This window comes from Lates calcarifer, linkage group LG10 (assembly GCF_001640805.2).
Source record: "Lates calcarifer isolate ASB-BC8 linkage group LG10, TLL_Latcal_v3, whole genome shotgun sequence".
NCBI classification, from domain to species: Eukaryota; Metazoa; Chordata; class Actinopteri; family Centropomidae; genus Lates; species Lates calcarifer.
In genome coordinates, this window is record NC_066842.1 from 3,322,426 (window position 1) to 3,394,514 (window position 72,089).

At 40.0% G+C, this 72,089-nt stretch overlaps 1 protein-coding gene across 1 annotated transcript; it reads left to right on the forward strand.

The window, feature by feature from the left end:
- The first annotated feature begins 19,425 nt into the window (after positions 1–19,425).
- On the forward strand, positions 19,426–53,262 carry si:dkey-106n21.1 (solute carrier family 23 member 2). Its single transcript, XM_018692628.2, has 12 exons — positions 19,426–20,148; positions 27,104–27,256; positions 32,527–32,684; positions 34,084–34,267; positions 35,549–35,730; positions 37,387–37,504; positions 40,010–40,166; positions 42,496–42,749; positions 44,885–45,049; positions 46,784–46,892; positions 51,723–51,818; positions 51,907–53,262. Exons 1-12 carry the CDS (start codon positions 20,077–20,079, stop codon positions 52,089–52,091), a joined length of 1,833 nt encoding a protein of 610 aa, XP_018548144.1. The 5' UTR covers positions 19,426–20,076; the 3' UTR covers positions 52,092–53,262.
- Positions 53,263–72,089: the final 18,827 nt, after the last annotated feature.

A 72,089-nucleotide genomic window follows, 5' to 3' on the forward strand; every position in this document is an offset into this window, starting at 1 on the left:
CTCAAGGTGCCCATACATAATTTAACCTCCTGGCTCACAGTGAGGTCAGGTCTGCAGCATTCTCCTCTAACAACCATTTGTAGAAAAAATAAATAAATAAAAAAATAGCTCATGGGTTTTTAATGAGCTGGTGCTTTGGTTAGAGCCAAGGTGCTGAGGTAACACACTGGGCTGGCTTTTCGCTTCTGTGCTACAAACAGTGCGAGTGTGTGTACAGCAGCAGTAATAAAGAGTCCTGCACGGCCCCTCCGAATCAACACACACGCACAAACATACATTCCTACCATACAGTCATTTTGACAAAAACAAAAAAATATATTCAAGATCTACTTCATGAAACTGCTTTTAATTTAAAAATTGTTAAGAACCAATGTTTACCTGACAAAAATAAAAATACACAGTACAACTAACCAGCACTTGAGCATAGCATTATTTTATAAAACACAAATTTACCATATTAAAAAGTTGATCACAACTTCCTCCCATAATTCCCGCGCGGGTGTTTACCGCTCGGGGTGAAAGGTGAAAGTCGAGGCATGCGCAGCTCCCGCGGTGAGAGAGAAGACGTCCGCGGCTCCGCTTAACGGAAATTTTCGCTTTAAAAAGTTTCCCAGACGGAAGTTTAGATACAACCAAAGTATATGTGCGCCGTGTAGGGATGAACTGTTTTTTTTTTCCGCCGAAGCACAACGAATCTGAAATACCATCTTCAAATGCTAATGTTAGAAACGATAACCTCGAATGTTAGCTAATGTTAGCAAAGATGCTAATGTTAGCAAAGATGCTAGCTCCGAGCACCGAGACTGGATGTAGCCGCGCTCGTCAAACTACACCGGGGGAGTTCAGCCAGGACTCGTCCGACAACAAAACGACAGCAACGAAGCTAATTAATGCTATCGCAAAATGGATCGCCACAGACTGCAGAGCCGTTAACATCATCAGGTGAGCCCTCACACAACACACCTTCAAGAGAAACTGTGTATTTGTATTTGTAAATACTAGTATTTAAGATTATTACTGTGATTAACTCAGTTAATTTTTATAGTCAGTTGACAGCTGGTTATTTATATTGAGCAGACAGTCCTTGTAGTACACACTGTCTGTGTGTAGGAAGAGGGTGGGCTGAAAAATCTCCAGCTGCTTGATGCACCAAAGTCAACAGTAGACAAGGAAGTGAACGTGTTCATCCTCTGTGCAGTCATGTTAATCTCAGGTCAGACTTGGTAATGTGCTTACTGTTTTTTTTGTGTGTGCGTGTCTTAGTAAACTCTGGGTGTTTCCTGCTGTCATCATGTGGTCTTTGAGGAGCAACTTAAGGGACAATTAGTGGTCTCAGACTTCCTGCTCCCTTTTTTCTCCGTCTGATTATTTGAGCACACACTCACTGAGCACCTGTAATTATCCAAATGTCTCCTCTTTCACATAATCTCTCTTTGCTTTACTCATAAAAGATGAACAGGAGACTTGTGGGACACCTATGTGTGGATTCCATGAATCTATATGTTAAAATATGTCTAATCCTTTAATTTCAGAGGATTAGTGAAGGATTGCTGTTATTATTCTGGCTTTAGGATGGTCACTGAAACCACCTGGCTCCATGTTACCTTAAAGAACCTCACATTAGGTTAAATGGGGACAATGACGGCTCCCTCGGGGCAGGATGACACTCACCTGCAGCTGTCAGACCTGCAACTGTTACCTTACGTGACTTCTCAGTCCAAGGTGTGTTATTCTGGTCTGCACTGCACAAATTATCCTTGTAAGTGAAATGACCTTTTCTCCACAAGTGACAATAAGTATCACAGTGACATGGTTTTACAAATACACCGTAGATTCATATGAAAAATATGATCAAATTCAGCCTATAAGATTGAGTTTACTCGACCTTTTACAGCATCTGTTACTAAAGACTGGTCATACGTGGGAAACTGGATTAAGAGAGAAATTATAACTGTATAATGATATGAGATAGGAAGAAAGGACAGACGGGGATAGAACCAAGTTGGATCAGAGCACATGCAAGATGTGACTCAGTAGTATGAGGGTGATATGAGTAACTCCTGAGAAATGAGAATGGTTCTCAGCACATAACAGAAGCTGGAATGACTGTGCTGTCCGAGAGTCATGTGACTGGGTCAGTGTAGGTAAGGAATGACATACTGTATTGTGTTGTTATTCTGCAAAAGAAAATGTTAGAGTTCAACGTAATTTTGAGCTGAATCGTGACAGTGTATTATAGAGTTTAGAAGGTGTTTTCTGATGGGAAACTGCAGGCCTTTGAGCTCCTCATTACAGAGACACCAGATGTCTTTGGCCTTTGGTGTGGCATGGGAGCGATGTAGAAGAAGTGGGTGGAGGTTTTTTAGGAAAACGCCTCCTCTGTACCACATCAAAGCCTGTTGCAGAGATGGTGAAGCCTGTGAGAACACACCGTTAAAAGGCAAACTCCTGCATGTGTCATGATCAGATTGATGTAGGCTCAGGGTGCTTTGGTTGTGATTGTGCAGGCAAACTGTGTGGTTCAGGTTCACGTGGGAAAATCTGACAAGTTGTGTGAAGGCTGAGTAGGATAAAAACAAAAAATCCCTTTTATAAGTGCTGTATATTTATTAAATTAGGTTGAATCGTATTTAATTCCCATGTATTTATATACAGTTTCATTTAATTTTGAGGCACTTCCTGACTCTGCCCCAGTCCTGTTCATTTTGACCCCAGCCTTTTCTCCATCTACCCACCTGATGTCCTCAGTCTTTTGCTCGCTACATTGCTCACAAAGGTAATTTAGATTTGTCTTCTAGGAACCTTAAATATCCATCAAATATATTTTTTTGTTTGATAGAGTTATCAAAGCATGCCAGAACTACATTTGTTTTATTTTTCATCCTGAAATAGATTTAACATGTACTTCAGAGAAAATGCTTCCTTGTGTGTACTTTTAAAATGTTGAGCTGTAAGCATCACGTCACATTTAGTCCCAGAATGCTTATGAAGAATTCATACTTTCTGTCCGCTATCCACCCCAAGCTGTGAGTTCAGGATGCATGACTGTGTAATGGCTCTAAATATGCAGTCCTGACTTCATAAAAGTATGTGTAAGATTTAAGAATAAGCAATGTGTGGAATTATAGATGAGATGAGTCTCTTCAGGGTACACATTCTGCTGTTTGTTTATTGCTGTTAGCATGTAGTCGAGTGCTAGTTTAGCATTAGCGTCTGGTGGGATATACTTGGCTGTAATGGTGACAGCAGAAATTTCCCATAACAGATAAAAGAGTCTGCACTTAAAAGCCAGAAACTCCAGATGAAATCAGATTTGGGATCTGGTAAATGGAGACTTTTATGTGCGGCTAAGTGCAAATGAAATGTGTATTAAATTGTATCTGTCATTTATCCACATTAGCGACACTTGAAATGACAAGTGTAAATGTGGCCCTAGTGTTTGGGAGAAAAAGTTTTACAGTGCATGTTATTTCCCAGAGATGCTCTTCTGAGTTTCACATCAAAATCTTGTCTTGGCTTCAGTTAGAGCTGTTAATTTGTCTGCACATATGAGATAGAAAAAGGGAAAGAAATATTTCCAAATTAACTAGGTGAGAGAAAAAACTAATAAACACAAGAGGCTCATGAAAAGTCTGGAGGCTAAAATGCGAGAGGCAGACATCAGTCCAACATGCTGAGTGTACAGTATGTGTGTGGGAGAGAACTGAATTCCTCACCCTCTCTCTCTCATTTTCTTTCTTCTTTCACAGCTTCAGGGAAGTGTGAGATGGTGCTGGAGGTGTGATGTGTTATTCTTAGCCTCCCTTGTCAGTGTTCCTGTCGCACTTTTTTCTTTCTGGCAGGCTTTCTGAAACGGAGATATCGCCTGCCCGCCTGTCACTTCACCCGTATATGTGATTTCTAGTGAGAGGTCATGAAATTGAGGAGGCGGGTAAAGGTGTAAGCGCTGCCACTTAAGTGTGTGTGTGTGTGTAGGACTATACCATAAATTTGAGATTGTTTAGGTCTGTCAAGGGATGTGCAAAATTAAAAGATGGGAATGTCTTGAAACTTTATTATGGAGTCTTGAAGAAGGACTCAAGACTACTCATTCACTTCTCAGTGATGTGGTTCTAGGGATGGTAATGTTCTCAGTTGGTTGATTAAAACAACTATTGATCGCCAGGAAATTGGCAAAAAAATCAAATTCCCAAGAGGATGAATCCTAATGATTTTAGTGATATGTGACTTGAATTTGGTGATTTGAAGGACAAAGAGAGCCCTCGATACCAGAATAAAACTGGCTTTAATTTGGTTTAAATGTGAAAGTTTAGTAATAACTGTTTGAACAGCATTTTAGTGATTATATTCCAGTGACAAGCTAGTTAAAGTTATGTAACCTGTGACGTATTCCACATTTACAAGTTTTTCACTTTCACTTTTCAGTCACTTTAAATTTACCTTCCAGATAAACCCTAACTGGACAGGCAAGAGTAGAAGACTGGGATATAGGATGGACTATAAATATTTAAAAAATTGCAAAGAACTCAAATTATTCTGTTACTAGTGAGATGGGACAGCACATGAAATCACTTTGACAGCAGATGGTGTTTAATGAAATGCCATCTTTCGGGTAAAACAGAGGAAAAAAACATTGCAGATCTTTCCTGTAGATTTACAGGAAAGCCTCTTGTTTATGCCAGTAGCACATGAAGGCTAAAGACAAACACTCTGTCCTTTCAGAACAGTATCAAGTCAAAGACATACCACATCAAACGCGGTCTGCAGCCAGCTCGGCTTCCTGATGCTGGTAAACAGGAGCGGTCTGGGCCAGGGGCTGCATCATGTGTGTATACCCACACCTGGCTGCCATGTTTACCTGGCAGTCCTGGCAGTAGAAAAACTTCTGCGTCGTTTTTTCCTCTTGATTCTCCGAGCTGCGCTTTGGCACATACGTCTCACATCATAAAGTCTTTATTATCATTATGGCTTTTAAAGAATAGTGAACCAAATAGTTTAAATTGTGGGTGGGTTTGTGATGAGATGCATGAGGACAGATATTCCCCAGAAAAGAGAAAGGCTTTTTAACTTTTGAAGATGAAATCTTTTGTAGAAATTCTAGTACAGAATGGATCATTTTCTAAAACACATCACAAGCTGTAATGCAAAGACCAAATGATCTGATTTAATGTCTTTAGGGTTGTAAACAAGTCTCTTAAGAGCCTGCAGAAATATTTCAAGTATTTAATGATTATCTAAAGAATGAAGTCGTCATCTGAAAGTGAATTCCAGAAAAGGCAATAACAATGCATACAAAGGTCCACACTGGCTGTATGACTTTTAAAAAATGAATGAGTAAATCATGAGTGAAGCTAGTGGCAGAGAACAATAAGGAGGGAGGAGAAAAGTAGAGAATGCATGGGTGGAAGAAGAAAAGCCCTGGATCAAAGGGAGAAAAGGAAGTGGAAGACAAGAGAAACGGGAGGAGACACCCTTCAGAAAGCATCATAATGCACAAGTGATGTAGGGGGAGGGAGAGAGATGGAGGGGGTTGGGGGTGGGGGGTCTGATTCATCCATTCCCATAGGCTATTTATTTTGGTTGGAAGGAACAACAAAATCCATGAGGGAAGTTTGGATGGCTCTGCAGGATGACGTAAAAGAGATGCCTGTGTTTGGGAGGGTGATGGAGGGGGAGTCACAATCACAAGTAGGCCACATCTCCTTGAAATAAGAGAAAGTAAGGGATACAACACTGCGTAGAAAAAAACCTCCAGGAATTACCCACAGCCCACACAACCTAACAAAACCTCAGCTGTGCTTATTCCACTGGAAGCTCTGTGTATGTACGCTATCTGCATGGTCACAAGTTATTGATTCAACTCGCAGAGATGGATAAAAAGCTGTCATTTCCTTGCACAGACGAAGCCATCTATTTACATGCTAGCTGTAGGTACACAGAACACACACAAACATACATTAACTGGCTTCATTCCCTATGGATAACAGTCATATATTCCTGTGTGATGCCCCAATTCTAAATGGGTCTTCACTCTCTACTTCCTGTTCATGTGGGACAGGGACTGAACTCGCTGAACTCAGGGAAACGGCCGGTTGCACACACATACTTCCTCTAAAGTGTTTCTATAAAAGACTTTTAATTAAAATCTTGTGTGAAAGGCATTATAAGAATTTATTTTAATTAAATGGCATGGAAGAATTCGCTCTCAACTTGGACGCAAAGTATCAACAGATGCTTTTGTCTCAAGTGGTCTCATTTGTCTTTAATGTGCATTGGAACATGGCTCTGACCTAGGCGTTAAATCTCTTGGCTTCAATGGGGCCCGGTGCAAAACTCTGTCACCTACACCGAATTGGATCCAGCGCTGTGTGCCAGTTTGGCTTTACACCTGCCAGTGTTTATCTATGAGGTAACAAATGGTGTTAGTGTGTCTTGAGGACTGGGTTTTGTGGAGGGCACTGTGGGAGGCTTACAAAATGTCGTTTTTGTGGGCGCTCACTGACAAGCAATAGGAAGGATTCTCAGACTGGGTTATGCAAGACGTTAGTCATCGTGGCATGATTCATCTCTCGGTTCACTCTCTCCATCTCTTGTTTCTCTCTTTTTATTCTCTCGTTCCCCTCCCCACTCTAAAACCATTTCTGTTTCATATTTCTTTTCAGCGGGGGCACGGGAGGTGACACAGAGTGAGACACTGGCCTCTTTCACTTTTTACCGTAGGTGGATAAAATCGTACCAGGTCGAGCAAGATGCAAGAGGAGTTAATAAGTCAGTAAAGTGTACTTTGAAGTTGTATCCAAGCTTATTAAAGTAGGAGGGAAGCCTAAGTCATATGACAGGCAGTATGACATGTAACCATATAACCACATGTAACCTGATAATGTTAAGAAAAGTTCTATTTTTTTCCTCTTACATAATATTCAGTCCTCCGTTGCTGTGCTCTTGTAACTGCCAGCTGCCTGAATCCAGACTCTGAATAACCACCCACATCTCTAATTTTGTTAGCAATTCAAAAAGGTGTCAGTCTCATGAATGGCTGAATGAACTGAGCCAATCAGAGCCTTTGTGGGTGAATAGGTGCGTCAAAAACAAACAAAAAAAACATTCAGTGTGCTGTGGACAGAAACACCTTGTTGAGGGGAGAGGTCAGAGGAGAGAGGCCAGACTGGTTGGAGGTGACAGAAAAGCTACTGAGGTTTTCTTTCCTCCACTGCACCAACTTGGTATCTTGGACCACTGCAATCTGGGCAAGAATGAGTGTGTTTTGTGTGGTCTTCTGCTCACCTGGAAACTTTATTTGTTGGAGTCTCACCCATATGAACCTAAAATCATACAATCCTTTTTTTGATTTTAAAAAATAGAACAATAAAATGTGCATTTAATCCTTTTTCAAGTGGTGAATACTATAGATTTTTTGAAACATCATAACATTTTCCTGCTTTTGTGTTTCTTAGTTCATTTCCTTCGTACTGGCCTTAACTTTTAAAAGCAGAAGACTGCAGGACGATTGCGTCCTTGCTGTTTGTTCCCTCACATTCATTGACTTCACACTTCCCACACTTGCAGTTGCACTGTATGCCACCTTATGTGAATGGACCTCTTGCTGTGTTTCATTTGCACCTTTATATGAGGTTTCCTTCGTGCTTTTTGTTCCACTAATTCAGATTAATATGAATCTCTACAGTACACTTTGTTTCAGTCAAAATGGATGCAGCTGAGGGTTTTTTTTTTTTATATGAAGCGCAATGCACCACCATTACAATGACAGTGTCTGTGCTGTACTCACCATTTCCCCTATGCAACTCCATAACCATTGTGACATCACCACAGCACCGCCATCATCAGGCGGCATAAATCATATCCTGATCATGGTGCTAAGGTGCCTGGTCCAGCAGTGAGGAGGATCAGTGCAGCCGGCTGTATCGCTTCACTCGCCTCTTTTTCTTTCTCTGTTTTTCCTCCATCTCCACCCTCCTTCACCTGACCTCACCTCCTGTCGCCCCTCCTTCTCCCTCCCGTCTTCAGCCCCTCTCCCTCGCTTATGTAACGGGGTGATCGCGGCTGTCCACTGGGCCAGCGGGCGATCTGAATGAAGAGGAAATTATGAATGAATACGCAGCCATTCTGAGTCTCCCTCTCTCTCTGTGATGCCTTCTCATCCTCTGTCTCCAGGTCTCTCTCTGGCTTTCTGCATCTCCCTGTAACATTTTTAGCTTTTCTGTCTTGTGCTCTCTCTCTCCTGGCATTTCCTTCTTTCCTTCCTCCTTCCCTTTTCCTTCATTTCTTTCTCTGTCCTCTTTCTCTCACCCATCAGCTCAGCATTACAGCAGCATGGGGGTTGTTGCTGTGCAGATTAAGCGCTGTAATCCTGTATCGCAGGGATGCAGTGCGCGTGCATGTGAGTGTCTGTGTGTGAGCACATGCACAATGGTCTGCAGAGGACCGGATGTTTCTGGTTGCCTTATATCGTGGCAACAGCAGTGGTTTATGACCGCCGCTCCGTCGCACACCGCCTTTCCATCATCATCAGCGCTGCCATCATTATCATCATTGCTCCATCTTTCGAGTTTTTCGGGGAGGGGGGTGGTGGGGCACAGCTGAGCCAACGATGAGGTCATGGGATGGTTTCAGAGCTCATTCAGGAAAACAGCAGCTGGATGAAAGAGGAGGGGGAGGGAGGAGAAGAGAGAGTTCGAGCCGGAGGGGAAAGCATGCCGTCAGCAGAGGACATATACCCATGTGCTCATTCAGAAAAACTGGCTTTAACAGAGAAGAAAAAAGACATAGAGGCGAGGGGAGGGGTATAAAGATGGGTTTATAGCAGCAGCTAGTTTCCCATCAGTGTAATAGCATAGTTTCATGAATGCAGTGGATGGCAATGGAGGGAGGGTAAAAGAGAAACACAGACAGAGAGAAAGAGAGATGACAGATTTTCAGCTGAAAACAGTAGAAACAGAGGGAGAGAAAAGGAGATGGTGCAAAAGACGGTGCCCTCAAACCCTCAGTGTTGAATGAATGAATTGCTGCAGAATTTTCTGAAACCTTGGACAATAACGTCCTGAGTCTTTATCAGCGTCGATGCATAGATGTGTAGAAGCCAATAAAAAGTTTACAGGGCACAACCAAAATATTGACTGGCTGTACAGTGAATTTGTAAACGTGGAGCCGTGGATCTGAAGAGGGAGACAAAAACTGAGCACATGTAGTTCACCGTGACTGAACTGCACGTGCTGTGATGAAAGTGCAGCAAAGCATGAGAAGTCACAGGAAACTGTACTGAAGATGATTTGGAGGACAACACTGTGATATTGCAGTCTGCCTCTGTCAGGCGGACAGGAAATGTACCCCAAATGTACATTTCCTGTCCGAGTCCTAGAATCTAGAACCAATTTTTAGGTGCAGTATTGCAAAGAGACTCATGTCTGGCAACGGTGTTCCTGTTTTGTCCAACAAGACTTGGATATAAAATTATTTTCAAGCCATGTCTCATAAGAGCTGGCTAAGGACATGGTGCTTTACATTGTTGTTTGTATGTTTTGGGACAAATATGATGATTTTTGATTTGACAGAATTAACTTGACTGATTCTGTTTGTTGAAATGAAACTGCTTCTAATGCTGATGGTTGAGGAATCAAAGTTTACTTCAACCTGCTTCGTTCACCAAGTACAGAGTAAGCTAATGTTTGTTTAACGCCTAAAACATCAATACAAACGGGGTCAGTCAAACTCACTGAGGCCTGAGGGCATTTGTGTTGACCAGTAGCTTGGTCACACACACACTCACACACACAGCTATCTGTTATCGTCATTGTACAACTGTAGGTCAGAGCAGGAGTCAGGAAGTGCGTGTGTGTGTGTCAGTATTGGGGTTAAATTGATCGTTGCCCATGGTCCATGTGTTTGTTTGCGTCAGCACTGTGTTTGTGTGTTAGAAAAAGACACAGGGAGGACATTTTGAATTTGTTCTTATGTAAAAAAAACAAACAAACCAACCTCCAAATTCTCAAAACAGTGAGAGATAACAGGAAGCAGAGTGACCTGATTTACTCGAGATGGATGTAAAATGTCAAGAGCACTGTCTGTTTTGTGTGTGTCTGTGTGTTTGTGAAAGTTCACCTTTGTCTGCTGGCTTCCTGGCTTTCCATTAGCACTGAGAATACCACTACACATAACAGTGTGATTGAGTGTTTGTGGGACGTGTGTGTGTGTGTGTGAGAGAGAGAAAGAGAATAATCTGTGGACTAATGGAAAGCCAAGCTACAACAGGGAACACACACATGCATGCACGCACATCCTCAATGCCAATAGTCACACACAAACACATGAGTGCAAACAAACACAAACCCACAGGGCCGCTGTCATCTGATGCACCTCCTGTGACGGTGAAAAATAAGAGCACTGTTCACTGACACAAACACACCGACACATACATGCTCAAACAAACATGCCCTCATTTTCACACACATGCATCATCACATGAACTCCACACACACATACACACAATAATATACACTCACTGAAACCTGTGCTGACACACAAACACACTTAACATTCACGTGGCTATCCAACCCCTGTTAGCTACGAGGCGCTAATTAGCCGCTCCCTCCTGCCCTGGGGCTTCTGCCCATTTGCTGTGAACTTGCATAAATGCTGAGCCATTAGAGGGTTAGTCTCCCCTGAAATGTTAATTAACGACTTCTCATCGCTGTGTCCCTCCATTTACTTGACTGAAAAGTGAAATGAAAGTTAATACACCGCCCATTTTCTGTGCAGATCTAGTAGCTGATGCCAAGTGAGATAAATTAAAATTCAAGTGCTAATTGTAAAGATACCACACTGTAACAGCAGACATGTAAGAAAACAGCTGTTTTTACAGTTTAGAAAACAAGGTGAAGTTGTTTTCACATGGTGGCATGTGTTCTTAAGTGCAAGTTCCACCTTGACAGTTGTGGCACTTTTTGTATGTTAGCTAAACTAAGCTAGTTTGGTTAGCCTGTGGGTATGTTGTTTATATAACAAGTGACATTTGTATCTCATGAGTGGTGGAATGGACAAAAGCTGTTGACTGGGATTGTTGGAAGATGATGTGTTTGTCTCCTGAAACACAAACAATGAAACAAGCTCTCTTATATTGTTCATTCACTTTGTGTTTCAGTCAGTCCATTGTGCCTGCCTGATATAAACAAGGAAGACCTGCAGTCGTTCATAGGCCCATTTAGTGTGGTTCTTTAACATTCACAAGAGTTGAATGTCATCGGTGAAGAGGTTAACAGGTGAAGAGGTTTTGAACACTGCTCCTGTCACACAAGTTATTTTCTGGCCTCTCTTTGTGTCTCTCAAACACACTAGTCACACATAAGGAGAAGGAGACTGCCCACTTTTATGAATGGCTCACTTCTCCCAGGATCTACATAGTGTAAATCCCAGAGTCTCAGTGTTGGATTACCTCAGATAATCAGATGCAGTGAGATGTAATGACCTCAGGGGGTTATGGCTGCAGATTAGGAACTGCCATGTTCGTCCAATGAATGTACCTTTGTAAACCTTGACCTGTGCATGTATGTGGTGTATGTGCTCAGGGATTACAAGGGACCTAGACAAACATGGAATTTGTTAACTCTGGGATATGTAACACATCTGTGTACTGTTGGAGAAGTAGCTAAATGATTTGAGTTATTCTGACTAACGAGATCTCTGCTCATGTTGGAGTTGAGACGAGCTATGCAGGGAATTGTTTCACCAAAGTACTAAAACGAACTCTTTCAAAACTTTGCTTGCAACTTGCCGCTTTTGCGACTACATAATATACATAATAATAATAATGTCTAAGTATATATTGTGTTCAAAACAGTCAGTATACATGCTGACACACTTCTGAATGTGCTGTTGATGGACACTATTGTTCCATAAAAGAAATGAGAACTAAAAAAGAGAATTAATTATTAAGAATCAAAAAACAAACAAGTTTAATTGTCAATCCAAATGCACAGTTTAACTGACGTCCAAAAGTAAAACAGAGTTCATCAGTTTCTTGTATACTAATGCCACATAATTACCAGTCTCTTGCATGTAAATAGCATTCACATCAACACCCAACTTGTAATTACGACTGCAGCTTTTCCTGAGTGTCTGATACCAAACAAACATGGATGCCTCATGTTAGCCAAAAACTATTCAAGGTGGTTAAACCCAAATTTAATTGAGAGTGTTAACTTCTCATTGCAAAGTATTTTTGAACCAACTTTGTGATTACACAGCTGTTTAGCTGATGACATGACAAAAATTCACAAACTTTGAATGTGATAGTCTTTCCCATATCTATCAAGAAGCTGTGGTTCAGCCATGAAAGTTAGTGTAGTATGTAGTATGGCACTGGAACAGAGCCTAGAGCAGAATACTTTCAAAACAGATGAATTCATCTTAAACAATTTTCACATACAAACAACAATTAAAAATAACAATAAGCAAAGACCAAATAAATTGAAACAAGAAAAAGGAAAAAGAAAAAATGGAGGTCTAGTTTTGTGTTTTGAGTGTTTTGAGTGAGAACATCTGAGTGTGTGCCATGGCTGTGGTTTGTAAATGTCAGCTGGTACATGTTTGTATCTTTAGCTGCTTTGGTGCTTTCATCCCCCAAATGTTCTTTGTGTGTTCACCAGTTCAGTCGTGTTCAGCAGAGGATTGTCATACCATGGCTTATGATGTACTGCCACCTTGTGGACAAAGTTTTCAGACTTGAGTATGGTTTGAGCGCTGTATGGAAATAGTTCAGTAAAATGCAGTCAGTCTATTTTAATTCACACAAAGTGATTTTAAAATTATCTGCTTTTAAATTAAAGGCTCTGACTGTTAAAAGTGTCAGAAATCCTTGGTGAGAGCAGAGATAACAGTTTATCATTTCCTTGTTTCAAAACATTTGTTTGGTCTGAACAAATGTCTTTGTTCAAACTCATATGCTGTTGACTACACATTGTTAGTGCTAATGTGATTTTCTGCTCTGTTCTGTTGGGAAGCCGGGATTCCCCCTCAGTAGAACTGGGAAAAAGAAAGGATTCAGAGGAAACTGGGAGGCTTTGGAAGAGGGGAAAGAAAATTGGTTTCCTCTTTGTTTCACATTATAGCAGCTTTATTTTGAATCACAAATCCAGTAGATATCTTTTCAAGTAGGTGAGTGTTTAACATTAGATAAAGGAACCACCTGTTGTGTATCACTGCAGTGATTCGCCCCTACAGGTGAGGCCTGTATAAGGACTGTTTCTTTCTGGGTCTGTATGAATCTCATGAAGACCTGATCAGACACATGATACTTAAGCTGTCAGGATGTTTCCATGAGATTTAAGCAAATACCGCAATTAATTTTGCGATCATTTCAACACAGGGGAAGCTTGTACAACATCACCTGTAGAGGACAGCCTTCCCCCAAATATCACAGTTGTCAATATTTTTGTAAACTGACAAGTCAAGCCACGGAATCAAGCTCGGTTTTTCTCCTGGTTCTCCTGGGGCTTAGGAAACATTCACTTAGGTAAAGCAACTTAGTTCTGTTCCGCCCCTTCTCTGATTGAGTGGGCTCAGGTGTTACTCGGTGGCCTGTCATTGGACTTTGCTTCCTAGTTTTAACCTGGAAAAACTGGCCTCTGTTAGAAAACATCAGTTTTTGAATAAATCTGACTTGATATTTTGAGTGCAGTGTTATTGTATCATATGATGCCCTGAAAGATGTTATAAAGAGGTTAGTCAAAGATTATTTTATCCCTAACTCTAATTTTAAATGACTTCAAATCCCCAGAGGGAATTATCTTGAAAAGCTTGAAAATGTTGATAGGTGGAAACACCTCACTTCCCCTTTTAAATACTCCTCTTTGTGACTGACCCATGTGGGACCCCTATACACAAAGCCTGATTACTCACATTATCCCTGTGTCAAACCATTCCCTTCAGACTGCATCAGCTAGGTCAGCCGGTGTGTCACATACACTATTGACTCTTTTCGTCATGGTATGACCCTGTTCCATACATTTCTGATATAGATCTTGATGAGTTGATCTGATCTTGACATGTCAAGAGCTCAGTTTTAATTGATAATGATCATGGTCAGGATCTGAACTGCTAAATCACAGGTGGTCAATATTAAGACATACATTTATATAGTTTTTAAATGAGCAATTGGACTGGTTCCAGATCTGTTCAGTCTAATCATCTACATCCATCTTACTGTTTTATTCTTGGGTCGCCCACATTTTAGATTTGGCTAAATTATTCTTGGGTCTGTTTCGGACCAGGTCTGGCTGTCTAAAGGCTAACAACCCTTTAGATGATGTGCTGTCTCCATTGTAAAACAACGACACATCATACTTTGCTCAAGATCTGGTCAATCATCACAGTCAAAACAAAAACAGTATAAACCTGCTTGGTGTGTGGAGAGAGATTGTCCTTATAAAATGGCCTATATCTGTTTTTAGCGTCAAAGTCAGATGCTTTGTACAGACATTATCCACCCTGACTTCCTGCAATATGCGTATAGGTTAATTTCAGCTGTCTCTCTGGAAAGGACAGTCACACTCGTGCTAATCATTTGCTTACCCATGGGTCAGCAGCAACTGTGTGAACTCCTTTTGTTCTGAATGTCACAGCATCACAAGGGTCCATGGTTCATCAATGCCTGGAAATGAAGCTCTGATCATTTTTTTTCAATTGAAAAATGGACTGTGACACTTGCACAATACATTATTTATTCAAAGCCGTATTTTGCGTCTCTTTGTTGTTCTGCCTTCAAATCAAGATAAACACTGAAACATTGCTACAGCATTAAATCACTCAAAAACTGAGTGAGTATGATAAGTGAGTTTATTTTGGGTAATAGGCATGGTGGCACCCTGATAAAGGCATAAATAAAGTTTTTCCGTATGTCCCTCTAGAGGAAATACTGCAAATAAACCAATTTTAAGATTCAAGATTCAAGATTCAAGATTACATGCAGTTGTGTGTAGTAATGAGATTCATTCAGTGGGTTCAGGAAGTTTGAGTGACGCATCAAGTGGGAAAGTTTTTGCTCAGAACAAGGATGGAGAATCATTTGTTTCCAGTGGTGGAAAACTTTGTTTGTTGATGTGCACAACATTTGTTCGTAATGTCAAGTTACTTTATTTGATCATCATACATTGTCTCTTTTTGTCATGGAATGACCCTGTTGCACACGTCTGATGCAGACCTTGCAGTGATATTTTTTTTGTGGTTGCTGGACCAGAACAAACCACACGAGGTGAATGACGAATGTCACTGGTTCAGAATATGCCGCTGTCACAGTGTCAGCTCCTCAGAAATTTGACTACATTTTTAACATTGGCACAACTATTTCTTGTGTCCGTACGACACAGGGATCGTGAAAGGTTTCAAATACTGCTGCAGTGTATATGCACGTCATCCACTGACGGTTCAAAGTCAGATGCTTTGTACACACATTATCCACTTTGGCTTCCCACAATTTGTATATAAGTTGACTTAATCTCTCTCTCTGAAGAAATCAGTAACACTCATGCTGATCACTTGCTTACCCACGGGTCAGCAGCAACTGTGTGAACTCCTTTTGTTCTGAACGTCACAGCATCACAAGGGTCCATGGTTCATCAAGGCCTGGAAATTAAGCTCTGATCAATTCTTTTCAATGGACATCTACTCACATGTTTCATTAGTCACTGTCTACCAGATCTGTCTGATTGTTAGAAATGGTTGACAGCATATTACACTGTTACACGGTAACACATTTGCACACAAATTCTGTTACCACCTCATCTAAATTCAGGTGTCGAGTTTGTAAAGTTTGAAGTTATGTGCGGTATAGCTTGACTTTTTCTTTTTTTTTTTTTTGGTTGCTGTCACTGTGTTCTGCAAATGGCACAAACTGGCACCGAGGTGAACTTTCTCAGGACAGAAGTGTTCCCTCCTCTTGGTTTTATCACGTGAAACACTCACTACCACACTGCTGTGAACTGTGAGAGGCTGAAGGTACAGAGAGTCTTTTCAGTTCATGTAGTGCCATGTCAAATCCTTTCAGACACCTGCTATACAGAATCTCAACAGCAACCCTGTGAAAAAGCGGCATCCTGCCATCACCGGAGAAAAATGACCGGGGTATACGGAAAAGTGTGGCTGCAATGTCTCTGTTCTGTCCATTTCCAACTTGGCACTTGAACAGACATGTAGTGTAAAACACTATTTACAGTTTCAAAGACCTTGGGAATTACAGACCATGACCAAGGGGCCCCTTTGTGGCGATGACGTGGGTACATGAAGAAAGTGATAAATAAGAAAAACGGTGACATTGAATGACTTTGATGTTTATTACATTGGCTCAGAGATTCATCCTCACGCCAGGCAGCACTTCTAAAGTGAACAATCACTAACTGTATCTTCTTTGAGTCAGCACTACATGGTCCAGTTGCACTCAATAACACAAGTCTCGGTGGTGCGCTACTTTTTTTTTTTCTAATTTTTTCCACTCAGTTTTGCTTCTTTTAAAACGGCTGCACTGATTCTTTGTCAAGCGAGTACAGACTTTGTTCTGTGTAAAGGTCTAGACCTGTGACTGTACTCTTTAGATTATTATGATTAATTACTTATTATAAAGACCCAACAGTTCCCATCATGAGCAAGCACTAGGCGACAGTGACAAGGTGACAGTAACACAAACTGAGTTAAAAGCCAAAGAGAAAAAATGTGTTTTAAGTTTCAATCTGTGCATCGAATTTGAGGTCACTGTCCAGTCTTATACCCAGGTTTGTTGCTGTCAGTGTCAGATGCTGGCTTAAGGGACCCTGATCAATGTGGGCTTTGGAGGCATCACTAGGCCCAAACAACATCACCTCAGTCTTTTTATCGTTTAAGTGCAGAAGATTGTACTGTAAAGAGGTATCAATAATACAAGAGGTAATAATAGTAGTGACAATTAAGGTAAGAAAGACTGAGAGACATCCTAAGATGGACAAACATCTTCATGTATCACAAGACTGATATACAGTTTCTAACTCTTGCAGTGTAGTGATTCATTCACTTCCTAGGTTTATATGTAGACATCCATGAACACTGACTAATAAAACATTAAAACCATTAAAAATATGAGGCCTTTTCCCTTCACAAGATATTTAATTATTTAAATTAATCCACATCCAGTAAGCTTTGGGTTTGTGTTTAGTTTCTAGCTAATACAAAATTGATTAAATCAGAACCGCACACTTTTAGATTCAAATTGATTTTATTAGATATTTAGCAAATAGACTAAACTGAACTATCTTTGACAGCCTCTTTCTGTAAACACTAAAAAGTAAAGTCAGACTGAATCAGTAGTCATGAAATTGATTTTCAGTCTGAGTGTCAGACTCTACTCACGGCTCTGAATATGTTACCTTGAGACCTTGCATGATAAAGTAAGTATGCTGATTTGTGATACTCACATTTTGGACTATGTTTTTAGAGCTCTCATCCATTTCTATCCAGCACAAGTGTTAACTCAAACATTTTAACATTAGCTTTAACTTGTGGTCCAGTCTTTTCTGCAGTTTAGTCCGTTCAAATTCCTCACTCGTGTAGCACGTGAGCTCGTACCACCCTACAACAAATTTACGTTTTCTAAATACCAAGCTTAGAAAAGCCTCTGCCCTCAGCTGCTCCCTGCCTGGCAGAACCTTTTCTGAATGACTGCCACTCTCATGACAAGTCTTCCAAACATGCCGTGACATAGTAGTGAATTGATTTCTCGTCTCATTAGCAAGAAAATGGCTTCCCATTTAGCATGCGGAACAGTGAAATTGAACATAGTATTCATGTTTGTTTTCATGTATCCAGAATGTGTCAAATTCCTGAGCATGCATGGTGATAGGAGCAGGGAACATACAGTAAATTCCTTTAATTCATATGAGGTCTCAGGTTGTTGCTGGCTGTAAAGACTGAATTAACAACCTTTTTACAAATATTTAAGTAATGAGACAAGACCCCAGACTGCGACCATTTAGTCACAATGTACCAACAGACTAAAAGTAATATGGTGATCAGGCACATCAGTGCGCCTTGCAAATCTGTTTCATATTTATCATAGTACACTACAAAATTGTAATCTAATCACATAAAGGGAGAGGATATATAATCATGTCCTTTCCAATATAAGTTTTTCATTATTGGTACAGCTTGAAACAATTGATTTTTCTTTGAACAAACAAAAAACTTAAGATATGTTCAAGGAGTAAATATCTTGTACTTTTCTTTTTCTAAAATACTTTTCATCTAACTCAAGTTTTTCTCATTAAAGTATTATTGAGTTAACATTAATGAGCCTGTATTCCAGTCAAGTGTACCCGCATTGGTACTTGAGAAAATTTAATCAAAGCCAGCCCTACCTTTTCACCAGCGCTCTGTGTGTAAAATAAAGGGGACAGACCAAAAAAAGGTGCCGAACAATTTACAAAATGAACCTCAAGTGAAGTGGATCCAGTGACCAGAAGCTCCATCTGGAATTAAAACAAAATTTTAACAGTTTTTCTGGAAAATCAGTGAAATAAAATATAATGTAATGGGTGTTTGGGAGACTCTGGGATGTTCGGCACAGTGAAAGTATATAAGGACATGGGGAAACAAATAGGTGGACCAAAGACAGGAAATTAGAACAGGAGGGGTTGTTTCGCGTGTCCAGGGTTCTGTGGATATTAGACAAATTAATTTTCTCCGGACAGTGTTAGATGACTGGAGCATTTCTATGGGTTTGGATAAACAAGAAAAAGGTCAACTGCATTAAAATGTATTTGGATCTATGATTTAAAAAATCACAAGTTCAGGCCTGTGCACATAGAAATATGAGGAGAGAATTTAACCGCGACTCCTTTTTTGAAAGGAGTCACTGGATGTTTCAAAAACATCCAGTCACTGGTCACTGGTCATCTCACCGAGTCTAAACGTTTGTTGTATGTGCCACTAACTTCAAGCAAAACCTAAAAAGTGCACTTTGTGGAAATCAGATAATAAATTCAGCAGTTCAGTTTCAAATTCCTCAACTTCTGCTGTGTGGTGTTCTGTTGCCAGCTGTATTAATGAATCAATTTGAATGTGAAACTGTATAGTATTTAGAGCCATCCATAACTACCATGATAACAAGAAAAACATTAATTCTCAAAAAATTAAGTTAAATGTGTGTCAGACATCGTCGATGGACAACTTGCCTGGAGAATGACTTTCTAAGCTGCCAGCAAACATCAACTACATTTAAAAATCTTAATCATTAATAAAGGGCTATTGCAATATTCCAACAAGTCTGCAGTTATTAAATAATAAGCTGTTTATAAAGGGACGTGGGTCCAGATGCTGTTGGTAAGCTGTTGAACAGTTCATGTGAGTTGTCTTCCTGATGAATTACAGAACCAAGTAAAAAGACAAAGTAAGAATGATGCTGAAGGAAATAGCGCTTTAGTTATGGTTAGGGAAAGGTTGCACTCATGGTTAAATAACAGTAAATACTGGTGTCAAGGAAAGGTACAATAGAAGATCGTTTGTAAAAGCAAGTAGCAAAAGTAATGCTAATTTTTTAATTGAGTTTGAAAACCTGCAAATTGTTGTTGTTGTTTGGAAGTGAATGAAGTGAACGCAGGCTTTACTCCCTGAGTAAGGAGTGATTAATGAAAACTACCCAATGAGGCTTCATCCCAAAGTGTATTAATTCCAACCTTTTGATGAGAGAGGACCATTTTAATATGTATGACAAATTAAAGATTCATGTGACAAACGTGCTCGTCTCTCCTCATAGGATCCAATCGTCACACAACAACAGGCACATGACTGTAAGTCAGGGTAACTTAAGCCTACATTTGCTGAGCAGCAGACCAGAAACACTTCAGAGCAGCAGAGGAGATTACAAAATAACTGAGCCACTCTCTTTTTGACGGTGATACTCAGATTCCCTGGTGACGCGAGGCGGGTGTTAATGTTGTCGTCTTAGGTCTGCGGTCAGTCAGGGTTTTACTCATATCGCGCGTGTGTTTGAGTCCACTTGGGTACTCAGAAGCAACTATACCCAAACTTGCCTTGTTTACCAGAATGCAACTCACTACAGAGGAGAAAATAGAGCTTGGACTCAAGGAACAGGGAACCATCAATCCTGCATTTGCGGTGAGTGAAGCATCATCTTGATTCTCTCTTTAATTCTTCAGTTTGATTTTGTGACAGCGACAAAATCACAGCTTCAAATTCTGGATGAGGTTGCACTGTCACATGTAAGTGTTTTTAAAAAAAAAGAATTTAAAAATGAATTTTGAATATTTGAAACAGACCAAAAGAAAGTGAAGTACAGTTCTGTTTTCTTCCATTACCGCAGTAAGAGTTAATATAAGCCACTGTGGAATGTGAAATGACCAAAGTGTGCATGTTTTCCACAAAAGACGGGATATTTCAGTGCAATTGATTGCATGGTTTCAAAGTACGTGGTAAAGATCGGTCTCGAGTGTAGTCAAGACGGATCAAAGAGCCCCGAGCTGAAACTAGAAATGCTCTTTTGATAAAATGTCAACCAAGAAAGAGAAAATGAGTAAAGGATACTGAAGCGGGCACGTGTAGTGTGTGTGTGTGTGTGTGTGTGTGTGTTTGTGTGTGGTCTGGCTGCATGGGGTGTGCAAGTGTGCACAGCTGAGTCTGAGGGCGATGTTTTCCCGTCTTTTCTCCCCATCCCAATTAATGCAAGAATTCAGAAAAATAGGAACACAAAAACAAACAGCGCAGCGTTGACTGCAGATGTGTGAATACGTCAGACTGTTATGACAAAAACACCCTGATTAAACAGCTGTATCCTCAGTTTATTAATTGTGACTTGTTATATATGTTAGAAAAATTCTAAAACAAGATGGTAATATAGTCAACTCACCCTGTAGAAGATACAAAAAGCTGCATTTCAAACAAAAGATGTGTCATCACTGATATGTATTCTCATTCTATGGCAGCTTTAACAGCTGGACGCCATGTTTAGTTCCTTTTTAAGATTTTCTGTAGCATTTAAAGCTAAAAGCATCAACCACATTCACTTTGTCAGGCTAACTGACTTATAATAAAATGGAGGCAGATAAGGACACATACCTTTAACAATGAGACCAAAGATTTTCAGCATGTTGATTCCTGGATTTTATTTTGTAACTGGTACACCTGATATATTTTGCGTCTTTTCCACTGTTGTCATTTTTGGAGCTCACCAGTGAAACACAATGTTTTTTGTGTTTTTCTTGCAGTGCAGACAAGAGAGCTTTTGTTTTTTTTTTTTTTTTTTTTCCCCCAGTGCAACTTTGAGTCCAGGGAAAGTCAGGTAGTTAGGGTTTCATGTATCAGCACCAAAAACAAAGGCTGGCTTCACGTGAAAATAAAGTGTAGATACCTCTGGCCACTGGAACGTGGTCATGCTACAGTAACTCTGACCCCTGAGCTCCTTTTTGTTGTTGTTTTTAATGTGAGAATAGGGTCAGAGGCTCATTCTAGTATTTTGCTTATTGTAAATGATTCTGGAGGTGTCAAGAAACCGCACACATGTCAAAGCCAAACTAAATTAACCGATAGAAAGTGCTGTTTTCATGGTTATGGAAGGATTAAAATTACTGGCAACTGTTAGCACAGTGTGTGGAACTTCTGTATAAATGCTTTTGGGATGTGCGTGTTCTACACTGGATGGATATAAAACTAAAAAGTGCTTAAGAAATGACAAAAAAAAGTGTAGAACATTCACTGTGTTTAGAAAATAGTCAATACTTTGTGTATCACAGGCTCATAAACAGGGTTACAGCTCAGTTTAAACAGGACTCAAATCTTTAGCTGGATTTGGAAAAGTTTTATTTTTTAAAATTCAAGATTCACAGTTTTCAATGAAAATTTGTAGGAATGTTTAAGTGGGAGAGCAAGAGCACGAGAATGACTTGTTATCTCAAGTAGAATATGTTTTCTGTTTTATATGCAGATACTGCTCACAGTGAGGACAGCACAGGAGACATAGCAACAACAACAGCAAACACCAAACATGTTAGTAAAGTGAAATGGTCAGAAAAGGTGAAGAAGCTGAGAAACGGTTCGATGCTGCACTGACACGAGTGATGAGTGTTTGGGTGTGAACAATTTGTGCGAGTTACGATCAAACCTCGCGCTCCCTGACTCAAGAAAAAAACATACTTTCAGTAGGCAGCGAAAAGCTTCTGGGAACAGGCTTCTCGCCACATTAACTAGTAATCAGCTAGTGTACCTGCAGCATTTAAATATTAACTTAAAAAAAGAGAATAGAAAAAACAATGTAATGGACTGGAGACCTGTGGAATAAACCAACCCTTTTAGCAAAACATAACAAGTAACTATGTACAGTTTCCCCCCCTTTCCCTTTAATCTCTACTCTAAACTTGCAGACACATCTTAGTCAACAACACCTCATAGTTCATTTTTCATCTTAAGGGTTTGAACAATGACATCAGTTTGAATCTGGACAGCAAAATAAGTTCACAACAGAAAAACTAAAACGCTGAATCCTGCTGCATCTTTGAATCGTTGAACCACTTCTCAAGTTTTTTTCAGTGTGTTTTAGCGTCACACTGACCAGAAGAGCCTCTTGAAGATCATCCATGCAGCCAGCAACTTATCACACCCAACTTATCCGTCCCTATCGTCACGGCTCTGACATGGGAGGCACATATCTCATACTGTAATGAATTTCTATATCACACACACACACACACACACAGTCCTACCCAATGGTATGCAGCCACATGGATAGTTTTACTTTATTTTAGTATTTTTGGGCATTCTTGCCTTTTTAATAGAGATGTGACAGCACATGAGGAGAGAGGGGGGTTTTTATGCAACAAATGTTCTCAACCATAATCAAACCAGGCATATTGTAACTACATGGTCAGTATCTCATCCTGCCAGGCTTTTGAGATATCCATCCCTGAGAGTTCTGCTTCAGATAAAATGGAGGTGAGAGAAACTTTGTGGCACTCATGAAAGCAATTAAAATCTACAAATCATAAAGAAATGCAGATTTTTACAAACAGTAACGGTTAATTTAAGTGAATCTAACCTTTATAACCGTAAAAGGGAAACAGTATGTAGTTAGTATTTCTACCACTGGTTATCTTGGATCCCTCCACTTACACTGACTCCTGTCTAGTGCTCACCGGAGTGCAGGTAACCACTAGATGGAAGCAAATGGTCATGTAATCCCTATAACAGATGTCTTGTGTCCACTACCTGCTGAGAACTTCGTAACATGAGAGTAAATCAAAGGCAGAGAGGAAATGTGGTGCAGATGGGTCTGCATTTGCACGGTCCGTCTCTGTCATGTGACTCATGTGTGAGACAGATGCCACGGTGGGATGCGCATAACAAGGTGTTTTCTTTTGTTTGAAGTGCTGACCGAATGCCAGGCTCACCCTCTGAGACGCAGCAAGTTTCAGAGCGAAGCCTGTAGCACTCAGCAGTCATGGGACTTCTGGTGTGAAAAATCCTCAAATCCACTGCAGTCTGGATGTTGTCATGTGTGTTGGCTCAAGTGTGAGGAGGGTGGTGCAAAAGTCCAGACGTTGTTAATTGTACCTGATATGATACAGTACATTGAGGTAAACACAGTAGATGGTTTAGATTTAATTAGTTAATATCATTTTAAACTGAAAGAAAAGAAAAAAACTTTATTTCTATATGTTTTAACAATAGAAATTCATTACAGTATTTTTATTAAAAGAATCTATTATTAAAGTGAAAATTTAACCAATGTAAGACTGTGGTCTCTCATGTTGAGATGTAGCACACTGTACTGACCGGCAATGTTTGAACGGACTCTGTAGCTTTAGTCTTTAATTGTAGGGCTCTGTGAGCTGAGGAACATGATTGATGGTGGGTTTTAAAATGTATTTTGAGGTCTAAGAAAGTCAAAAAAGGTTTAGATATACAGTAGATGGGACCAGTGTCTTTATGCCATTTCATCCAGTGTTCAAATTCAGGGTGGGCTGAGGGAAAGTTGTTGTATTATCAAAGGTTTTGGTCAAAATGAAAACAATGGCATGATGTAGCTTTCTCTCCTCTGTCCAGCTCCAGTAATGTAATGTAGCTGCTACTTTTTCTGTAGCTATTCTGAAGACAAAGCCCATCTTTCTCCTTGTGTGACTATAATTCCTCCTCATCGTGATTAGGAGGACATCGTCTGAATTGTTGCTTGTTTACGCCCATGTTAACCTGTGAACTGGCTCCCTACAAACTTTTTAAAAAATGGTAAATCCAACAAAGTTTAAAAAGTGTATTGAACTTTTTTTATCACTGCTAAATTTGCTACACCTTGTCCTTTCAATGCCGTCTCATATGTCACAACCTAACCCCCCACCACCACACGCACACACCTCTTAACACTCTTCAAACACCCCTCCCTGAATACCTCTGTCACAGTTCAAACACTGGTGTCGTCCACTGACTTACACTTCAAACACACACATCCTCAAGAGACAAATGTACAAATACTTTGGAAACTGATCTGTCCCATGTGGACTGTGTTAAGAGGGAACTGACCTCTTTGCATTCGAAGCTTATAGATCATGTGGGACATCTTATACTGTACACGCAAATGTATGACAGAAAATATGTAATGCTGAAAACAGAGGCAGAATGTTTATGGTGATGTTTTCTGATGCGTAGCTGTCTTTCACAATTTACTGCAATATTATAGTGTTTACACATATGTAACCACCAAACCAGGTATTTTTTCAAACGGTCACATCCTCAAAAGGGTTTACACAAACCCACAGGAAACTGATCTGTCCCATGTGGCCTATTTTAAGAGGGAGTTGACCTCTTTGCATTTGAAGACAGCCCCTGGTCTCGCATATCAGGTGGCCCTTAAGGACCCCAGTCTTAATAGATATTGATGCAACTCGCGCTCACATCTGCCGTCATCAGCAATCACTTTTTCCCAGAGGATGCTGCAGAAACTCCCATAAAAACCAGGCTGCCTCTCCATTACGGACAATAAACACCTTCACACCTGTGAGCAGATATAACCTCAGGAGAGAATTATGTTCCGGCAGTAGTGTCAGATGTGTGTTTGTAAATCTTGTTTTTATTTGTATATAATCAAATAGTTTTGTCTGTCTCCGTCCTTTACCAGTATAATATAATATATTCACTTTTATCTGTGCATCACATTTGTCAGTAGTTTTAAGACTTGCTTTTCTCCATACCAAACCACAGGACCCTACTCTATCTGTCTTTGGATAATGGGAAGACAGGCCAAGTCTTCAGTGATACATACCCAAAGACCAGACCACACTTGATATCCATTTTTCTTACACTGCCTCGTGCTTGATCTCAACCAAGTGATTTAAATGACAGAAAAAATGAGAGAAAAATGGGTCTTTCCAGGAATAATACCTTTTCAAGAAAGGGCAGGATATACAAGGTTCTTTGGGTGTTTTAAAGAGTAAACCGATGTGAGCCTGGTAAAGGTTAATGGCTTTGCCTGGCGCTGTCGGTGTCATGCTCCAGACACTTAAACAGAAGCTAGAGCCAAAAAATAAGGGCACAGAGGTCCAGACCTCAGTAAATTTTCCCTGCTTGTTAAACCTGAATATGGTCAAGTAGACACACACTCATGCCTTTGACAGAGGTTCATGTTTCATACTGCTGGTAGCTGCTGTATAAGGTTTAGGTAGCTGTTGTAGCATTTTACTGATCTTTAGAATAATAAATTGGTTTTGGACAGAAGCTGATTTCTCGTTAAAACCATCAGATAAAGAAAAATGCGAGGAAAGCAACCACCTGTTTTCCTTGAAATCGATCCAACAGATTTAGAGTCTTATTACTCAACACAAATGCACATGTGGTTTTGTACACCTCTGTGGACATCTTCCAAATGTGCTCGCTAAAAATCCAAATGGGAGTGGCTGATGCAGTCCCCATGATATTGAACAGCAACAGACAGTGATCAACAAGAGGCACCTAGGTGGACGGCTCACTTTAAATCACAGCTGCACAATGACAAGCAACAAGATTGGTTCACGGCGTCAGGGAAGAGGCTGGTGAAATAAATCCTCACGACTTCAGCGTGGAGCAGTCATGCAATTGCAAAGTGAACTGAGAACAGTTGGCACAACATAAATAATGTTACTCGTTACTTGAGGCTGTAACAAGGTGATCGGAAGACGTATATTTAACCAGCTTTCCCAGGTGTTATAATCATAGCCTTTTGTTGGCCACTGTAAAATTCCTGACTTTTGTGCCGCCCAGTCATAGTAGCCCCCAGCAAAGCATGATGGTATATATATTGTGATGTGGAATATTGTCTAGAAACCATTCTATGACTATACTAAGTAGTACATTGGCTTGATTCAAAGAAATGCAAATATGTCACTCACATGACTGTATCGCACACATACCAGACTAAACATGTAATGAATACAATGCAGAAATATCTACGTTCATCTCCGTCTGTAAGCACTTACTTTCATACTTTTACATACAGCTTTGGCTGCAAATCCAATCTCAGTAAGTACGTTAAGACGTCAACCCAGCAAACTCAGTGCCTCCTTGTCAAAGCCTCACATCTTTAGTGATGATAAGAAGGATGTTGTGATCTCTGAAAGTGACAGAACATATTTTTACGTACCTTCATCAACACAGCATCTTGATAGGATTTTGGAGAGGTATGTTGTTCACCACCTGCCCTCCACTATTACCTACAAAGCCGTACCACACGCCATAAATCACATTGATTCCATTGTGTATGCTCAGTATTTATGTCTCCCATGTGGACTAAACTAAACCAACAGCTCTAGATTACAGTGAAGATAGAGGGCTTACCTTGAACTACCCTCAGTTTCAAAGACATAAAAACCCTAATCATTAGGAAACCTTTGGCCCTGTGAGAGTCTGGTATGCTCGTAGCAACAGTGAGTGACTGCTTTAAGGTGTGTTTGAAAATTTAGACCTGGGAGTTGATGTCCAAATAGTCTGGCTGGAATTAAAGGAAAAAAGAAAATAATGTTTTTTATTTGATGTTGCCGGATAAATGACATTACTGGTTTGATGACTTATTTGCCTTTGCTATTCTTCCCTCCAAAAGGGCAAAGACAGTGATGAACAGCCACAGCTGACAGTGGACATTGGGGAACCACACACAGAGGCCCTGGAGGAGGCTGCAGACGAAGGCGTAGATTTGGTTTACTCCCTCAATGACAGGCCACCGTGGTACCTCTGCATTCTGCTCGGCTTCCAGGTAAACGAACCCTGTGGCTTGTTGGGTCCAGAGGGATTGTGTTTGTTGTAGCGTTGTTATTGTCTTCCGTAAAGCAGAAAACCATCTATAAAGCTGCGTTACTTAATTTTTTGTCTCTAGAGGAATGAAGACACAAAGCCCTGGCATGTCTCTTTACCTGATGAATGTTAGTCCAACATTTATATGGCTTTAAGCTGTCTTATTTAAGCTCTGTTAACTCCTCAATCTTGTCAGATTTTTATGATGTTAGCTTCACAGTCCAACAGTCTGCTGCTACTGGAAACAAGATTGGTAGGATTTGGCAGTGAACCAGACTGTAAGTGCACTGCAACCCCTCGTTAGCTAAAAAGCTCCATAGCACTACAAACAAGCAGTCCATGTTTAACATTACATGAAGTCATTTAATTCAGTGCTAATATAAATATAAATAATTCAAAGGAATAAATAGCAGCTATGTTACAGTAAAGAGTTCTGTATTGCATTTTAAGCAACAGTATATTATTGTCAAGGGAGTAAGTACCATCCTAATCACTGTAAAAACATGCCTTGTAACCATGCCAGTGGCATTTCTTAAACGTCAATCCCTACTTTATCAAGTGAGCTTCTTCCCAGCATAAAACAGGGTGGTCCTTCTTGGACAAACATTTGCAAATTATGAAAGATTTTGCTTCCAGAAAGCACCCTTCTCCTGTTTTGTGTATTTTAACAGATTACTATGAACATTTTTTATTCTCAGCAAAGGTCTAACTGATCACTGACAGCAATTATTATCATCATGACAACATTTCCGCGGTAATAAACTTTGGGTTATATCATTTACAGTGCTTAGAACAAATTTCAGTACTCTTACATTTTTATGTGATTCACAGCGCTTGATGTTGAGGATGTCATACCCTTTATAAGCAGCTGTCACTTACATTACATCAGTAATCCACAGGGACTTGATTCTGACATTAAACCTTAACCTTAAACCTCTTAATCCATCACTTCTCAACATATCAGAATGAGTTGTACTGGAGGAGATTATTTATAACAGAGGACTTTCTTTGGTTTATTATAGGCAGACATCTGGGACGAGAGAAGATGATCTCCACAGATAGAAAATATTTTAAATGTACAGGTTGTACAGGAAAAGGGACATGATAAAAAAAAGTTGTACCCTCTGGTAGTTGTGGTTACATAAGAAAATCAGAAGACCAGAAGGTCATGAGTTTGATCTCTGAGCAGAGCAGCCGTGACATTAGAATCACGCAGTCAAATTAGTTACGAGGAAGCCCTGAAAAAAGTGTTGCTCATGAATCAACAATTTACATATTTTTAGAGCGTGTTATTTCCAGTGTCTCTGTGCATTCAAGGCCTTAAGTTGAACTACATACAATGGAAAAGCAAATAACACAGCTATGATAATTCTAACCATTGGCTACTTAGTTTCTGGGTTTCTCCAGTGTTTTGCTCTTAGTTATGTGCATTTCTCTGAAGAAAAACACACTGTGGAGCACAGCGAAGGTATAAACCACAGCCTCATACACTTCAGTTATTTTCAGTGATAGAAGACATTTGTTGTATGTTATTCATCATCACAATGCTTAACCCTTGTTTATATGGCAATACTGTTGACACCAATAAAAGAATAGTGCCCCCCCTCCAGTGTAAGTTATCTAAAGGGTGCTGTTGTTTGGTGGCCCCCCGACTACAAGATAAAATGTTTGGAGACACACTCTGGTCTTTAAAACATAAAAACTGGAGAAGGGAAGTTTATCGTCCACCCAGTTGTCTTTTGTTTGCCCCTCACAGTTGGATCCTATTACTTTTACAGCTGCAACAACCTCCTTTTCCACAGGGATCATTACCTTTCTCCAGCTTTTCAATTTTTAGGACCCCTTGCACTTCCCTCTGTCACCTCGCTGTTTTTACTTGAGCACGAACTGCATTCGTAGAACTGAAAAGATCACTCATCAGGCAAGAATTACTGAAATCCTCTGCACTCAGCTTCTCAAATGTGAATCTATTATTATAGAATTACATTAAGTTGATAATAATTTTACTTAGAAATATGGTGGCACAGTCTCCAGAAGTATATTACTGCAACTTCCCTGCTACTGCTGCATTGTTGAAAAGAAAAAAAACCAAGATCGATGACAGTAACAAAGGTTAACATGTACTAACATGAGGCGGCACATTTCTTTTAGCACAAAAAAAAACATAGAAGCAGGAGTCGACCAAAACAGAAAAGCTGTAAATTCCCATGTGGTTCATGCAAGAAAACATGTGTCCAAGCTATGTGGGTCACCTCAGAGTTATAACAAAAGCTCGGACATTTGACATTTGAAGTGTTTTTGATCGCTAATGTTACACACTATATCCTGTCATTAAAGAGCGTGTGATCAATCTCAGGCAGCAGCATTCACCAGACACCTCATCTGACTGTTGGAGGGCATGTCACTGGGGTTACCAGGTTGTCTCCTCCCTGCATTTAATTCACTTTAAGATCCTTCCAGAAGGCTCAGTATGTATTTCCAGAATCTGACCACCCGTTAACTCTCAGCTACATTATCTCACACCTAAACTTATTGTAGACTTCTCCGTAGTTTCCAGCACTAGTCTGTCAGTTCTCAAATGCTTTAAACTTTGACAGGCAACCACAACAGGCCAGTGCTCCATTTTATTTTTCCAGTAATTCAGATAAAAATCGCCTGTAAACATTCCTTTTATTTGTAACCCAAAAAGTAAATAGTGTTGCTGTTGGGGAACTATTTTGAGCTGTGGATTAGTTCAGATTTTGTTTTTTAGTGAACATTTCCGGCGGTGCATGTGGGATTTACTCAACACTACTCAAGCAAGTGGGAACATTGGCAGAGTTTTTTTTTCTTCTTTCTTTTCTAATTGTTTTTGGACACCAATAGAGGCCTTTGGCAAAGAGGCAGAACACATGTCTGGCTTTGGCTACACAGGCAATACTTGCTTGAAGAGTCAATTCATTGCAGATTTTAGGCTTTCATGGGATTTCTTGACAATAAAAAACAAAGATATAAAATATCACCAGCTTGATCCTTTAACTACATCAATCTGTCTTTCATTGTCTGTCATTTTCGTGGATCTGTGTCCCTTTTCCGAGAGGTTCGCCTTTCTTCCTGTTGCTTCAGTACAAAAGAACTGCAATAAATAACACAGTTGGTTTATTTATTACATTATTTAGTGCTCGGTTCATTGCCACATTAGATTTGGTGTTACACATGTATGAGATATTCTCTGGGAGCACGTGAACGAGATAATTTCAAAAGTATTACCTTTGGGATTAACAAATTCAGAAGGAAGAGAAATTGGCCCTTGATTGCAACCAGTAAAGTAGATCAGATAGTTTTTAGGTTTTGGTTAACGTACAACAATGTAATGTACTTTAGCACGCTAATAAGAGATCACATCTTCCATTTTAAACCCTTTTTTTCTGACCCTGAATTATGCCTCCTGTTATTATTTGGTAGATTTTGGGTAAATTTACCTCTTATCATGGTAAAATATTCATCTGTGCATGATTATATTCTTTTGTAGATTAGATTTTTCAGATTTTCCAATCGTATACTCAAAACAAGGTGAGAATAAGCACAGAAAATGTCAGGCCAATGACCCGTTGGTTGCACGTGCTGCGCGAGTGTCACTTCCACGTTCAATTTGTAAACACACTAAAGTTTATACAGCTGTAAAGAGGAGCTTCTGTCAGTCTGAAATGAATATACATTTACAGGAGATGACATGAGGCCTCATAAGCAACCTTCTTCCTGAAGGAATCCTCCCAGTTTCCTCTGTCATGAAACTAACCTTCAGCAGCTCCCTCTGACTTATGGGAGTTGTAGGTTCCAAAATACCCCCATAAATCTGGTGAGGCCTATCAACATCTGTGTTGGATTTTTTTTTCCCTTCGCCTAAATTCTTTTGGATCAATGGCAATCCCCCCCACCCCTCAACACACATATACACACACATGGATAGAGTGTGTGGGACAGTTAAGACTCGCAGTTGAGCTGTAGAAGTTCAAGATGTACAAGAATATCTCACTTTACCTCATATAATTCCCTTTGTACAGAATGTTCTGATTTTGGCAGATTTATAACCAAATAATACAAATATAAAAGCTGAATACTGCAATCCATAACGTCATTAACAGAACAGATATGGCATTAGCGTGTCTGCCTTTAAAAAAAAAGTTACTCATGCACTTTAAAACATAAAATTTATAAATGTGATGCAGTAATGATAAGTACAGCCTGTGCTTTTTAAACAGGACCATAGACGTTATAGATTCTAGTGACAGAAGATCATTTCAACTTGCCAATATTTGGGATTTGTCGTAAAACTAAGCAAAGGTTTTATGCTCTGCAGGGAGCGGGTACCTTACACCATATGCAATCCAATCCAATCATAAATAAATACAACCTTTAGGGGTCTTGTAATGTTCAGTTTTACTGAGACTGGTCCAGGAAAACCTCAACCATCAAGGTGGAACGTCAGAGAACGCTCATGTAAATCATTCCTGTCGTCTCATTTTGAACCGTTTTGGAGGGCTTTGACAAACAATGTTGTGGTGATGGGGGGGGGGCACCAGAGTGGGCCACACTAATACAAATTGATTTAGGAGACAATGACTAACGACCTGTTTGCTCACTTGGAAGACTTATTGGTGCATGAATGAGCCAGAGTGAGTCTTGATTTATGTCAGTACATAGCTCAGATCAGATTGCAGCATGAAACATTTACGTTGTCTGATAATGTGACCTGGCGTGCCAGGTACAGTATTATCACAGCTGCCCGAGCTACTGCTGAGGTATACAGGATTCTACTGCATGCCACCCCCCCATGTTTCCTCTGTATCTACTGTAACTGTAAATAAAGAAAATATGAAGACCACAGGGCATAGGAGATGGAGTGGATCACCATTTGGAAGTTCATGGTTTGATCCCTGGCTCCTCCCATCCACATTTTAAAGAATCCTTTGGCATGATACTGAACTTTCAAATTGCCTCTGATATACCGTAGATTATATGAGTGTTAGCGTGCTGTACATCTAAATAAATGCAGTCTATGTGGTAGAATGGGTTGTTCACCAATTGTTTTAATTTGCGTTACCTTTTCCTTTTTGTTTTTTGTTTGTTAAATAGTCAGATTTTGGGTGATGTTGCGCTGGGTTGTTCAAAACAGAAACTGTGCAGATACATCTCCGCTATTATGAAGATCTTTACATTTTTCAACGCATTCTTTTTCTTCTGCTTCTGCAGCATTACATCCTGGCTTTCGGCGGCATCATTGCAATACCGCTCATCCTGGCCGAGCCCCTCTGCATAAAGGACAATAACGCTGCCAAAAGTCAGCTCATCTCCACCATTTTCTTTGTGTCAGGATTTTGTACGCTGCTGCAGACGGCAGTCGGTACCAGGTAATACCCTCACTGCCTCACAGCACCTTTGAACCAGGAAGTAACAGGCCACACAGAGATGTTGATAGAGTTTTAAAGAAGTTACAACATTCTCTTTCTCACACACACACACACAGATTTGACAGCTTCTGCTCCTCTGTTAACTCCTTAGGTCCTTAAACCTTATGGAATGGTGTTTATTTATGTGTGCGTGTCATGTTTTAAGTGCTGATGTCAGTCAGGTTTAAGATTTACAGCAGGTACACACTGAGGGAATGCCCCAGTTAAGGATGTTTTTCAAGATGGAGTTAGCTGCTTTGATGGTTTCATAAAACTCCTGCCCAGACAAAGCAGCACTGAGCTGTGTTTGCAACCGGCTGAAGTTGCAGCTTAGCTCAGAGACCCCTGTGGTGGTTCATGTGGACTTAAACTGTGAGTCAGGGTTCTACGTGACAGTAACACCGGAGATGAGATTTACATAGTTTTCCTTAAAGCCTTATGCCCTCCAAAGTTTGTTCCGTTTTTAACCTGAGATGTGAAATCCTGGGAGTTGTTTGGCTGTTTGGAAAATCCATCTGTAACTGTATGTATGTATCAATCTCTGTGTTGTACAACAGTGCAGCTGCCTCCCACACAAATAGTACTGTACAATACAGTTCAAGGCTCCACACACACACACACTCCGGCCCCCTCAGCACTGCTGTAACAGTAAGCCTGAGCAAATAGCTAATGCTTTTGTTTGAGTTCTCCACCTACACAGTTTGGCAAAAGCTTAAAAGGACAAAAATGAGATCCTAGCAAACACTTTGACATTGAATAATAATCAAGTTAGTCTTTATTTTTATTGCACATTTGAACTGCTTTGTGAAGAAAAAGAGTAAAAGGATAAAAACACCACGGCACGCAGACAAAAGCGGATAGAAATACGCTGCAACACCACAAAAGCAAAGAAAATAGTGCTGTAAAAACATGTGTTTCTGTTAGAATTATAAGCAACTAGTTCAGAGTTTAAGCTAAAAATGTACAGCCAGCTCAGCAAGAGGCTGACATTTTCTGAAATTAGAAGCTGGGACCTAGAATCTGTATGTTGATGGTCTCAGACAGTTTCTAAAGTGATTATATTGTGAGATTCTGCCTCTGTGAGGTGAACATTTAAAGCTGGTTTGAAATGAGATGATAGATATTTGTGAAATCCTTGCTGAGAAAAGTTGGATTCATTTTAACCCACCTGAAAAGCACTTGCACCAACACTGTTTTGCTCCCAGACTGAACCAACAGGATTCCCATTCTGTGGGAAAAACCTCATTAAAACTCTCGGCACTCCCCTCAGGGCTTGTGTTGAGCATATCCAGGTCAGGCAGTCTGCAGAGACCTGATATACTCTGCTCACCTTTAACCCCTTTGCCTTATTGACTTGAAGGTTACCGATCCTCCAGGGTGGGACCTTCAGTTTCATCACGCCGACCCTGGCCATTCTTGCTTTGCCCAAGTGGCAGTGTCCGGCCCCAAAAGCACCTGTGATGTTGTCCATGCAGCTGCAGAATGGCACCAGCTCACTGCAAATGGACAATTCTGACGAGGTCTGGATGTCACGAATGCGTGAGGTATGTAGAATATGGAGTTGAGCCAGGAGCTGATTATGAGTCCCTCACAGTGTGTGCCCTGACAGGGAATCCAATCGATCACCCTAGCAGTGCTAACGGATTTAATGGGAATGATGAGGACCCCGTATCTTCTTGTCACACCTTAATGTTGTATGAAACAGTCATATGCTTCAGAGAAGTTTGGGACTCAAACCTAGAAATTAAGACACAATAGAAATTTAGCCAGAAGCTTAAACCTTTAGCTCAAAAAAGAGTTAAAAATGCCAAACAGTTTGGTAAAGTATGACCATAAAAAAAAAAAAAAAAAAACTGGAAATGCAAGTAAAAATGTATGTGAAAATTTGAGGTAAACACACAGAAACTTTGGCAAAAACTCAAGACAACTGGTAAAATTAAATCTGAAACTGTGTTAAAAAGAAGAAATTTGAGCTAAAAACTCCAACACCAGAATTCAGAAAAAACAGAATTTATAATTTAAAAAAAGAAAAAATGGATTCGTAAGAAAAAATAATCCAAAGACTCAATCATAATCATTATTTCTATTATAATAAAACAATATATTAATATCAATTTTCATACTATAAGATGTTGTGTTCCTATGACCGAGTGAGTTCAGCAGGTTTTATGTGAGCTTCTGGAATCACTTTGACTCAACATTTGGAATTTCATCTAAATTAATTTCAGCTTAGCCTGTCAAGTATTTTGTACCCCCATATATCTCCTTGTCAGTAGGGTTTTGCGCAAGATTATCTTTCCCTGTGGCAACACATACGTCAGTCACAGATGTATGTTTCAAAAGGAGGACCTCTGAAGGGGAATGATCGTACAGATGCAGCACCTTTACCTTGCATTCGGTAGTAAAGATTAATGAAGTGCTGTGGCTCTGTTAGTTTCTGTGGTGGGGTATGTTTTATTACTTTCACATGCATTCTCAAATAAAAATCAGCTCATTCAAGTCAGTTGTATTTGTATTGTGCCACATCATGACAGGGATTTAACATTTTTAAAAGAATAAAAGGAGAATCATAAATCTGTTTGTGCACGATCTGTTCAACTGTGTTTTACTGCCAACTGAACAGTGAGGAGGTCTGAGCCCTGGTTGAAAGAGCTGTGTGGATAAAAGCCTGCCATGATAGAATGCAATATATAAATCCCAAAGTCCAAATGAAGCATTATGACCCATTTTTCTCACAGAGTGAAAATTGTAACTATAAGCCTCCAGGAACACCAGGTAACTCAGCACATGTATTGACATTATGTCCCTTTCCTGGTCCTCCACAGATCCAGGGAGCCATACTGGTGTCTTCTCTGCTCCAGATCGTCCTGGGCTTTTCCGGGCTGGTGGGCCTCGTGCTCAAATATATCGGCCCCCTGGCTATCGCTCCCACCATCAACCTCATCGGCCTGTCTCTGTTCATCGAGGCTGGAAAGAAGTCTGGAGGTCACTGGGGTATAGCCGCTCTGTGAGTACAGTGTGTCTACACTACACTGACCTACCCTTGTGGCCTGTATGGACATGTTTTTAATGTTTCACCCTCCTGTATGTAAAGTATATGCATGTACACTTGCTTTTTGTGTCTTATAGGTCTTTCCTCAGTGATATAAATACTATGGGTCTATGTACTATTCTGTACATCTGTCTCGTAGCTTTGTGAGATTAAGAGGGATGATAAAATTGCAAGACTTGATTGATGTAATAAGACTAATATGGATACATGTAGGATAAGATATAGGAACACATGGGAAATGGATAGCATTCCCCCCAAAAAAGAAGTGCGCTACAGTCCATCCATCTTGTTGACGCACTTCAGGGAAATCTAATTGTCATGGCTTCTATGCAGACAAAAGTCTGCATTTGTTTCTTCATCAGAGCAGTGATGTCCGCTATCTAAATCCACCTAATCTCCACAACTGCTGCTACTGTAACTCACTGAGTCACATTAACTCTCCCGTCGTTTACCTTTGCCCCTGTCCTGTCTAGCCCCTCGATATCTGTCTTCATTTTCCGCTGCCATCTCCAGATAATGCAGACTAAAGCCATTACACAGAGTGATCCTTGTGGGTTTTAAAAGGTTCAGCACATCCACCTCCTTGTGCCATATATGGATGGTAATCAGTCATATCCTTCTTAGCCCCAGTGCCCTACTCCCCACCCCCTCCTACCCTCCCTCCCCAGCAGTCTCTGCACAGGATATCCAGCAGCTTACAGGAGCAGAGACACAAGCATCTCATGGTTGTAATTCAGTGCTCCCAGCGCACCATAAATACCAGAGACTGTGCCAGTCTGTCATAAGACACAGTGCAGTGAGAAATGAAGAAGTCTATTTCCAAGACAAAAAATGATTAGGTCATTTAGTGTATGGACAATTCAGGCTTTAGATGTACACGTAAAAATCATGTAGGGAAGAAGCCCAGTGACCACATCATTGTCTCCTGAATCTCTCTCCTGTCTCCAAAAACAGCTTCCTAGCTGTTTCTCTGTCTTTTATACAAGATTGATTAAGATTTCTTAGATTTTTTTTCCCAAGCACATATTTGTCATCCCATATGTCCAACCACACGTACGGTTGGACGACTGACTGCTGCTGTTGCGGTCAGAAGTTTAATCTGGATCAGTGTTTCAAGCTTCAATGTAAGTGTTTAAATCGGATCTGAACTGTGGAGCTGAGAGGTAAAGAAAGGAAGCCATTCTTCTCTCTGAAATAGAATACACCTTTTTTTATTTCCTGGAACTTTGCAGACTTTGGTAGACTTATCCAAGTGTTCACCAGGCCGAAGAAAAAACATTCACCGTGACACTTTCAGTAGTCTTGAACAGTATTTCATGCACAGCGTGCAGTGTTTTCATGCACAGCATGAAGTTTTTCATGCACAGCATGAAATGCCATTCAGGGGCAGTGAAGTATTTTATAGTGTTGTAGTGGCAACTTTTACCACACTTAGGAGTGTAATATAAGCATGCCTGCTATGTAGATGTACATGTTTCCACTTGTTCTGACTTCCCCCCTGTGGTGATGTATGTTTAAGCATAATTACACTAATACTTGTGAGCGATGGCCAGGCCTTGAGAGAAATGTCTGTAGGTGACACGTCCTATCCTCTCTTCTGTTTTCCCACAGCACGGTCTGTTTGATCCTCCTGTTTTCCCAGTATCTCAGCAAAGTCGATGTTCCAATGATTGCTTACAAGGATAAGAAGTGGAAGGTTTTCCAGTATCCGCTCTTCAAACTCTTCTCCGTGAGTCGCCAACATTATCCATTATCCACATTCTGCTTGAACAACGATTTGTTTCTAACCTCCATGCTTTGTTTCAAAGCTGTAAATTTCAATAAAAAAATCACCCCATATCAAGCCAGTCTGCCATTCAACTTTGCAGAATAAATATTTGTTGTGACAAAGTGGATGATATAGGATGAGATAAGATAGACTTTATTTATCCCACTTGTGGGAAATTTACGTGTTACAGCAGCAAGAAACAAGAGTGACAAAAAGAGAAAAATAAAAAATAAAATATAAGAAAGGCACAGAAGGGTAAAAAAAAATTATATCAAAGTATATGAAATATGTTTTTTAAGAGCAGCTGCATTTTAAATCTAAATACAGGTCCATTCCATTTACTTACACCTTGATTTTTTTCTTACAATGGAAGGCCTCTTATCTCTGTTCCTGAGGCCCCTGTGCACAAACTGTTGCTTTCATCTTATCTACCAATAAAAGTAGTATGTGCAGGAATAGTTTATTCACACTTAATCCACAGACTCAGCATGGACTGAACAACTTGTTTTAAAGAAAATGAGTTTGTCAGAGAAGATAGTTTGAGCTTTCACAGAAGGTAACATCCCCATATCAGGGAGGCCTGAAACAGGACATCCAACTCATGCAGAGAGTTAACAACATGACAACAACAACCAAAAAATCTTGTTCTTGCTCATGCTTTTTATTGCACTCAGTGTGACTGTGAAAAATAAATACAAACATGTGAGAACATGACAGGATTTCATTTTATCTTTTCTTCTGTTCAGCGTTGTTTGACTTGAACAAACACAACCTCAGTCAAAGTCTTTTGTGGGATAATATGGGCTCCATTTCTAAACCCTTCAACAACATCTGTTCTGATTATAGCTTATGCTGATGGACCAACACAGGGAAAGTGTTTTCTAACCTTTGTTTAACTAAGGATTGGTTTTAGTTAAGCACACGTGCTTGTTAACATCTGCCCTGCTTCACATTTGTGCAGTTGTACACCTTGTCAGCGTGAGAGCTGACACACTCAACCACAGTCCTCTGCAGGTTTCTGTCAGTCAGATCAAAACTCAGCAGACACATGCAGAAGTTATACGTTATTTACACTGAGACAAGAGATCTGTATATTTAACTTTGAGGATGAATGCAGCTTAACCTCTTTTCATTAATAAACAGGAGGTATATCTGTCTCTTCAACAGCAGCCAAAACAAATAAGGTGGGTCGTTGTGAGGTTCCTGGGTGTGAATTTGTATAACTCCATGAATGTCGATTCTTTAAGAATGGTGAGGAAAGATGACGTTCATGCTAATGAAATGCTGGCTCAATAAATAAAGTTGAAGGAGAATGACAAAAACGTTAAACTGAAAGGCAGAAGTCCCTCCAGAGAACTTTAGACCTCTGAGTCACTTCAGCTTCAGGGTTCAGTCTCTGGAATGCTTTATGTATGGCAGGTCTTCACATTTTGGCAGAATGACTCACATCTTGTGAAAACTAGTAAGACCTAAAAAAAAAAAAAAAAAAAAAACCTCAAAGCTTTCTTAATCTTACAGTAAACAAGGTTAAGTTGTTATAGATAGCAGCAGTATTTATCATCCATCATCAAATTAAGCCACACAAAGCATGAAATGTGCTGCTTTTTAGCGTGAAGGAATGAAGCCGGGGATTATATAGCAGCATAGAAACAGCCCATCTACTGTACGAGGTTAGCCAACACCCAACAGCACACATAGTTTCTTGCCAAGTCCCATTCATTATTATGTGGCCATAATACATGACATGCATTGACATTATAATTTTAAATAAGTGTAAAAAGGACTCTTTTATGGATGTCATTCAGTTTATCCTCCGGTGTAGGTGAAGGTGTCAAGACGATGTGTGATAAAAGCATTCTCGTCCACAGCTCTTTTCTCCCATATAATCCCTGTACAAATGCTATCCAAAGTGCACGCCGCTGCCCAAATAATTGTTGTATGAAGACACATGCAGGCTCAAAGTTAATGCAAGGCATTAACACAGAGCTGTCCACAAAGACATTTTTTAAAATGTCTCTCCTTATTGCATGATGGGACATTTTTCAACACTTTGGCCATGGTGGAGGTTTGCGCTCTACTGAGTGCCATTCTGGGGAAATTAGATTGTGCTTGTAGTCCAGCATCAAACAGGGTGGTGAAAACATTATCTTGTTCATATCAACATTTAAATGATGCAATAAAGGAGTTCCTCTGCATAAACCTATGCTCTAGAATACTTACCCAACAGCTGTGGTTGCTATAGGGCTGAGCTGATTTATTATTTTTAAGATAGATTGGACTGTCATTGTTTTTTGATAAGAAACAGAAAACTGGCATGTAATGTTGATTATGCGGGTTATATGAGGCTTGGTATCTTCAAAATATGCAGTGAATGCTACCTCACCTGGCCTTTAAGAGTTGCTCAATAGAATTTAAGAAGCATACGTTTTATGTTAAATGTATTCTGTATCTGACGACAAATCCTAGGCTTTGTTCGGGATGTGTGGAGGCTGGCTGGTCTGCTTCTTACTGACCATCTTTGACGTCCTGCCTTCAAAGTCTGATGAGTATGGCTTCTCGGCCAGGACCGACATCAGCCTGGACGCTGTGACAAACTCCCCATGGTTCCATGTGCCTTACCCAGGTAACTGCTGGATCTGGATACCTGGTTGTACTTAAATCTTACCATTAAGCGCGGTTTTAATAGTTGAAACACACATAGTATCTAGAAAGACTCAGTTACTTCTTTACTTCTTAAGCAAACGTATGTGTGTAGACAGGATACGTTACCCATAACTACAGGTTCATCAGTGCTGCCTAAGGTCCTACTAAAAAACATTCTGTCCATTTTTGCTTTAATACATGCCAAGGTATTCTTTCAAAAGTCATTTGTGATTGTTGAGTACCGTGGTTCCTACTCAACTTGTCTGCCAGCCGCTCCTTAATTCCATCTTTGACAAGCATCCAAAGAAACTGCCAACAGAGGACATTTTGAAGGTTATCTGAGAGTTGCACAACTGCTTTTCAATAATCTGCCAAATCAAGCAAATCAAAACTGATCAGCCTTTGTTTTGATTGATTTAAGCGTATCTCCTGATATCTTAAATCCTGAAATGGGATGAGGATGACACATGTATTAAATTACAGTTTTTCATAATCACGCCTGATAAGAAATCTCTTAAGAGACGTTATTTGGCTATGATTGATGAACATGCGCCGCTATAAGAAAATTCTTCAACCTTTGATTTGATTTTCATAACCAACCATTATAATCTAAGGTTTTGTGCGTTGTAGGTTTGATGTCAGTTTTGTTATTCATAAATCTGAGTGGTCAGTTTTCTGATTATTTGCACATGGCACCTGCTTTTTGCAGACAGTGCATTCACTTTGACCTTGTAATCCATATTAGCAACAACAAAATAAGACATGAGACCATGCTGTTTTCACTCTGTTGTCCTAATATGAGCCCAAAACCTTTTTTTCCATGTTTGAAAACTTTTTAATGTCAAGGGCTGAAATCTTCACGCAGACATTTATCACAAAGATGGCTGTTAAATAAGCTTCTTTAGGATGTCTAGGGCTATTTATTTATCTGTGGCTTAATGTATTTCTGTGTGACTGCATGTTTTTGCATGCTTTTAAAGGGTGCTGGATTTAAGCCATTCATTTTTTAAAAAAGTATCTGTATCATCAAGCCAAGATGTTGACACACGCTTTAAAGGTACGGATATATTTTTAGTACTATCTCAATTGCGTGACACCTTTACATGACAAAACCTGCCTTCAAGTACACACTAGTCCTGTGTTGAATAACCTTCATGTCAAATATACTTACGTTAGAGTAGAATCTGTGTATTTCCCAAGGAGGAATTGTTCCTGCAGTGACATGCAAAAACAGAATATCATGGGAGAAAAAAGTCCCTGTGTCAGTATTAACAGTTCACATTAGGGCACGTTTTTTTAGAGTGTAAAGACAGTGACAGTGAAAGAAGCAGTAGGGGATGGATATGAATGGAGCTTGAGATGTTGTGTTACCAAGCAGCAGAGACTGCAACAACTGTTTTCATCATATTTTGCCTCTGGGAGACTGTGCTTCTCAGTTTGTGTACAGAAAAGCCTGACCCTAACCCAAGTTTTTACACTTCGCTGAGATGGAAAGTTTTGCATATTAAAAAAGCGAGGATGCAATAAAGGCAAATGAAAACAGATTTATCTAATGCATCCTGACGCTGCAGTACCTGCCTCCGCTTCTGTGGTCGGTCCATAATCCAAAACACGTGTCACAGACAACTAGCTGGAATCGCCCATTCAGCGACGATGACGTGATCTCTCCCTGGCTTGTACCCTTGTACATTCAGATTTATTGAAGCCAGAGATTTGTGCTACCCGTGTGCCTGATTCCAATTTAATGCATTGCTGATGATGAACACTTAAAGATATTTAGCACAGAACTGTGGAGGGCCAGTGGTGGAGTCAGTATCCCACTTTCACCTGTTGAGTTATTTATGCGATGAAATCTATAATCCAGAAAATTAGCTTCCTGCTGGGACTGCTGGAGTGAGGTCACTGTATTGAAAATGAACCTTAGCATGACATTTGGATCCATCCAGATGTTTGTAGAACAGTGTGTAAAGAGTAAAGTTTGCATGCTGTCATGTAAGCCTTTGGTCAGACAGATGTTCTGCACTGCCTCTTGCCTATAAATCCGTTAGTGCTTCAGAGGCAAAATACATCTTTGTCTTTTAACATACGAATCCTCTTGGCCTCTCACTCTGTCTGGTAGCAGTCTAGTAGCCAGTCAATCAATCATAACAACATGTGGAACGTTCAGGTATTGTGCTACACAGAGATGGAGCAAGATTAAAAGTTTTTCAGGGTTTTTGGCAGAAATCCATTCAGAGTTTTTAAGTGTAAAGTTGTGTGTCTGTAGCTGTATGTATAAAAACTAAAGTATGCCAACTCTGCACCTATAGGTCAGTGGGGTATGCCCACAGTGAGTGTGTCCTCAGTGTTGGGTATGATGGCAGGCGTCCTGGCATCTACCATGGAATCAATCGGTGACTACTATGCTTGTGCTCGTTTGTCCGGCGCTCCTCCGCCGCCGACTCACGCCATCAACCGAGGCATTGCTGTAGAGGGCATCGGCTGCATCCTGGCTGGACTGTGGGGAACCGGGAACGGCACCACCTCCTACAGCCAGAACATCGCTGCACTCGGCATTACCAAGGTACACCTCGTGTTAGTTTTAGGACTCTTTAAAGCTGCTTTAATTGATCATTTTGGTCATGTAGACAAGCAACATTAGCTTTTATTTGGAGTCATATCCCTGCTGATTTGATCAATATTTACCTTCCTTTGGTCTTTACTTACCCCTAAGAAAAATATTAGCTGCTAGATGGTCACTTTCTTTACCAGCTATTCACTAAACTTGTCTGACATCTAGTGTAGGTGGCATACAGTGGGCTTATCAGATCTATTTTGAGGAGAACAGCTGCCCTCTCCTGTTGGACTAAACCATAAATGTTACAAATATACAAATAATTAGTTAAAAGAGGCTAAAAGCTGCAGAGTTAGTGATAAATCTCTGAGGGTTTGTCCATACTGACAACACCTTTCACAGTACTCCCAGTCATTTCAGTCTTTGCCAGTAAAAAAAGGGAAAAAAAGAAAGAGATTAGCACAGCTTCTTTGCACAACATTTTTTTTGGCTGATTGCTTTTGGTTCCTTTAAGAGCAGGACCAGTTTACTGTATCTTGATAAACACTTGTCTCTTCATGCCTCAGCGAAGAACTTTGCGGTGAGTGTTATGATGGTTAACTGCCCCTCGGCACTTCCCCTCAGAAGAATCCCCGCTGCTGTCTTTAGTGCCGGTACATTACAATAAAAACTCAAGGCGACTTTTGTGAGTTCAACCCTTCAAGGGCCTGTTGAGAGGCACGCCAGGACTATATCCTACCCAGAATACATTGTGATCTATTGTTTTCAGTTCCACTGCACTTTACCCACACTTAAACTCAAGGATTCTCTCATGTGACATAGTGTGTTATTTATTACTTCTGTACATGTGATGCACACAGTTATGTGTTAGGAAATGCCATGTGGAAGTGAATGAGGGCAGACTCAGTGACTCATGGAGTGCTCAAGTAATGTTGATTTATGGGGAATTAATATCTGTCTCTCTGAGAGGTTTGGCCCACTAGGGGGCACTTCTCTTATAATGAAAGTGAGTTTATGTTGACAGTGTAAAACCCACATATTATCCATCTGCTGTGGGCAAGATCCAGGTCTAAGAATAGTGTGAGGTTACTGAAATTATTCTGAGTTATGATGTTTGCATTTAGAATGCAACATTATCAGCTTAAGTTTAATGATTGGTGCAATTGTTTTTCAGTACAGCATGGGAGATAAGCACATATATATTTGTGTTGAGTTAAATCATCTTTAAACCTCAGTGTTTTGGAGGATCTGTAGACCTGTAGTCCCACCCAGGGGGAGATATTGAGCAGACAGATGGAGCAGAGGTAGTGATTTAGCTAATCTGCTGAGCAGACTGATAACATAGATGATGGTTATATCACTGGACGAGGAGTCACTGTTTCACCTCCCATTTCATGACTTATCTGCAGGATTTTTTTTTGTTTGTTTTTTGGATCTGGCATAAGTTTCATTCCAGTGAATTCGATTCAGTTTGTGACTGTAGTGAGTTAAGTTGAGATTTGAAGTGTGACTCCTCATATCTGTTTCACCATCACCTTTCACCTTGTGGAAACTGACAAACAGCATGCACATATTTGCTTCGTTTGATTCTCCTTGGATTGGAGGATAAAAATAAATTGCCCTTGTGACTACAGAGCTACAGAGCTACACAGTGTACCGCATACTGGAGCTGCACACCGATTTGAATCTGAATTTGCACCACCTGGTCTTAGGCAGCCTTTATCCAAACAGGATGTCATGGTGGTCTGCTGTTATTCGTCTATTTTAAAATCTGAAAGAACAAAGGAATCAGTAATGTTTATCTGTCAGGAGCTACATTTGGAAAAAAGTGGCGATATTCACGCTATATGTATTTTAGTGGAATGTTTCACTATAATGGTATGTAAAGAGTAAAAGCACTAAGCCAGGGTGTGCCATCTAAAATAACAACTTGTCTCTGAGCAGCGTGGCTCCCACATCAGATTAAAGCCTACTGCTACTGCTCAGTGTTTTCCTGAGAATTATCTTTGCTTTCTCTGTTTGCCTGATTCTACAGGACTGAGGTTTTTCCCCCCACACACCGTCGTGGTAAAAATAAAACTGGCAGGGTCAGAATGGTAGATTAACTCATCTTGTATATGTCCCATGTGCTCATTTCATGCCAGGTTGGCAGCAGACTGGTCCTCCAGACGACCGGCATTCTCATGATCGTCCTGGGAATCTTTGGGAAGTTTGGAGCGGTTTTTATCACCATCCCAGACCCGGTCATTGGGGGCATGTTCCTCGTTATGTTTGGAATGATCGCAGCAGTGGGGATATCCAACCTTCAGGTAAATACATTTCAACACTGTAATATATCATATTTTATTATTTTATTTGGGGAACATGTTTATCCAAAGCACCTGCTGTCTGGAGCACCGAGACCTCCCAGCCCCCAAGAGAAAACTGAAGATTCCTGTATGGATCAATTCATAAATCACTAAAGTTAATATAAAAATAAGGATGGTGAGGGTGAGTAAGCAGCTGTTTTTTTAAAGAGCTTTGCAGAATCTGCAGCTGCGTGTCAGATATTTAATGCTATACCATTACTCTCACTGCATGCATATTTTGCATGGCAGTTACTGGCTCTTTAGGGACTGAGTCCATGCTGCATCCATGAATACCTTGTAAGGCTGGTTTGCTGGGAGTGTAGTTGGGAAACAGTATGAGAAAGGATTAACTGTGATCCGGTTTCTTGGCAGGAGATATTTCTAGGTGATTAAAGCAGTTGTGTCAGGGCCGCTCTTTAGCTCTGATGCCCGTTAAAAAGCAGTCACAAATAAAGCTTTTACATTATTAACTACGTTTTACGTTGGAAACATTTTCCTGGTCGAAAATATTACCAGCATTCTGTACTTTTAGCATGCAGAGATTTATTGGCCTTTACCTGCAGGCAGTGAGCAGGTCAACAAAATGAATCTCTTCTATATAAGTTTGAAAGAATCATCCTTCCATCCTTTTCAGTAACAGACACCCTGGGAGGTTATTTAAAGCAGAAATCTGACAGGAGAAGTTGATATAAACATAAAATATTACGATGCTAAAAAATAAATCTTAGTGTGTTTTTGTTGTTGTTTGTTTCAGAATGTACCTGTGTAGCTGCTGTGGAAAGCTTCAAACTGCTCTTTTAATGAGCTGTAAAAACTATATATTTTGGTGGGCTGGGGTTCCTCAGATTCCAGGCAGCAAGGAGTCCGAGGGAGTATTTGCCAGAAAATGTAACTGGATATACTCACAGACCGGCAAAGCTGTTATCATTGACTCATAGTGTATGAAGCCAAAGTCCCACCCAGACTGTGTATTTTTCCTGTGAAGGGTTTCCTCAGCCTGTGTCAGTAAAAAGATTAAACATGATAACGACTATTTTCTTTCTACTGAACAACAACCACAGCAGGTGTCACCTATACAGTATAGTATATTTACAAAATAACTGTCATTTTTATCTCAGGTGCAGTGCCAAGGTGCTCAGATTTAAATACAAAAAAATACATACAAAAAAATACATTTAGAGCATTTGGAACAAAGCTAAGTCAGAAGTGGGGCGTGTAAATGGTAAATGCATGCAAAGCGCTTCACACTACCGGTCACATTCACCCATTCACACAGCACTTCTAAACATACAAAGTGCCACAGCTACTTATATCAGCTCTTTACTGATCAATAACTGTGTCACCCCCACACCTCAGTTCCCCAGAGATATACAGTATTATGGTCATTTTGTGTAATGGGGCAGGAAAAATCTTTCCAGCTGAATGAACCCGTCAGAGCACATTTCATAGACTGGGTTGCCCCCATTCTGTCCTGTGTTGACCTGTCATGACCAAATAAATGTGAGTCATCCACCAAAATAGAATTCAGGTCATTTTTTGGAGTCAAAGATTATGTCTAATCACATTTTAGTCAAGTTCCAAAACAGAGATGGCAGCCAGCAGAGACAGAACAACAAAATAATGGCTTGCATCTGAGAGTCAATAAACCAATTTATATCACATAATCTCTCTCTCTGTGTCTCTGTGTCTCTCCAGTACATCGACCTGAACTCATCTCGTAACCTCCTCATCCTCGGCTTCTCTACCTTCAGTGGTCTTGTCCTACCTACCTGGTTTCATTCCAATCCTGGCATCATTGACACAGGTGATTTTCATACAGACACTCAGACGTATAGTACATGTGCTCACTGCCTCAGTTCCTTAAGTAATGACTAATAATTACTTTCTTGTTTTGTTTAGTCGTGACAGTGAGAAAAGTGCACACACATACTTAAAATATAAACAATCAAAACTGTTTGTCTTGCTGATTTATGCTGCATGAGAAAAATCTAGACGGAGAGGGAAAATGCTAAACTTTGATGAGGTGGTGAATGGAGGGATGGGCTGAAAACCTGTGGGAGAGTTTCTAAGAGGGAGATAATGTCAGAAAGGCTGTGGCTATGACCTGAAACTCGCTTGCAGAATACCGTGCTATTTCATCTCTTCGACCCAGATGTTATTATCACGGGAATAATGTCACCAGACCCAGTCAGAAGGCAAATACATAAGGGCAACACAGAGTCACAGCAACTACACCTGCTCCTCAGATGAGTACATCCCAGTTCCTCCACCGTGACTAGATCTTTGTCTGTACCCACAGCAGGTGTTTGTGGTGCTTCTCAGTCCTTCAACAGTGTATGACTTTACCTGGCAGCACCTGACAGACTGGAACAGATCAGTCACAATGCCTAAACAATATTTAGATTCATAATCTGTGTTCACCATTTGCACACACACATTCACACATACTTTCTTTTTTTGTGTCACTGTGTTTTTATTTTGTCAAAACACATCCCAACAATTCTTCCTGTTTGGGAAATTCAGTGTTTGGTTCCTGATAAAAGTAAAGAATGCCAAAAAATGATATGGCCCACTGACAGTGAGTGGGAGGCTGTGTGCTCCCACTGCTCCACCTACAGATTACCCCTGAAAAGATGGCAGCGGTTCTGCCAGCCTAAGCTCCTGAGGTCAAGGTGCTGCCAAATCCCACAGGCCCAGATGGTAAACACTTGGTTACTTTTAGTCTTTAGCCTAGATTTTAAAGTGGCAAGGAGAGCCTTTTTAATTGTCTTACCTGAGCCTGAACCCTGCATATTTTGTGTGTGTGTGTTTGTTTGTTTTACCCCAAATAGGCAGTTTTAGGGCTGAAATGTCAGTTGGTTTGTAGCTCAGCTGGTCGGGCAGTTGGCCATGTGGGTCCAGCTGGATGTAAAGAGCGGTTCAGCCTGTAGAGGGTACTCGAGGGGCTTTTACATACTTGATCTGGATTCTTTTCACCTGCACACATGACTTTTTACTTGTTATCACTGGGGGTGTCATATTTATTCAAAGTTTAATCATGTGTGTGTTGTTAGTCCCTTTGAGAGTGTAACTGTAAGGGCAGTTCCAACAGGCTTTTCTTGATTATACATGACAGTAGCTGTCTGGGGACACTACAGTTACATAACTAGCAGACTGTTAGTGAAAAAAAAAAACACCATGGCTACATGAAGAACACATAAGCAGTATCACATGTCATATTTTAATTAATTCCCACTCATTTTTAGACTAACTTCTATTTTTAATATTATGTTTTTTCTCCTTACTTGGGCAACTGGGCGATTGATTACAGATGTTACTTGATCAGACATCATTTATTAACCTGTTTGAAAAAGCAGTTTTTGACAATATGCAAACTATAATAAATGGTAAAGAAAAATAATAAATTCTAACGATTACTTGTGAATTCTGTTGCTGCTTTTGAAAAATGTTCAGGTGAAAAAATAAGGATTCCCAGTTGACAGAAGGCAAAATTCATACATTACCACTCAGGTTTAATCCAGGTTTAATCTGGGTTTAGTGGTAGCTCTCGGTTGGCTGTGTGTTCCAGTGAAACGGCAGTGGTTGCTGTCAAAAAGCTGGTGGATTATGTCTTTGTCACTTCGTTAGCGTCACCACTCGCTGGTCAGGTAGGAAGGAGGAAGCCAGAAGGAAACTGTGAAAGTATAAAAAGTATAGACAAAAAAAAAAAGAAGAAGTGAAATATAATTTTTGCAAGACTGGAAATTATCCACTTGACGTTACATAAACAGAATACACACACATGCTCATACACGTTCAAAGAGACATGCAACAGGTAGAACATTAATCCAACAGATGAAATAGACCAAGTGGAGCTTTTACAAACACAAGTCTGACCAATCAGAGATCAATGACAGGCTATCAGCTGATGATTCCTTGCTTTTGATGACACATTGATCGGCTGTGGAGCATCTTCATGGCCATCTCCTATGAAGTGCCATCAAAGGAGCAGTCCTCAAGATTAAACTGCTCTTCTCTGCAGACATAAGACCTTGATCCCATGAGTCATATGATGCGAGTGTCTCCCAGGAAAGTGCTAATCCAGAGTTCAAAACTGGGCATGAGGACTTGTCTGCTTTTCTCAGGTCTAGACTGCTTACCTCCCAATCCTCTTGGCTAGCCCCCATGTCACTGGCTGTAATCTGCCAGGCTCAGATAAAGCACTCTTGCCCCTGAGTCTTTCCCCAGCCTCAACACTCAGCTGATAGCTACACACAAGAAGAAGCCTGTCCGTGCTCTCTGTAAACAAACTGCTGCTCATCCAGACGTCTTTAGATGCACAGGCTGTGGGACTTAAAATCAACTCAGCGGGTGGGTTGAACTTTTGACTGCTGGCTCTTCGGGCAGGAAATATGTGTGCGCGTGTGTGTGTGTGCGTGCTCGTGCACGTGTGTGAGTGTGTGTCTGTGTTTGGATGAGTTCCTTGAACAAGAGTGTGTTGAGAGTCAAACTACGTCAGCACTGTTTGCAATTCTTGATTCAATTCGATACACTTCATTAGGCGGTTTATTGCCTGAGGGGCATTATGAAAACGGGGCATCGGACATGCAGGCATCCACATATTCAATGGTGCTCTGTATTCACCCATGTGCTAGTGGTAACACATGCCACATGAAAGGCCAGCTCTGACTCAGGAAATTTGGAGTGCCACGGTGGTCTAGTGATTACTGAAGCTGCTCCTCAGCCACTAAGGAGAAGTTCAAATGTCCAGACTCTCCACTGAAGTCCTTGGCTTAGTGCTCTCCATTGCCACGCCCGCCATGTGACCTTTAGGGGTGGTCAGTTCAAGCTACCAGATAAGTTTGGTCTTTGTATTTTACTCTTATGTCATCATTCTCTTTAAAAGTGTTGTAAATACCTATCATTAAGCTAAGCTAAGAAAAGCTAAAACTGAGTGTTACTGCTTCACATGGACTTAAAGTCTTCAGGTTAAAGGATCGGCTTATCCACGAAAACAAACAAACACAAAACCCCTGATGTTCCCACTTAACCTTTGGTATTTGGTCATGCAGATAGTTATGGTTTACTTTGCCAGGCTTGAGATATCCATCTCTGAGATCACTGGCTACACCATTATAACAAGGGGGAATGGAATTTTGTTTATGGCGTTCAAAGATTAGAAAAACTAGACCAAAAGACTCCCTCACAATGAAGTGTGCTGACAGACTGCCACTGCATAACCTCATATTCTGTATTGCGAATAAATCTCAGATGCTTAACAAGGTTTGTGGTGTAGCCACACTCCTCCCACGTACGCTATCAGCCAGGTGTTATTTAGACTAGATCCTGGTTATGGCATAGTTACTTTCTACTGTGTCCCTGTTGATCGATCCTAGAGCAGAAATCTGTAAAAATGTAATTTTCTATGCTTTGAACAGCCTGGCATTTTAAAATTATTTATTTTTTAAATCTGGAGTTGTGGTGTTACAGAGAAGCGAGCTTATCATTCATCTGTAGCCTGCTCCTCATTTTTGCTAGAGGCTAGTGGCTCGAACGTACCGTAGGCATCAGGTTTTGACAGGAAATAGAAAAAAATCTGATCTTGCTGGTTCTGCTGCACTTTTTTTTTTTTTTTTAAGTTGAACTATTTCATAACAGTATAATTTGAAAGTGGAGAGCACTCTTTTAAGCATGCTGCAGTTGCCATGTGTAAATATTTTACAAAGTGAAAATTTTGAAACAGCACTGGATGTTTTTAAAAAAAAGAAAATAACATGAGTTGCTGTGCTTTCTGTCTTCATGGCTGCAGACCATATTAGGAGACTAATCAGTGGAATGGGACCCACCTGGGCCTGGTGTGCCTCATGCATATGAGGCAGAGCAGCAGTCAGTCCTTGAGCAGGTCTCCTCAGTCCACACTGCTCTGCTCAGTGGGGGATTTTCCTTTTAGTTCCTTTTTTTTTGCTGTAAGAATTGAACCTGGGAACTCTCTTATTTGTTGTAGCCCAGCTCATAGACTGCAACAAAAAGGGACACACATGGGTAAACTAAATAAAGTACAAAATTATCAAAAACAAACACAAAAGGAAGGGGATGATAGAAGGGAGGAATCTCTAAGGTGTAGGGTGTGAGGAGTGGTGGGGTGAAAATGTGCTGCCCAGGTGTGTCACATGCCACTGATTGGTCTGCAGACAGACAGCACAGTACAAAAACTCAACACATAAAATCTGTTCTGAAAAAAGTCTGTGTGACAGTTTAGTTTTTGGACATGTGGAGGGAGTTAAAATGTAAAGTATATGGCTCAGAGGGATCAACACACAGTGATATAGGGTCGTCTGGCTGAGAAATCTAGAAAGCAGGTATGAGATCCACCCAACAGACGGATCGGAGCCGGACCATGTGTGGATTGGCTGTTATCCTGTCCTACAGGATTTACTGTCAGGCCCCAGTTGCTGTTGGTTTTAGTTTGAGGGAGCATGTATTTCTTCCTCTTTTAGTAGACTGAACTTAAACCTGACCTCTGACCTCTGAGCGGAGGAGGCAAAAGCATAGAGAATCTCCCCACAAGATTTATAGTTGTCACGTTGTTATTTCACAAGCTAGTGTAGGGTAGCAAATGACACTCATTTGTGTTTATCCTCCTCTTTATTTGAAGGAATAAAAGAGCTGGACCAAGTGATTGTTGTGCTCTTCACCACACACATGTTCATTGGAGGATTCTTTGGGTTTATCCTGGATAACACTATTCCAGGTACGAAAAACATTCTGTGTTGATAATAAATAAATAATCAAACAAGCTCGACGCTCACTACCAGCTTATCATGTCTTTTCTTTTTCAGGTACTGACAAAGAGCGGGGCATCAAGAGCTGGCGGGACAAGGTGCAAGAGGGAGGCAAAAATGTGACTGACCAGTCATGCTACGATATCCCTTTCTGCAATGGTCTTTTCAAACGGTTTAGATGTTTCCAGTACCTGCCCTTCCTCCCCTCTTACAAGACCACAGAACAGGGTACATCAAAGTAACAAGCTGGCATTGATGCTGGCCTGCTAGCTCAGCAACAGTAGTTACTGAGGATTGAAAAGCAGAATAAGTGAACACGGCATTATTTCTGCAACCAGCTGTGGCTTTAACCTTTGAGTGTGCGTTTGAAACACTGGACTGCAGGAGTACTGACGCCTGATTTAAGCAATATTAACCGAGAGGGTGTGCTTTAATGTTATTTGAGCACGACAGTGATGCGGTCAAGCATCACTGAAGTGTTCAAATGGAGTTAAAGCACACCCTCGAGTGTAATATTGCGATCACACAACTATTACCAACAAAGTAAAATGTATATGGCGGAGTAATATTATTAGTGATGAGTAAGGTGTGCTGTCATGCTGATTTGAGCACATTCTAAATGTCTTGTGGACCAATCAGATTGCTCGGCCGGAACTACTTGTTGTATAACCCTTCTTACTACATACAAGTCTGAGGGAAAAAAATAACACACTGAATGAGGCTCTGTTCAAATAAATTCTATATAATGTAAACTCTGCATCTTCTTTAGCACTCAAAGTTAAATTCTTTTGTATCCACACACAGTGAGACAGTTATTTAAACCTTTTGAGTTACTGTGTCTCCTCTCTGTTGGAATTCAACAAAATAAACCTCCTTCACAGCATTTCTAGGTTAGTAAAACATTCACAGCAGAGCACAGCACGACACACTTGCAAAGACAAACGATGTTTCAAAATGCCACACATCTCTTTTGTGCGTGTGTGACTTACACATAGAAATAAATTAAATCTTCAGTGAACTGATGCATTGTTTCAAAAAACTGGTGCAAAGACTGGGTGTATGCTTGTTTCTGTGTAATGAAGCTGCTGTTCAGGTGTTACAAATGTATTGTAACCTGTACGTTTTCAGTAGGATCATTACTACCTCGTCAGTTACAGAAACCGATCATTAATGGAAAGCTTTTTCATTAAAAAAAGACTATAATGTGATGTCTTTTAAAAGAGCTGTTTTAATTAACGTTATTAAGGTCACTGCTTTATACATTTCATTTTGTCTTTTGTCGTTGTATAGAAGTACAGTTTAGATTTTTAAATATGATGCTTTTACATTTAAGAATATGTAATTTTACTAATTTTTTGTACAATAATTTTGAGTCAGTCCTAAACTGTGACAATAAAGGGTTGTAAAATTCTGGACTTTCGTCTTTCCCACTCATTTCAGTTTATTAGTTTGGATTCGTTTGTTTAATTTGGTAAAGTATTTAATTTCTTATTTCTTTGCATCTCTTTTTCAGTTTAATTAATCCACAGGTTTTAACCTTAATATGAGTATTTTATAGAGATGGAATATATTTCCTTGTGACTAGAAGGCAAAAATGAAACACTTGGTACTATACACAGAAACAAAGAATAAATAATTTATATTATTTCATGTAACTGACTATTGGAGCCTGCGGGGTGTTTTATTTTGAAGAATGACCGGAAACTCTGCCCCATCACATCCGTCTGTGCTTCCTGATACCGCTTGATACACACCTGTGTTCGTCATGGCTGTGATGGCCGACACGTTAAACTAGCTAGCTTACTAGCTAAAATGAGTTTAAAACAAGTGTTTGTAGAGAGCGTCTTTGAAAAGGGGAAAAGGCCCAATGATGAGACAGCAGAAACACGAAGTGTGAAGAAAAACAAAGCTGCATTTAGCGGGAAACACCGGGAGTCCTACTTAAAATACGGCTAGGCTATGAAATGAGATGCCTTCAAAACTGCTTCGACACATGGAGACAAAGCACCCTGCATTAAAAGACAAGCCTGAACCCAAGTTCTTTAAAAAAGAAACGTGAACAAGGACAGAAGCAAGTCTTCAGGCCACCACAGCAACAAGTGTAGCTGCACTGAGAGCACCGTACTTCACAGCTAACCGTGCTGCTAAGGCTAAGAAGCCTTTCTCTGTTGGAAGTGAAGAGCTTGATGCTGCCTGCTGCTGCGTTATGGTGAGATATATTTATTATACGCTTTACGTTTGTTTGTTTTTATGCCGTATCTATATTCCGGTAATTTTGAACCGATCATGCTTTGAGCGAAATGTTAGCAGCATGCTAACTCACCCACAATGACAATGCTAACATGGCACCATCCAATATATCAGTCTTGAATCTGCAATAACGTTTTTTTGTTTGTTTGTTTTTGTTTTTTGGCTACACTAACAACCCCTAAGGAAAATAATAGTCCTCTTTAGCGGCTAAATTCTCCAGTATGCTAACCAGCTAGCTTCTAACTGTGTTTAACTAATCGACAATGGAGTCGTCGCTCTGGAGTGCTGGTTGCTATGGATATTCCTTTACCACGGCCGCTTTCGGACCTATTTTAGGATGTCCGTTGGTCATTTTGAGGAGGAGTTGGACATTGTCTTTAAAATCTAATATTTAAAATATAAAATAAAATGATATTTGTTGCCGTTGTCAGATAGTGCCGGATACTGAGACACAAAGTAAATCAGAGTCTCTGCCATTTTCCGTCTGCTGTCAACAGTCAGCTTCTAGTGTGACGTTTCAAGAAGCTGCGCCCTGATTGGTTGAACGCTTTCCTGCCCGCGGATGAAACGTTCAAAATCGTTGGGAAAAGAACACACGTCGCCTTTTCGCGCACGAAATTTCGTGTTTGATGTGAACGTGTCAATTTACGGGACAGTCGTTCGAAAAAATAAACTGACGTGCGACTTAATCGCGCTAAGTTGTGGAGTGGACAGCTAAGCAGTGAGCTTGAAGTTTGCTATAAAGCTCCATAACTACACCTGAAGCTGCTGTCAGGTCATAATTCTCTGTGGGTTCATCACTATGTGATGTCTGTCACGTTGGCAGTTGATATATTGCTGTTGTAGAAGTATCAGTTACAGCCGTTAGACATTGTCAGTTGATATGTTGTTTTTGCTGAAGTATCAGTTACGTCTGCTTTAATTTCTCTTGTTTTGTAGTATTATATAGAATATGTGATTTATGTCATGTTAGGGAGGAGACCATTTTAGCCTGCGGCAGCTTAGTGACATGATGAGTGGGTTTGATTCCTAATAGCAACCGTCCATATGTCTTTCAGAGGGATACACAGACAAATTGCAGTAATTATGTCATTATCATTTTGAGATAGTGGCATGATGACAATGATGAACCGCCACAGACTGAAGTGTTAAGGATTAAAAATGAATGGAGGGAGTGTGTGAATAAATATTTGTTTTGTCATCCCTCTGTGTTAGAGATAAATCTAGTAAATGGAAGCATGTTAAGAGCGAACAACAATAATTGCAAAGCATTTTCTATTTGAAAACAGGCTTTGGAGAAATCTGTGGTTGAATAAGAAGATTGGATGTCAATTTAGTAAGGAAATGTGTTGTATGTACAGTATGTGTACGCTCCTAAACTAATTGTAATGTGACACGGCGTAGAAATTTGATTATGAATGGCATCTTGTTGCTGTACAGCATCTTAACCTGTTTTGCTATTCAGATAATGGCTGAGGAGAAGGTTAATTGGGTTAATGCAAATGCTTAGATTAGGCTTGTAAAGGTAAGGGTTAAGATGATGTTTACGCAATGTAGATAAGAGACCCCTACACCCAAGACTAGTGATAAACAAGTGTGTAAATGTGTGTAGGTTTGTGTCTGCATGTTTTTGGTATTGAAATTCAATTCTTTAAAAACAACCTTTGAAGTTTATGTTCTTCTGATGTTTTGTCTCGCTCATCATCTCTCACTGACGCTGAAAATCTTGAGAATCTCTTCCTTCCTTACATTTAAGATCTGTAGTATTTCCGACAGAACGGATTAGCCTGACAGACAGTTTAGGAAATTTTGAGTGATCAAAAGGTCTCTGCTGATCTCCTGATCAGGTATGTCATCTTACAACAAGGGTCACAGGTTTAATCCTCTCTGGTATTTACTGTCTGTAAGACCTGTGTGCCTTTTGTGGTATGAAGACAAACTCTGAAAGGTAGAGCTATGCAAAACACTGATATTTCCAGACCATAGCATCTTCAGAATAATAATACATACTGGGGTTAAGCTGGTGCTTCTCTGAATTAAGACCCTAAAATGATACTGATAGCTAGATGGCTCACTAATTGTGATGTTGTGGGTTGTGTCTTTTTGTTAAAGGTGCCTAAAATGTTTGAATTTAGACCTAAGATCATACACTGGAACGGTACTCCTTCCAATGGCAGCTGTTTGCATGGAATAATTCTAAATAATTTCATTTGCAGCACAGGACTAGCCAAGACTGCCCTCTCTCAACTTCATTATTTTCCATTGGATCTGCGTACAAAAGAAATAATAGGAAGCATATGCTTTCACTGCACATGGTTGATTTGCCTCCATCTGATCTGCCAAAGATCTAAAAACTATCAAATATCAGCCACTACGATAGTAACTAACCAGAGTGGCTGCAAATAAAAATGTCTCATGTTAAGGGTTGTCACTTGTAGGTTTATTGTGTTCTGAATTTCATATAAGTTAGTTTCCAAAATATATACATTGAAGCATTTAGTGTAAGCTAAGGTACCAGCAGCTTTAGCGACACAGCAGGTAAAAATGGGGCCACACACAGTGAGTACCATATGTGAAAGCCATGTGGCAAGGACAAGTACCGAGGCCGTCACCCGGTCAAGGAACAGGCCAGTTGCACAGATATAAATTAAAGATGGTTGTCTAGCCTTGCAACTCGGTTAGCACAAATCTAACAGGATTACTAAATCCTAATCAGGATTGACTTGTATCGACAGATGCGAATGTTCATTAAGTGAAGAGGCACCTTCGGACACAATGTTCCGAACGTGAGGAATTAGAGAAAGTCTGTCAGGGAATTACCTGCTGCAGGTTTTATCATCCACTGGAAACGTGACTCATCTTGGATGCGTACCACCTCTGAGCTCAACCTTTTGGATTTCTGGACAGACAAGGTGGCAGATACTAAATTAAGCCTGTCAACTCCATGCAGAGAATTGCATCAATACTGAATGAGAAGAATCAGCTTCAGTTTTTGCATTCAGCCACTTTTAATGACAAAAACAGATTTTTAAATTTTGTGCTTTATCTCTTTATTCTGTACAAACCTTTTCTTTTCACCCATTTTTTTCATTGTGCCCTAAAACACCCACAGATTTCTCTGGTTATAGATGTTTTGAAACTTCACCCAGTTCACAGTTGACCTTTAAAACGTATACAATGAGCTAAGATATGGGAGAAGTTACAAGAAAATCAGAGAGAGTTAAAGAAATTCATCGTCAAATTCAACCAAGACAAACACATAAGGGATTAGAGCAAAAGAGGGTGCAGGTTTGTTTCCTCTTGCTTAAGCTACTTTATGCAGCTTTACTCTAAGGTACACCATATTGAATTAGTCCACGGGGCCCAGGAGGCTGGAAGCTGTTATTTATCAGTGCAAATTGGGTCATGATGATTCTGGAAAGTCTCCCACTTGGTCAGTGTTAGAAAGGTTACAGACGTTTTGGGAAAATGTGTTTCTCACTCCCTGATTTACACTGGAAATGTGGTAGAGCTCACTTACACCTCAAATGCACTTTGTCCCACTAATTCGCTGAAATACATTTGCTAGCTGGTTTCTCTCCTCCACCAAAGTAAAGGTACAGTCAAGGTTGTTTTCTTGGAAGGAGTATACAAAGTAGAACTCTACATTTGTGTGTGGATTCAGAGTTTAAAATTGTACTTTTTGTCTACACACTGACATGATCAGTGCAGCACCATGGACAGGGCCTCACTGGACTTGGAATAATTCAGGAGTATCCTCCACTTTATATTTATATTACCTATACATTTTCAAATAACTATACTTTCATATTCTGTATATATTTATATTAAAGAAGTATGCGTTTGTAATGTATCTGTGTATGTACGTATAAATCTGGTATCTAAATTTACTCCTGCTGTTGACAGTATCTTAGCATTTTACAGCCGTGTGTAACCAACCCTGGCTTCTACAAATTACATTCACATGGAATGTTTAGAGAGGAAAAGCAGCGCAGCTCATGTTACGTTCACTGGCAACATCTTGCGCAGGAAAAGCAGTGTGATTTTCTTATAGCTCAGGTCAGAGGGAGAGGTCAGGGTCGACATCTCATGCTTCCAGACAGTGTTTTCTTGTTTCCTGGCCTTAACAACACCTTAAGCATACTTTACTTACCATGGCAACAATGTTTCTATGTGTATTTTTTAAATATGAAATTAAAAAAAAAACTTTAACATATGGGAGCTCATCTCCAGACTCTAAAAATCTTTTTGGTTTTTTTTTTATTTTTTTTGCACACTTTACAATACCTGCCCAGAACCAAACCACAGTCTCAAAGTTAACGAGCTTAAAAGAGACTGTGAGTGAGTGAGAGTGTATATTCATCAAATGGACAAAATGTTGTTCTAATGTAGCTAATGTTGTTCTGTATCTGCTGTGATATGTAAATAGGCGAGTGTTAGACTCACTCACCAGGCTCTGGGGTGCTGGTTGCTATGCAAACCAAGTGCACACTCACACACTTCATGTCTTCTCTCATCTTCTAATTCTAATTCAGATTTTAACAAAACAATAACAGGTATAACTATCATACTCTGCCTTTTGTTATGTGTTAGTTTTCTCTGCAGAATCATACTAAAATAAAAGTGTTCATTAGCCTCTGACATTAATGTTCAAAAGTGCATCACCACAGGCATGGCACCAACAGCCTGTCGACAGTGGTATCATTAGTGTTATGAAACAGACAGATAGTAGTGTTACCTGTGGTTAAACAGACTCCTGGGAGATCAGCCACGTGGGATCAAAACCACTGGAGTGGCGCCAAGGTGTAGGGACTACGGGAAAAAGGAGTGACCTATCTCTTCTCAAGAACATTCTTTCCTTGATTATAAATGACAAAACATCTTAAAAGTTGTTGTGGCATGCCTAAATTTTTAAGGGTGATACTCCTGGTATCACTTAACAGCATGCCATGCATGAAAAAACAAACATGGCGCTGTTCTTGGCTCTGATTTGACTCAAATTCGAGTGCAACCTGACAGATTACCAAAAAATTTCACAACACCATTTCCAGTCATGATTTGCAGGGGTGTGTGTTTTATTGATATTTCACCCCAACAGATTCCACATTTGATATTAATAATCAATCATTAATGGTAAATTGTCAAATTTTATTCTTATTTTGTTTACATTACTGTACAGAATGTGGAGTATTTGGCTTATTTTATTCTACTAACTGTAACCTGCAAAGGGTCTTTAGAAAACTGAAATTACATGAAAACATGTATAAATGTCAAAATACACATTTTATGAATAGAACACTAAGGCATGCACTGATCATCTCTCCAATGATGTGCAGCCCATATGACTTACAAATATTTACAAACAACTCTCAGTGCATAATCACTTTGTTTTAACTCTCCAGCAAGTGGTGCTTAGCTTTCTGACTGAGAAGAGATGATGAAATGTTGTCCGATGGGTTTTGATGCATTTGGCTGAATCTGAGCTCAGAGTGCTGCAATATACGTCTGCTATCGTCTTGTTGTTTCTGTCAGCAGTGAAATCATTAATAAATGCCAGTGTGCCAGTTTCATTGGCAGCCATACAGGCCCCAACCACAACAGAACCACTGTCATGTTTGACAGATACCTCATGAACTAATCCACACGTTCCTCTTTCCATCATTTTAATGGTGATTGATTGTTGTTTCATCAATCTGCAGAGCTTTGCTCTTTTTGTATGTTGTTATGTTTTTACAAACTGCCACCTGTCCTTTGTGCTCAGGCCGTTCAGGCTTACCAGGGGTTTGCATCTTGTGGTGAATCCTCTGAATTCATCCTCCTGAATCCTTCTCTAGACCACTGACAAGGAAACGTACGGGATTTTTCTTATCATCCACAAGACTTGTGCTCCTCAGTCTACCAGGTCATTTGCCAAACCTGCATTTTTAGAATGTACACAACAGTTTATTTAGCAAACTGAGTTTAGCTTTTTTAGCCTCAGTATCATCATAGTCATCGTCGTCTTCTTCTGCCAGTCCACAGGCACTGCCCTGACCTCCACATGATATTGGAGATGCGTGTCAGCCATGAGAACTCAACAATGTTAATAAATACTTCCTAATTCCTTTGAGCTTCTAAGAAAGAGCTGTGAAATTGTGTATCAGTTACACACATTATGAGACGACATCAGTTTGGTGAGAACTCATGAGAGGAAGAACTGCAAAATTTTGAACTCATGACTGGAAAAACTGAGACATGGGAAAAAAAAAAAGGAGAAAAACTAAAATGAAAAAGTATATTTTGATCACTCAACAAGCACCTATCTGCAGGTATCTCTGAATACATATACAATACTTCTTGATTGATACGATAAAAAAATTAGATTATAACTTTAAAGTCATACTTTACATCAGCAGCTGCATGCTATACAATGTTAATAATAAACTAATGTAGAATTAAATATCTAATTTACTGAAACACACGTTACTAATTCCAACTAATTTCTACCTTCATTTGGCAGTGATTTTACTCCATAGCCATTGATGGTAATAAATGAGAGTTCAAGGCAGTATAATTCAACAGTAAGGGGGAAATGAGACGAGGGACTAACTGAATTTCGCAGAATCCGCTAAGAAAATAATTCCTTAGAAAAATTTTCTGGAACAGGGTGCTTATCTGATGCCTTGTAGCCAGTCCACCAGATATATCAGCATGTGATTCAGAGGAAACTGGCAGGTAAAACATTAAACTATTAACGATGGCATTATAGGGACTGCAGTTCTCTGGAGCCAGGAGTGATTAGATAAGTGTCTAGCTAGAATGTCTGGGGGACAACACTTAATTAGGGGATTAATGGAAGAATTAGATTATAATGATTTAGTAATTAGGTCTATCTTTGTTCCAAAGATCATTCCCACTTTTAATGCTAATGGTGAGACTGGTCTTGATCTGACAGTTGTGGGTAAGCAAATCTTCATATTAAAAGTTAAAAATTTATTATGAGATGATAGAAAATAAAACAAAATTAAACATTAACTTTCTTCAATCTGTACATTCATCAGGTGACTCAGTGACTCAGGATGAATGTTAGCACAGCTGTGTGTCTGCTCAGTGTTTAAACAGGCAACTGTTTGCTAACATGTTTACCTTTTTCAGTTTTATAAGGCCATGTATGTCAAGTGTATGTAAGTTTCACTGCAGCTTTAAGACTGACTGTAAGATTTAACAGTTAATTAACAAAACAGAGAAAATTAGAAAACTGTATTTATCTGTTTGATAGTTACCAGAACACCTAGAAAATAATTATCTGTCAGTTTTACTCCGTTTTAATATTCAGTGACAGTTTGTGCTGTTTAAAGGGCTCAGCATGGATTACCACGTTGTTTTGTGTTCAGTGTATTGGGAATGTCTATGGAAAGCTCTCTGTTTTGTAAATGTTCATGGTCACTTCCATCTGTTTCTCTTCACATTTCCAGCACACTACACAGTCTGTACCACTGTTAGATTCACTGTTACTGAAAACGCTTTTTTAAAATGTTTTGTTACCCCAGTTGAATATGGCTGAACACTGGACAAATCCCATGATTTGTGGCTCTAAAGTGATCAGTCTCAGCTCTGGCTCAGTGTTGTTGTCTTATGCTGTGAGACACATTCAGTGTAAGTCTTGAATTCAATTGGAATATTTAAACACAGTTGATAATATGTCATATTTTCTAAGAACTGTGGATAGTTTGGGATCACCACATGAACAGGAGAACTTCCCACTGAAGTGTTGCTCTCCTGCTGTATGATCTGTCCAGTGAGCTCCCAGTCAGGGATCAAGCCCTGCAACAGGCGGCTAGGAACGGATGATCCCTCTTTGGAAACCGTCCAACTCGGAGGCAATGAGTTCACTTCTTGTAGAAAATAGAAAGTGATCTAATCCTAGCCCACACCTTGTCACTCATGCAGTTTTAGACTCAAAGCATCGGTGTTCTACAGCACTGGGTGGCCAAACTCTCATGTACCGTGAGACAGAAAAAATAGACAAGCACAAACATGCACACGTAACAGCTTCCAGTAATATGATATGCCACAACAAAACTTTTCTTGGGTATTCAATTCTCAATTGGAGATTGCCCTCACTTGAATGTCACTAACAGGTGCACACGTGTCAGATCATCCCTTAGAGGGTTTTTTTTCTATCTTCATGAGGCAAAATGGTAGCGGAGATTAGAAGTCTTGAATGTTACAGTGAAGTCTGACATATGGAGCGGGCAGATTTTCCATTATGTTCAATACAAAAGTAAAAGCCTTTAACTTGACAGATTGGCACTTGTATTAAAAAAGACAGCAGGATGTGAATAGAGAGTCACACATGCAGACACCACTGGCTGCACCTTTTCTAAAATGTATTGTAGACAGTGGTCCAGTATTTGCATCTTGAAATCTGTTTGATACATGCATGTATATAGCATGACATATGACAGGTAACAATGCTCTGCTGGTATTCCATTTATTGCAATGATGCAACATTTCACGTTTGACTCGGTTGAATTGTCCATGAACTATTCAAGAGTTCATACTATGAATTCTTCTTGTCATTTTGACCCATATTTGCAAATTAGTGCAGGCAGACATTCCCAGTGTGGGTAAACTGGAGGACGTCTAGATAGAGCAAGCAGCAATCACCTGAAGACAATTAAGACACAGATAAGACTTTATAATATTGAGTTTTTTGTGATCACAAGTATTTCTCTATCTTTGCTCTCATTGAGAACAAAACTGGGAAAAAGATATTGGTGTTTCACAGCAACATATTGGCCACTGTCCCACAGCTTTACTGTCCTAACCTGGTGTTTTTAAAGTGCATGCAGTGTCTGTCATTCCAGCCTACGTAAAAGTCAGTTAAAGACTTGAGGAACAGCAAGTCTTAGCACATTACATCTGGTAGCGTTTGTGGAGAAGAAAAATTAATTTTTTAATTTTAACTTAAATAGTCCTCACTCTGCAGCTGCTGTATGAGCTGTAGCAGTAATGACTGATGAATGAGGGAACAGAACAGCCTTGCTGGCTTTTAGATCTGCAGTAGTTCCTGTTACTGCTGCTGTAAAAGTGTCAAGTGCTTCTAAAGCTTGCTCATCCACACAAACTACCCTGTACAGTACAAGGAAACACAGAAAATATATGAAAATGTCCGAGGGGCATAAACACAGATTGATTAATTAAGTGATAGCCGTGCAAAACCATCTGAATTCAGCATAACTCTGAAATATGCATTATCAAGCACAAAATTCCCTAAAAAAGAATTTTGATTATGCCGTGTGATTGCACCCGGTGGTATTATCTCTGCAAGTCAAGACAACTTGTAGTTGAAGACTAAACTAAACACAAAGAGTCTATGCACATACTGTGTCAACAACAACTCCTGTTTGTTCAGTTAGTTAGTCATCAGTGCGGTTTTTCTGATGCCAGAAAGTATGCGATCAAAAAAAATGACAGTGCTAAATGTCCAGGGGTTAACTGAAAAGGTGGATCCAAGATACAGATGAAGCAGTGTTCACAGGCTGGTGAGAAAATTAAGAGAGCATGGACGTCACCTGTAATGTGTCGCAAGCAGATTAGAAATAAAGTTATATGCAAATCTGCGTCCTCAGTGTTGGATGTGGGAGGTCACTTTAGGTTTGCTTTTTACTGCGTTCTATTTAAGTGTGCGTGTGTGACAGTGTGGAGCATTTCAAAAAAACATCTGTGCTCTATTATACTTTTAGTAGGCATGAAGATAGAAAATCTAGCATCACTGTTGCCCTTGGATTAAAGGAAAACCGTGTCAACAGTTATATTGCATCATGTGTACGTTAAGTGTTTCTGGTTTTAACATGCAATGGGGCCTCAGTTGGAGTTAAATTCACAGCCTGAATTATTATCCCAGACCGACCCTGAACTGTGTCAAAAGCAGCACGAGTAAAAGTGTAAGAAAAGAAACAGTCTCTGTCCGGCGGTTACCCAGAAGGTTGAGACTATGTGTTGTACTATTTTAGCCACTGAACTGTAGATAATAAAGTTGACTGTTTCTCCCATTTCATTCTTTCAGTGACAGTCTTTAATCAAGTCCATATATCTGTGGTTAACTTCTCCCTGGTTACCAAACAACTACAAGGACAGACAGTGTGGGTGGCTGCACTCTTGCAACATGCACAGAAATCATTTAGCTTGCTGTGTGACTGTTCATTAGCCAATCATTAGCTCCTGAACCATTGCATGATATGTAGGGACATTATGTATGAGGCCCTGATTACAGCACACACATTCTGCAGCTTGTTCAAGTTTAATGGCATTGCACAATTTCATAAAAATGCAGTATGATGATACATTGTCTTAAAGCACACATGATCATGACTTTTCTCCAAGCTTGCAGATATATACTGGTTGCATTCTCAGCACTTGCACACACACCTAACAACAAAGCTTGTCATAGTCATAGCTTGGCATTTGCCAACTGGTTGGTTGGTGAGAGTGCAGAGATGGTGATACTTTTCTGTGGGTTTAGCAGAACAACCTGTACCTTTTTTAGTTTACATGTAGCCATTTGATTAACTGTCAACATAAAATACTGATTAATGATCAACTCATCTTTAATTCAACTTTAAATCAAGGCCTAATGTTATTGTGAAGAAGCTGTAATACACGCTGGATCAAACACAACTGCCTGTATGCGATCCTGGCTCAGCCTTTAACAGCAAAGGGCCAAAACCTATGAGAAGGGGTTAACCCACATGGTCTCTGCATTTAAATGGCTCTGCACTGAAAGGTTCATGACCTTTAATGTTAATCTGTGTCAGCTCAGTGATATCCCACTGTTGAACTGGTCCCAAAGGTTAAAGTCCCAGTATAATAGAGCAACTCTAGCTTCTGTAATGTAATGTATTTCCGTGTGATTTGCGAGTAGGGTATAATTTTAAATGAACTTTAATTTGATTGCCCCAAAAGCAGGTTTCACTTGGGCATGAATCTGTGGGGAACTACAGCAATTTGGAGGTAGGTTTCACAGTTGTAGAGGACTGTCTGTCTTAGATCAGGAGGAGGAGGAGGAGGAGGTAGAAATTAATCAGTGTTCATCTGATATTCAAACACACCTCTGGTCCATGCTATTGTGCTGTTAGCAACTACAACCTGCAAGCTAACGATGTAGAGTGCATTTTTACCCTCAAAGCACATTTTACTAAATGTGTGAGGATAAGACCATCTCTGGATGTATTTGTGGCAACTGCATCAAAGCCTTGAGTGTCTGAATTCACCAGTAAGTCACTGTAACTCAGAATATATTTGCTATCCTAAAGTGAGGTCTTGATCATAAGTAAAATTCATATTGACCTGTGTAGGTTTTATCTTTGTGCAGTTCTATTTTTATATATTGTATTGGTACTCTACTGGTGATATTTAATATACCAAGAAACTGTGCTGACTTTGCTCTTCTACCACTGAAAAGAGACTTAATAGTGTCTCTTATTAGTGTTTTGTTATGTAACAATAGACCATATTTATCAAGTGTCTATGGGGGAATATTACTGTTCTTGTGTTACTACTACCTTATAAGGTCCTTATAAATGTACACATCGTGGATATGTTCGTTATGCATTACATGAACCAGTTTTGCCCATATGGGGGGACAATGCCATCTGATATTCAAAAGTTCGTTATGCATAGAAATCCAAACATGAACCTGAAAGTGAAGTAAAGTTTGGACCACTGCCCATATTCAGCTGTTTTCTTTGTGATTTCTCATGAACATCAGATGAATTACAGCAGTCAGAGCAGACACAAGGAATCAGATTTCTTGGCTCAGCATAAAGACGTCTGGGTTTGTTTAGCTCTAGTTTGTTTGTACACATCAGGCAGACTAAAGCTGAACCAATCACATAAGAAATGCAGTGCAAGTGGATGCATGTTGAAGTTTTCTTCCGTGAATGTGGTTTCATGACAATGACCAATCCATCAGAAGAATGAGATTTGTCCAGTCGATGCTGACAGCCACAAGGAAACAAAAAACATTTTCCTTATACAGTAGAAAGTAACAAGTACTAGAGTGCATTAAGAGCAGTAACTATTAAATAAATACAGTTAATTAGAGATTTAATAAATGAAAATATAGAACAAACCACAACAACAAAAGATGTTGAGACCTTGTGATCACAAATCCTATGTTGTCAGACCTGCCGCTTAGACAGCTCTTATTTATACAGCCAGAAATCACAAATAAGTGTCAGATGGCTTTACAATCTGTCCAACATATGGCACCGTCTGTCCCTCTGTTAGCATCATACCATGTGCAGTTCTGTCCTGTACATGAACACATTTTGCTGAGTTAAAACAGTTTCACAGATTTTTATGTTTATATTTTTATCTGTGCTTTTCTCACTCATGTGAAGTGGGTGGTGTTGGAGGGAAAAAAGTGTCCTATCCTTGAACGCCATTCAGAGTATTCTAATCAAAATGTGATGACAGTTGTGGTGTTACTCACTTATGTTTCCAGACACTGTCAACAAATGTCAAACCAATCAAACCAAACCCCAACAGTCCTGACGAAGCCATGTTTTAAGTGTTTAACTATAAATAATACATTAGGATACTGTTGCATTCAAGTGGTGCCATTTGGAACTAGCTATAAACACTTTTACCATTAGACATGAATTTAGAGTTTGGATTTTAATAAGTAATCAAATAAAATAAATAAATAGAAACCCCAGGAGCTGCAACACAGACAGGGATCCCTCTTTCTGGACATATGTATGTAAATAAAGTGCACACATATATGAAATAATTATTAAGTGTAGTTAGTTGAAGCTGAAGCTGTAAAAAGTGTTTGGAATGAAATGAAGATGATCAAGATGTCAACAACTCCAAGGTTATGCCAACTGTTCAGACCTACGCCACAAAACCACATCTCTACCATGAAGACCTGAAAAATAACATACACTTAGATAATGTCCACCTATGAGGAAGCATTAGAACCATTCACACAGACAGGGAGGAAGTTAAAAGCAGTGAGGGTAGTCCTGAACAGTGCGGTGAAGTTCAGGGTTATGATACTGCGTACTTCTCCTCTACAGAGCCCATAAAAAGGTTGGCATAACAAGGCCAAACATAAAACCCACATTGCTCTCCTGAGTCTGAAGGTAAGAGTTCTCCTCAACTCTTACTTTTCCCTGTGCAGAACGTACCATGTCAAGAGCCCATTATTGTTTATTGTACCTTGCTGTCACACATCTGTTACGCGACAGCTGATGATGACCTGAGGCGTCCAATATGTCTGCACCTCATGCAACATACACATTTTACAATACAGGATGAAAATATTGGATAATTTAGTGTCAAGTGCAGTTGTTCACTGTGTACTTTTTATTGTTAAGGCAATACAACGCCTCTTTACCATTTTACAAGGACATAAAACATGGAACACCAGTTTTAAAGGTGGATTATCTGGTATGGACCAATAAACTATCTACTGTTATGTTACCGCTTAGCCTACAGACTGCTGTGGTGTCTTTATGGAAGAAATGAGGGCATACATGCTATTGATAATGTCACATCATAAAAGGTGCTGCAGATTTTATCTCCAGCACAGAATCAGGAATCAACAGTATTATTGTTATAGTTATTGTAGGACAGCGTCAGCAGAACAATAACATCACTGTTGTCTGTTTTGTTGTGTTCTGAATATTCAAGTTTAAGCTGTAGAACTAAGAGCTGTAGAACTGCTCGTATTCGTAAGTGCTCGTGTTATTTCGATTATGCGTTGTGATTGCATCTCAGTAAGCAGATTGGTTAGGCAGCGTTGCCTGACTTGTTAACAAACTCTGACCATTCCAGGTCCTCAAGATCGAAGAGGTCTCCAAAGCTGATGTCAGAGACTTAAAACCCAATCATCTCCCCCATATACCGCCGCCTGTTATCATGTGACTGACTAAAGCTCCACACCTGTCCTGTGATGACACCTGAACGAGCCATGAGATGTGGTTGAAAGCTCAGAAATCTTCTCTCTCCAGAAATGGGATCCTACATGAAAACTACTGCCAAAGTAAGAGAGATTACACCTGTGTTCTTCTCATTCGTTTAATGCCACATATTTCTACCTACCAATCACACATTTAATAGATACAGGAAACAACAAACACATCTGAAGTCAGGTGTTTGGGCTGCCAGGCTTGGCAAGCATCTGTGCAACAATTCATCAAATTGGGAAACTGGTCAGACAGGTAGAAAATTCTGGAAAACTACATTTTCAACATTCAAGTGCATGAGAAGTGTGTCTTTATTTAATGTGTCTCAAAATATCTGTTTAAACCTGCTGGAAAAAGGTGTTGGTGTTGCTCTGGACTACTTCTCTTAGTCAAATAAACAATAATAATAATAATTATTATTATTATATAATTGCAGAATTGCATTTTATTGTGCTGATGCTGCTTTAATTGTGTCCACCCTGTGTAGTCCAGGCTGCTAAATACACTGCCTGGCAGTGGCTGTAGCTGTAACAGTAGATTGTATAATTCATTCACCTGTCTGAGCCAGCTTTTCCAAAACCACTGCAGGTATTCAAACATCCAGTCTTTCAGTCATAAGCCTTTCTAACCTCCCTCGAGGAACGGAGGCCAAACGAGTTTTGATTGCAGCCCTGAGCCAGCACTGTTTAACAGCCTCTGTGGAATCACAATAAGTAGATCATTTCCATACACTCTCTGGAATATAAGATAAGATAATCCCTTATTAGTCCCACAGCGGGATTACAGAGTTACAGCGGCAAAGGGGTAGTGCATAGCAGAGCATCGGTAAAATAAAAATTCATATTCATGAAAAATTTAGTTTAACTCGCTGTAATTCAAGATAAACCAGTTGCACCAACCAGCTACTGATTCAGGCACATTTGCATAAAACTGGCTCATTTAGCCATTTAATGATCCATTTTCAGTTCGGGGGAGTCGGTCACTCGCTTAATAGCTCACTCTAACCCTCTGGGGGCCAATTACAGGGTTTGCACACTGATGCTGAGTTGGAATTTCGGGACTTGCCGCTGCCCTGAAGGTAGTGTGGTTTATTTTTGTGCTGTTAATCCTGCCGCTTGTCTAGTCTTGGCCAGCCTGACAGTTCCACTTCCTGTTGACGAGAGAAAGTAGGTTATAATCTGGCATAATTATAGACATTTAATTGTATGGCTTCAATCTACCTTTTCTTATTTTTTAAAAACTTTATTTTCTCAGGGACTGTGTTAGAATGTTTGTAATACACAAGTTCATGTTTAAAAATGTCTCACTTGGAGAAAAATGAATGATTGAACTAAAAGGTAGTAATTTAACCTGCTGAAAGGCACCGGCCCTGCAAGGCTTGAGTAACAGCTGTAATTTCCTTAAGTAAGTATCTGTGTAATGAGTTAAAATTAGATCATGCAAACCAGGTACACAGCAAATATGCTCAATACTTAATCTATTTGTAAACATGTAGGTATAGTCCCACAGAAACCATTATATCATGCTTGGATCAGTTTGCAGTTTAAGTCCTACTTGGCTATCCCTTCAACCTGAGTCGGTGGCTTCTTACGGTATAGCCCTGTCTGCCCTGTGCATCTCTTGGCATTCTTCCTGTGCAAAAAAAGAAAGTCCATTTTTCTTGTTGTGAAATAAAACCTTATTTTAATCTGTTAGGATTATTATATTGTTTTGATCTCCTGGATTTTCTGCTCTAAGGCTCAGATACAGTCAACTCTGTTTTTATGAATGAACTTTAGTGTAGGAGACATGTGAGGGCCTTTCCTGGAGGCAGCATACAGTGTGGCTGTGTATCATATTGAGATTTGAGACAGGGCACTTCAGTCAGAAACCAACTCTACTGTAGATTAAGTTCGGCTTTGATGCTGGGAATCGGACTCAAAAGCAAGATGGATCATCATGTGTTCTTACCTGGCTGCCACACCCACCTGCACACCTGCTCTCAGTTCCCTCATCACTGCTCTCTGCCAGATTATCCAGCATGTCATTCCAGCCTTAAGGTGCAGTCAGACCAGATTTCACCAGGAAGAATTTACTTTTGTGGGGTGGTGGAGAGAGGAAATAGCACAGTTAGGGCTGTAAGCATAAAGTGCTGGGGTTAGTGAGGGTAGTGAACTAACAACAGCAATTTACAAAGCTGTAAATTATATAGATTCTTCACTCACTTTACTGTCATTAACCTCTGTCACATAAATGGGGACGTGAGCAATGAATGAATCAGAGGTCAGTCTCCTACTCCTACTCCTACTTCACAAAATTCAATCAGAGTGCTCTCTTCACAAACTGAAGGAGGAATTTTCAGCTGGAAGTTAAAACATTTTGCCCTGGTCCTCAAAATAAATTAAAGGGGAGTGAAATCTGGTCTGACCACATCTTTAGCAGTCCAGCCTCACAGTCCTTCCCCACTGCTCTGCTGAAACCCATTGTCTGTCTTTTTGGACATCGTGCCTGTTTTTCCACTCTGGTTTTGATTTCCTGCTCTATCTTCCAGGCTCTTGCTGAACCCTGCTTTGAGTAACGTCCGTACCTGTTTCTCACTCAGTTCTTCATTTGAGTCCGTACTTTCACAATACACTGTAGAGCAATCCACTGCAGCAACAGTTCAAATTAAAAGCACTCTATCATACTGACAACTGGTAAATGAAGTGTTATTATGTACTCGTTATTGTGATAGACAGTCATTCAGATGGCACTGTGATGACAGAGCACCATGCAGTCACTCAGGTTCCACCACAGGAAGCATTTACCTTCACATTAGAGTGAAGATAGAGGAGGATCGTAACCGACAAAGGTTAGAATGTCTGTGCTTTATTTCCAATAAATCCTTAGATTGCCAGGTTTGATAAGGATTTATTATGTACTTAGTAAGGGTCAATTTTACAGCACCTGCAACTGAGCTGATGAGGGCCTTTACTGGGCTGCAGGATGTTTGGTATAAATTTGTCTGTGAAGATTCATCCAGGGAAAGTTGAATTGAGGGAAACTGGACTTGGCTGTAGATACTTGAAGATGTTTCAGCGCTGTGTTTTTTTTTTTTTCATCACTGACTACAAACAGACTTTGTTGATAAATATCATACAGTGAACATTTACATTTACAAGCCGACATGCTGGCAGGCTGCAGACTCAGGAATGGATTCTGTGGACTCCTCTAATGAATGGAGATGCACATTTAGCATCCAAGACTCTTGCTTAATCCCACAGATGTGTCTTATCAGGCACTTAATAGTTTTAATAACATGGCTGTGATCTCCCACATTTATATTGTGTGCCTTGTGCTCTTAATGCACTGATGTAGTAGTGGGAGAGGTGAGAAGGTCGGGTGCAAGAAGCAGAGGCAGAGAAGGAGCCTAATGCACCACTAAAGCAGAGACAAAGATTTTTATTTAAAAAGACACCACTTGGGATGTAACTGAGAAGAGCTGGCAGTGATTACAGTCTCTTCTCTGCCTAAAAGTGTAATAAATTGAAGTTGAAAAGTGAAAAACGTCTGAGCAGAAGTTTCAAGCATTACTTCAACTTGCAGCTGACTTTTGGAATTTTAAAGCACTGAGCTTTTCTAGAATGAAGAAAAGGGATGTGGTTTTTATGATAACGACTTTAGGAATCAACAAAAATGACGGGGTTTGTGGTGTGAAAGTGCTGAAAAACCCAACACAAACAACTTTCAAGTGTGTCAGTTCATGCAATATTTAATGCAGGTGCAGTAACCATTTCACAAGCTGTCTTTGGGCTATTGTGCACTGAAGCTTCCTATTAAAATTGACATTTGAAGTCTTGTGATTTCACACATTTAATCTAAAGGAATGTGCACACCTTGTGGGTCTATATATCAGTCAAAACTGTAAACACTAACGTTGCAGTTGCCCAGAGATAATTGCAATGGTGATGAAAGGTGATGAGGTGTGTAATTGTGGACGTAATACTCTTTGAAAGTAGCTCTAAAAACAACAGCTCCTTTACAGATAAATGTTGTAGTAGTATTTAAATGTAA

What these genes read in the sequence shown, in the direction of transcription:
- si:dkey-106n21.1 (XM_018692628.2), top strand. Translation starts at nt 20,077, where the DNA reads ATGCAACTCACTACAGAGGAGAAAATAGAGCTTGGACTCAAGGAACAG. An exon ending in CAGACGGCAGTCGGTACCAG is followed by an intron (nt 32,685 to 34,083) that starts GTAATACCCTCA and finishes ATTGACTTGAAG; the next exon opens with GTTACCGATCCTCCAGGGTG. An exon ending in TCCTGGCATCATTGACACAG is followed by an intron (nt 46,893 to 51,722) that starts GTGATTTTCATA and finishes CTTTATTTGAAG; the next exon opens with GAATAAAAGAGCTGGACCAA.